Source organism: Aythya fuligula, chromosome 14, assembly GCF_009819795.1.
Source record: "Aythya fuligula isolate bAytFul2 chromosome 14, bAytFul2.pri, whole genome shotgun sequence".
Classification (NCBI taxonomy): Eukaryota; Metazoa; Chordata; class Aves; order Anseriformes; family Anatidae; genus Aythya; species Aythya fuligula.
Window position 1 is genome coordinate 11,254,522 of NC_045572.1, and position 62,923 is coordinate 11,317,444.

The following is a 62,923-nucleotide window of genomic DNA, read 5'->3' on the forward strand; positions in this document are numbered from 1 at the left end:
TTCATTGTCAGTGGTTAACTCAAATGAACTCTCCTCCACTTGCATCTTTTGGGGGTTTATTTACATTCCCAGCATCCATCTCCCTTTGGGTAAATGGGCACACTGGGTCTCTAACGGCAGACTTTCCCTCCTTCAGAGAATGCGGGACGTGCAGTGACAAGAAGCATCAGGGGGCTCAGGCACAGCAGTAATCCCAGTGAATAAGAACGGACGCAAAGCACGAGGCGGCCCGAACTCCCGTTGCCGTCCGTGGCAGCATCCCAAATGATGTCAGCCGGATGCTGAGCAGGCAGCGTACGAATGGACAGAAGCAATGCGTATACCTTCTGTTGACATTTTGTTTGGCAGTGATTTAATGCTAGCTTCCTAACACTGCTATTCTCCACAGGCTGCGTTCAAATACATGAAGAGAAGGATGGCAAAAAGATGCAAAATATGAGACAAGTCACAGATCTGTTTCTTTGCTATGGAAGCATGCACAAACAGCCTCCTCTGACAGCATCAGGAGAGCACAGCGTACCTTTTTCAAGGCCTGATACCAGAATTTTTGTCAGGTTGCAAATGGGGCACAGTGCCAAGCCAGCGGGTGCAAGGGCCATAGGATCACACACAGCACAGCAGTCATCGCACACCTATTAAGTCAGTAACTGCATTACTTTGCTAATGCAATCATTCAGAGGTGGTAAAAGACCTGCTATGTATTTCTTGCTCATAACCGTGCAGTAGTAAAAGCCTCTAATTCAGCAACATGCTCCTTTCTGCCAGCACCTATGGCACTTCAGCCATGTCCAGCTGCAAAGACTCAGCCAGTGGTCTCACTAAGGCCCAGCTCTGTAGAATAAATTAAATTGTTCTTCTTTCTTTTGATGTTAACAATGAAGGAAGAAGTGTCTTAAGTTACGGTCCTAATAGTCTGCCAGCCATAGAAACTCTCTCCATCCAGCTCCTCCTGTTCCAGACAAGTGTCCTGCTTACAGCACCATAGTGCATGTTCTCCCTCATTCTCGTCTCCTTTTCTTACCCACCAGGGAGAGCTGTGTATTTTCATTCTTAGCCACTCTGGAGGATATGAAATTGATATTGCACCCTGTCTCTCAGAAAGAAAATCCCTTGTTGCTTCTTTATTTACAGGAGCTTTCTTAAAAAGCAAACCATCATTCATCCCAAATCCAGAGGTTCCTGGTTTTCTTTCCACAAACGAAAGCAACCACCTTCATTTGTCTTTTTCAGATGTTGTTACTCACTGAATTTTTGCTATTTTGTTGGCTGAGATCCAGCATCATGTTTCTGTTTGATGCTCTCCTTACTCCTGCTCTGCATTGCATCTGCCTGTGGTTTCCATTGGAAAGAAAACTTTGCCTATTCTGTGTATAAACTTTGGCCTCTCTAGCTCCCCAAAGGAGGGCAGAGCCTCAGCTCACCTGTGCTGAGCCTGCCTGAAGCAAGACCTGGGTCCTGGCCCAAGGGGCCACAGGTGGTGGGAGGGTCTTGCTAGCAGAACTGGGCTGATCCTAGAGCCTTGAGTCTAAGGCTTTGGCCATTTCCTCGATGAGTAAAGTTCCTCAGTCACCTACAAGCCCAGGTAGGACTCAGAAAAAGTTATTCTAGCATTCCTGTTCCTCTGCTCAAGAACATCGCTTGTTTGCAGCCGGTCCTTCCCAAAATGTACAGACTTGGTGTGTAACTTATCTAGCAGAGGGAGATGTAAACACCAAAGGTTAATTGCCCTCCTGTCAGAAACGCTTTGTGGTCCATAGACATTGCTGTCAATCTTATGAAACAGAACCGAGGGCAGGAAGCACTGAAGGCATGTTCCTATGATAAATTAATGAGACTTGGCAGATTGCTGTGAAGAGATGATCCCTGTGCTTCATGGGAGGCTGTAACCTGCCTCCCCAGCCAGCTTTCATGTCGTAGTCCTACCCAGGACACCTAGCCCTCTGCAAGCAAGCTGTGGGATGCAGCTGTCCAGGGATCAAGAGATCTTCCCTGAGGCCTTTAGTATTCCTCTTTGCTGCTCAGTAACACGTAGCAATTACTCATCCCAACCATACTGAATTGCTTCTTCCAGCCCTGCTAGCTAGTCAATAAATATATCTTATTTTTGCCTATAAGTCTGTCTTGGCAACACCACTCTTTGGTGACTTATGTAGCTGTTTCAAATCCAAGGGACACAGCCACGATCCCCCTGCTGCATGCTATTCCGGGGACACATGCTGCTAGATGACTGGTAGCACAAAAATGCCTCATCTGCTGCCCTTTAGAGACGTGTTCAACTATTCCCCTGGTTTACATAACCTCGGAGCAATTTACTTTCATGGCAGAACACACTTATTCACTCTACTTTAACTACGCATTGAGCTATAAATAACATCTCCATGCAGATAAGAATCAATTTTATTATTTTTTTATAATCGTTGGAAAAAATTTTCCTAAACCCCAGCTCCTGAAAGAGACTTTTACAGCCCAAGCAGTGAAGCTGCCACGCTGGCTGTCTCCTGGTGGGCAGCACCACTCCCAGGCTGGCTGCTGCTCCCCCCAGCTGCCTCCTCTGCATTACTGCTTGGGCTGTGGCGAAACGAAGCACTCAGCAGTGCACAGCTGAGATCACTGAAGTGTCACGAAAACTGATTAAACCGATGATTTCCACTTCCTCTGGCCAGCTGCAGGATAACATCTCCTGCATTACCTCCAAGCTACCTTCCCTGTAGTATATTTGCTCCAAAGAGTAACAGCCTGAGCCATTGTCTAGCCAAATGTCCTGCTGCTTATTGCCTTCCTTTTCTGCTGCTTGTTCTAGCGTTTTGCCTCCATTCACACAAGTAACACTTGCCCAGGGGCATGGAGCCCTGACCTGTCCTCGCCATCCAGAAACCTGCCCAGAGCTGGAGCATAGCACGAGCTGGTGGAGAATAAAGGTACGTCCTCAGAGCTGGTGGTGCTGAGATCTGTGTCTGCACCAGGCTGCAGCACTGCAGCAAAGGAGTTGCTATTTTGGCAAATGATTTTTTTTTTTTTTTTTTTTGGTGCAGATAATTTTTCTGTAGGTTTGAAGGCTGATGCTCTGCTGCAGAAATGTGATGGCAGGGGGTCTGGGCTATAGCAGCAGTAGAGAGGCTTTGGAATCATTGGGAACTAATAACATTCTTGAATTTGAATAATTTTGTGGGGTTTGTTTGTTTGCTTTTTAACAAATATTGTAACCTACTCTTTTTGATATGCACACTATTTCTGGTCATTCCCCATAAAAATACATTGGGAGCTCTTTGTATCTCTTACCCATGACCTTTAGCAAAAATTGTAGGAAAGCTCTGAGGCTGCTCTCCTGGGCCAGGGAGAAATTTTATGTTCCTTCATTAACAACAGTCACCCACAGGAGAGAACACTTGTTTAAGTATTGTACACATAAAATAATTCAGGCTGAAAAGGTTCTCTGGAGTTCTCTAGCCTGACCCCTGCTCAAAGCAGGGTCAAAGTCAGCTCAGGATGCTTGAGACCTTCCTTGATCAGTTGTGGCTTGAATATCACCGAAGAAGGAGACTCCTGTCTGGTTCCTACACCACTGCTTGACCACCCTCGTGGTGAAGGATGTTTCCTTGTATTCAGTTAGAATGCTTTCTTCTGGGCAGCTTTGAGGAGACTGACTCCATCTTCTCTGTAACCCTGTTAGGGAGCTGCAGATAGCAATGAGATCCCCACAGCCTCCTCTTCTCTGGGCTGAAGAAAGCCGGCTCCTCCAGCCTCCCCTGTATGTCCCGTGTGCTCCAGCCCCTGACCAGCCTGGTGGCCTCTGCTGGCTGTGTTCCCACTTGTCAACAGCTGTCCTCACAGTGGGGCCCGGTACACTTAATTCATCACATAAGTAATGTGAAACCATGTTAGCCTTCATCTGCAGGGTACAAAGTTCTGCCCAGGGTCCTCTTAGTTCAGGAGAACATTCAGTGGTGTTACCTGAATCAAACTCTGTTTAGTAAGTTCTTAAATACATGAATATGTTTTCATAGTGATATGTTTTAATCATATCAGTGATTTTATTTGCTTTACTGGTTTGCTCAAACAGCGCTTTCAGGCTCTAGGTGACAGATCTTCCATTTGTTCTGTATTGATTTCTCCAGACGTGTGGCTCAGTTCAAACAGTTATTTGCCACTCTGTGGCCAAAAGAAAGACAAAGATGGAAACTGCAGTTTGAGTTGTATTTAGTGGACATTTTGGAGTAGTTAGAGACAAGTTCACGAAACGGCTACAACTAATCATTGTTATTTCTACTTTTTACAATGGATTGTTGATGAAAATAATGTGGCAGAACCCATGAATGTTTGGAAAAGCGTAGTTAAATCATTTATCATTCATCTATTAGTATATTACTTGCACTGAGGGGTCTCATAACTGCTGAGAAAATGCCCTAGCTTCAGTTAGAGCCTTCCAGAGAATATGACATCAATGTTAATAAAAAATTATAATGGGAAATGTAAAACAAGGAATTCCTTGCGTAGAAGGGAGAGGATGTTGCATAATGGCCAGATCCTGCCATCTGCTGACCCTCTGGAGCTCATGGCCTTAAGATGTGACCCTGTCTTTACTTACTTACAGTTCTCTGCCCTTGTGATGGCTTCTGCACGCCTAAGAATTTCACTTTAGCCAAACAGCCATTAGCCATATGCTGTACCTGACTTTGAGGACTAAAAGACCATAATTCAGTGGACTGCAGCACAAGATTAGTGGCAGGATTGCAGATGAAATCCTTTCTATCTGTATTTCTGGGGGTAGCTATGAACAACACATGCTACAGAATGAGCTTAACCAATGTGGTTTTTTTCCATGCTCTTACCAAAGGCAGGACAAGCTGGAGCTGCAGCCCTGGATGGGGAGGCTGCGGATGTTGGCTGTGAGTCTGCTCCACGTGCTGATAGCGGGTGGTTTCTGGGTGGTGTTTTTGTGCCTTGTACCTGAGCGGCTCAAGGGAGAGCAGTGCTCCCCAATCAGCCTTAATTCAGTAGATTTCAGTCTCCCTGGTGCATCTGTGGGCTGCGTGGTGAGCCAGGGAGGGAATTGATCTGCTGAGTAACAGACGGGCATTGCTGTGGGCTGAAGAAACCTGCTGGTGGCTCAGAGCCAGGAAGAGCCAGATCCAGCCCTGAGCCCGGGGCACTTGCAGTGGAAAATTTTTCTGTGGTGTGTGCAGGCAATGCACGGCAGCCTTTGGCAAGAAGGTGCTCTCCACCCATTGGGAGAGAGGTCGGTCCTGCCTTGGGGAGCAGCCTGTCTGGGGCAGGGAGCAGGATGGAGCACAGCACAGCACTGCATGGGCATGAAGCAACCTGCTGGAAGCTGCCAGGTCTGGCTAGGAAGGATGGTGAGGACAGCTCACAGTGGTCTCACTGCATTGCTCAAGAAGGCAGTGCCAAAACTCGTATTTGGCACAGAAAGGTGGACCCTCAGCTGTGCAACCATCAGCTTATGCAGGCAATGAGCAACAGGAGCCCTGGCATGCTCCTCTAGGTGCTAAGGAGAGAAGTCTCTGGTTTCCAGAGACATATTCCACAAGACACATAAGGACAATATATCTTGAAGATGTGCCAAATCTCTCTGAAATATTCATGCATGCTTCCTGTAATTTATAGAAGCAAGCCCAGCAGGAAAAAAAAAAAGTAATGCTTCTCCCTCTAAGGAAACCCATCTTTTCATGTTGAAATGTAATCTATATATTCACACATCCGTGCTGCGGCATCCTTAATGTGCCAGTGCCCAGTATACATGATTGCATGCACAATACTGTGATTTGTACATTTAAACATCAAATCATACCTTTTAGACTACTGCAATGCATCAGACACCAACACGGTTCCTTGGGCTTGCTTTCAGTGATTTCAGCTGAATTTTGGCTGATTAATGGGTGCTGCCTTTTTTATTCAAGGGAGCACCCATAAAGCATCTCTTGCTCTGCATCTCCCATGATGCTGAAGTCCCCGTGGCAAAATACTACAGGTGTCCTTGCCGTTTTGGACCTGTCAAAGGAAGCATGGTGAGAAACTTGAGGTTGAGGGCTGCAAAACTAAGCCTGCTAAATCAGCAGGGGTCCAGAGCTCCTCCCAGGAAGGAGCCACTTGAAAAAAGGTGGTGTGAAGGCTGGACATGCGAGACAGACAGAAAAACTGGGACAGGCTCTATGTTTTTAGTATTACTTTCTGAAATGTCTGTAGAGGGAAAGGATCTACTGTACTTTCAGGCATAGCTGGTGCCCTAATGTAAATAAGTTCCCCAAACTTCAGAGTCGTTTGTTCTTAAGATGGCTTGGCAGAACACTTTGAATCAATTCATTTAACTGTGACTGGGTCTGTAAATAAGTGCTCCCTGCTGATAAGGTTCAAGTGACATTTTTAGTGGTGTTTCACAGAATTTAACCCGCTTTCAAGTCTTCTACTGAGCTCTTCTGTTCCTAGGTGGTGAAACTGCCAAGCTCTTTCCATTATCAAATCAATGTTAAATACCATTAACTTCGCAGGATAGATGTGGTCCTGCCAGCCTCACCTGGCAATACTTAATCAGTTCTGTTGATGGCAAAGCCTTGCTGACCTGTGTTCATACCTAGTGGTGAATATCGAGGAATGCAGAAATTCATGCTGTCCCCTCTGATACGGAGTGGGAAGCAGAGCTTCGTAGCCTGAGCTGCAGACAGGGTGGTCCTGAGCCTCTGTTGCTCCCTGCTGGGAGATGTCACTGCAGAAATGAATGGAAGAACTGCAGCTTGCTCTCCTCAATATTTTGTGCTGCTTAGGTTTCTACTGCAGTCTTAAAGAACTTTTTTTTTTTTTTTTTTTTGATCTAAAAGGCTGTTTGTTTGGTTTTGACCAATGAGAGCATGTGACACTTGTCTCAAGCTATTAACCGAATGTCCAGCCAAAATCAATTGCCTAGGAGATGCAGACCATTACCTGGAGGTCAAGACCTCAATAAATATTACTGGCCTCATTGTACCAGTGACAGATTCAGCTGGTTGCTTCGTGTTACAGCTGAACAGTTTAGACACTGCGTTTGTATATATTTGCTGCCCGCCTTGGAGAGACCATCTCAGGAGCAGAGCACCAGCGGGCAGCCTGTGGACTCAGGCAGTACTTCCACCACGACCATGGCAGGCGTCTTTGTGCTGTTGTCTTTAGTTCTTTGCTGCTTCCCTGGTGAGTAACCCTCAGGGTGTTACAGAGGCTTTGTACCTGAGTGTCCTGGCTATCCCAAAGAGAATAAGGTAGTAGCCATCTAATAGAGGTTCTCCCACAAAGAGCCAGGCTGCCTCCCTGCTCTGGCATCTCACAGGATGCAGGAGTAGATTTTGTGATGGTGTTAAATGCATCACTGTTGTAGCTGGGTGTCTGGAGTTCTGTGCTCCTAACAGGTGTTGTTACACGTTTTTGCACTCTTGGCACTGTTACAGTGCTTCTGCTTGTTGTACAATTACAGAGAGTGGGTAAATGCTTGAAACACGGCTGCAATGAGGTGGTCAGACCTCCAGTGACTAGTCACAAAAATATTGTAATGGTACAGGCAAGTTCTGTATAGAAACCTGGCAGCTTTCCTGCAATGCTTTTGCTGCTAATGGAGAAACAAGAGATGCAAACAAGCCCGAGTCTGATGTTCTCCTTATGTATTTACATCTCATGAAATTACAAAATCAAAGACAAGTGTTATTTTTTTTTAACACTCAGCTTCTTTAGATTGTATATCCCTGACAACAGATGCTGTATATGTTTGCTTATCCTGTATGTGACTATTTGCATTTGCATTTATCTGTATTGATTCAGGTTTCTTTTCAGATATGCAATAGCTGTTTTCTAGGGTCAGAACGGATATGTAAAAAGATAAGGAAGGAAAAGCTATTCTTTTTTCAATTAATAAGTCTACCAATCTCTTTAAAAGAAAAAAAAAAAAAAGAACAAAGCCATTCAAAAACACATTTAATCAGCCAGCAATAAGAAACAATTATACTTATCACCATTTTAAAAAAAAGCCATACATGGTTTACTTACTTCAGGAAACCAGTCAGTGGAAATCATTCAGTTTGGTCCTCTGTGTTGGAATTTTACATCTAGGTTTCCAATTAACTGAGATATTATTGATCACATTGGCTTTGTTTCACTTTTTTTCCTCTGTTCTTTTTTTCCTAGATGCTGCCTTTGGGGTTGAGGTGAGTAGGAGATTTTTTCTTTTTTTTCCCTTCCTTTCTTACTTAATTAGTGTTGCTATAATCAGATCCTTCAGTGTAAAATGTTAAATTATGCTGTTCTGCGCTCTACATCTATGCTGTATGTTAATAATGCAGTAGTAATATAAAATTGTTGGATTAATTCATTTCTGACAAACTCTAAACTAGTCTAAGCTTAAAGCTGGTCATATGTGACTGGTTCTAAACTGATGGCAATAGACTATGGTACCAGAAACAACCCCAAAACAACTTACTGAAAGAACAAAATACTGTGAGACTTTCCAGCTTCCAAACGCCAGGTCTTTAGACTTGTTCCTTTGATTAAAACTGTCCGTGTGTGTTGAGAAAGAAAGAGTATTAATGGAAATGCACTGGAGGGGCCATGAGAACGTGAGAGTGAGGGACCCATGCTCAGCCTGTGCAAAATGATACCTAGAAAGCATAAGAGATCCCTGCTGGTTTATCCCTGTGGGGGGCTGTGTTGCTGTAACCCTCCCTTCCTGCTCCTCCTCCTCCTCCTTCTCTGCATGGAGAGGTCTTGTCAGGAAGGATTTGCCTGTTCCTAGAAAGACACCAACACACGTTTGTGCTGTGGCAGTGAAAAACCCACTGTGGGGAGGTTGGGTCTGGTCACTGCCACATGCAAAATGAGAGATAATCATAAAATGCCTTCTCCATCCTCTTGCTGTGCGTTCCTTTGGCAGGTGGACTGCAGTAGGTTTCCCAACACTACGAATGAGGAAGGCAAAGAGGTGTTGCTCTGCACCAAGGAACTCAGCCCCATTTGTGGCACCGATGGAGTCACGTACAGCAACGAGTGCCTGCTATGTGCCTACAACATGTGCGTACTGCGTAGGGGAGATCATCCTGCAAGCAGACAGCGGTGCTTGGGGCTCCTGGCAGCAACCCCTCCCAACAAACAGTGATCTGTCATGTGTCACTTATGTCAATTCCTTCGGAATGAGCTTGGGTAGCACTGCGTGACACTCCGTTGCCTAGACATCACTTTAGTTACTGTGTCTCTTTTGCTGGTGTAATTTATTCAGGCTTTTCTTCTCCATCTCGAGGATGAGCCAGATGACAGCCCCTAGGGCACATCTCATCCCAGCAAGAAGGAGCAAAAAGATGGAGAGATGATCGACTCTGAACCATCCAAAATGATTCTAAAGGTCTCAGGGTCTTTACGTTCCTGCCAGCCACTCAGTGCCAGCTGGTCAGGGAGGATGGCACTACCTTCTCAAATATGTATATACACAGATAAATTGCAAAGAGTCAGTCCTCCACTCCCTCCCTTGTCTTAGGTACTTATTCCCAGCACCTAGGGTGCACCAAGAAGTCTTTCCTGAACTTCCTAATATTTGTTTTTTTCCCCTCTGCAGAGAATATGGAACCAATATCAGCAAAGACCATGATGGAGAATGCAAGGAAGCTGTCCCTGTAAGTAAAACCAATGGCAAAGCGAGGGGCAGGCTTATCTTCTGTGCAGCCAAAGCTGCATATTGATTTGCCTAATAAATAATTCAAACACCAGATAAGAGCATAAGACATGTCAGAATTTTGTATTGGTCATCCTCAGGTGAACTTTCATCATAATGACACCCCCCAAAAAAGGTTTTTTTCCTGCTGTGGTGACATCCCAGAAGGCCAAATAATGCATGTACTCTCCAGGTCTACTTGCTTCCTGCAAGCAAGCCCTCACCAGTGCTTTGTTGCATGTTCCCTCAACAGGCTGACTGCAGCACATATCCCAACATGACAAATGAGGAAGGCAAAATGACGTTACTCTGCAACAAGATGTTCAGCCCTGTCTGTGGCACTGATGGGGTCACCTACGACAACGAGTGCATGCTGTGTGCCCACAATGTGTGAGTACTGCGGGTGAGAGCTGCCTGGGGAGGCAACCATGAGGCTGGCATGGGATTTCTACTGAGGCCTCTTCTGTGCCCAGTGCCACAGAGCAATAGCATTTCTGTCTTTGAGACCATTGGGTACCATCCTGTGTCTGGGGGGGGGACCCAGGCCAAGCCCCCTGGGGGGTGGCTGAAGGCAGCCTCCCCTGGAGGCCAGCCCTGAGTGTGCTCGGAGGCAGGAGTGCTTCCAGGGCTGGTGTCTCAGGCAGTGTGAGCAGCTGAAGCTGGACATCTCCTGTACCTGTGGCTGATCAGCATTGCTGGGACATGGAGTGTAGCACAGCAGGATGCAGGCAGAGTCCCCTAACATCAATCTTTTTCTTCCTAGAGAGCAAGGGACCAGCGTCGGCAAGAAGTATGATGGCAAATGTAAGAAGGAAGTTGCTACAGTAAGTGTGAGCTGCCTAATGAAGGGTTAGCTTCTGGTCCTACTGATTTCAATGGAAACACAGCCAGTGTTTGTAACAGCATCAGGAGCATCACTTGGGCTTCAGCACAGGGAAGATTTTGCCTTCTGCACATGTAATACACATTAATGTGGATAATGTCAGAAAAAGAAGAGGGTGAATGCACAGGAAAGGATTGGTAAAAGATCATCAGCAGAAATAATCCATCAAGGCAGAACTGAGAGTAAGAACAGAGGGCCATCACTGGGGTCAGACCAGTGGGCCATCAAGCCCATGGTAGCTTGATGTAGAGCTCACTCTTAGGGGCCATAAGGACTGTGTCGGGAGAGAGTAAAAGTAGGGTGAGTAAATACAGGTCTTCCTGAACACTATTCCAACCTCCAGCTATTTTCAGGTGATGGAACTCAGCTAGGTGTGATTTCTGTGCAGTCAGTGAGCCTCAATGTATTTCTCTCCCATGAAATTCTCCAGCCTCTTTCTGTAACCATATACTTTTTTTTTTCTTTTTCTTTTTTTTTTTTTTTTTTTCCCTGTACTACAATGCCCCTCAGCGAGTGCAGTACCCATTTCACAAAGAAACAAAATCCCACTCCCATGGCATCTAGCTAAGTGCTGATATTTTAAGCCTATGGGAGAGATATGGGACCATTATACAGGTATCAGTGCTGTCTCTTCTCCAGACACCAGCGTTTTTCCATTTAATTTCCTGGCCAGGTTGGGAACATGGTGCAATGTGACTGTAAGCACAGCACGTTCAGTGAGTGAGCTGCTGCTGCAGCTTGGAAATGCAGCAGCCAGGCTGTGATATACATCTCTTAAACAGGAAATTATGCTCTATTTTTATATTATTAAATTCTGGCATAGGAGAATCACACCTCAGTCGATATCAGATCGTGCAAGGAAGTTAATTATTTTTAGTTAGATCACTATCGTTAGCACTGCAGCCGCAGTTAGGGGTTCAAGCCCTTCTGCTATCGACTACTTCCCACCCTTTGCATTAAGGCTTCTTGTTCTGCAGGTTAACTGCAGCGGCTACCCTAAACCTGCCTGCACGATGGAATACATGCCTCTCTGTGGCTCCGACAACAAAACGTACGGCAACAAGTGCAACTTCTGCAATGCAGTCGTGTAAGTGCAACAACCGCGGGGCGCGTTCGCGTTGTCGGCTGCCTCCTACAGGCACAAATTTGCACGGTTTCTGCTTTCTTTGCTGACCAGGCATTCGGGGTAGAAAAGAATAGCAGGCTTTGTACCAACCGCTCGTTTGTGTGTGTGTGTGTTTTTTTTTGTTTTTTTTTTTTTTTCGTCAGAGCGTCCAAAGAGCTATGTCTGGTTTATTAGTATGGAGGGTTTGAAGACAATTAACCTGAATGGTGTTTTTCTTGCTTATTGCAAAGAAAATTAAATTTGGAGTTTCGTTACAGTTCCCCCAAATATTTTTCTGAATGGGTTAAATGATTTCACTCATTTCTTCATAATCAAATAGCTAATGAGACTCTGAGTCCCCCAGTTTTTGGCTCGGGGCAGGATCCTAATGTCTTCTCTAGAAACCAAGTGAAAGAACAGATTACAGCACACAGGGCTCCGTGTCTAATCCATTTTTCTCTCTCCTCACTTTCAGGGACAGCAATGGGACTCTCACTTTAAGCCATTTTGGAGAATGCTGAATATCAGTGCTGAGAGAATTTACCACTGGATCCCCACTGGCAAATCCCAGCTAGAGATCTCACCTCAGTTCATCTCGCTCTCTGGGGAACTCAGCTCACTCCTGATTTTCTTTCTCAATAAACTAAATCAGCAACATTTCTTTGTCTTGTTTAATGCTCTGCCTCATGCAACGTTTTCTTCTGATTTGTTGAATGATGATGCCAGGCTGAATATGTTCCATGCTCATAGCTCTGGGATATAACAAGAACAACATCTTGCTCCCCTCACTGTCATAAAAGGCAGAAAATTAAATACAGATGCATAAACCTCAGCTGTGTGACTTTGCACATAAATGATACTCAGACTACATTAGTGTTCAGACCCTTTTAGACAGTTGAAATAGTGCTCTGAACTGGTGAGGCTAGCAGATCTCTACTAAGGTATTTCTAGTGCACTTTCCCCATGCAGGCACCTGCAGCAAAGCAGTTCAGCCTGGTGATGAGCAAGCCCAGAGCTGTTGCCTGGCCTCCTGAGCACAGCCCTTACCTAAAGGCATAGCAAAGCCCGTATTTTTCAGTCATGTGAGTGGGCCATGCCTGTTTTTCTGGGACCTCCAAATGACATGTTTCTAGATTTTCCCCTCATCTTGGAATTTTATTCCACATATTTTAAAATAAATATCTTTTTAAAGCTTGTTTCTACTCCTGTCTGCTTGTCTTCTCTCTTAGTTCTTAATAGCATCGTGATCCTTGTGAGTCCAAGAAGTTTTTGCAGTCCAAGGACAAAGTACACTTCTGGTTTTAAGAGTGTGACCTCTGTCATTGGTGCATTGTCTGTGAAAATTATTTTGCTTTTGTCCTTTGTTTGTGTATTGAATTGGTGGGTTTTTGATCCACACAAGAGAAACATAAATAAATTGGGCATATCCCTTCTAAAGAATAATGTCTCCCTTAAGTGTTCTTTTTCCTTGGCGGAATGAAGTCATTTAAAAAAAAGGATGCTTTGGTGGTAAAACAAAGGATTTATGTTGAGATGGGCAGATGGATGAAGCAGAGATTTCCAGTCTGGATTTTCTGGGATCCAGGCTACAGGCTTTGTTCTGTCATCATCAGGCTATCAGTCTGCTGCTGCAAATCTAAACGATGCTAATGGTTTTTAGGGAAAATAACAATTGTTACTTCTTTGCAGATGCCTGTAAAAGTTTCTCATGTGCTTCTGTAGTCCAAGGACTCCCTTCAGTGTCTGGGACACTCTCTTGCTTGACCTCCCAGTTCACAGTTTCCCTGGATTTACTGCAGTTTAATGATGCTTTATGGGATGAGGCATGAAAATAAAAGACCTTTCTTTCTGGAAGCCATTCATTTCAGATCAACAAAATTTTGCTCGTGAGAAAGCCCTGCGTGTAGCACTGATAACGTGCACATAGAGGAAATCTGTCAGCATTCTCTCTTTAGGTTTGTACAGTTGTTCTTCTGCCCACAGGAATTTTCCATGGTCCTTCAGAAAGCACCTGTCATATATTTCACTTCAAATAATGACACAGAGGGCGTATCTAACATATTTAAACTTCTTGTGATTCCTGTTGATAAAGAAGCATTCTTTATGGCTTACAGCATGGCTTACCTCTGCTAAGCATCATCAAGATTTACCACTCTGACAACAGACCAGGAATGTTATTTCAGAATAAGGGTGGATAAGAGAGATGCGAACGCACGCACACACACACGTATGTGCATGATTACGATCTGAGGGCAGCATTAGGGCTGCATTCACTGAGGAAAAGGTGGACAGACACCCCAGCCACCATGAGGACGGCAGGCGTGGTGGTGCTGCTGGCTCTCGCCCTTTGCTGCTGCCCAGGTGAGTGGCTTTGCTGCCTCCTGCTCTGTGCTTCACTAAGTGCTGGCTGCCTTTAAAAACACAAAAACATCCTCAGACTGGAAGGAGCTTCATTCTACAAGGACTTATTTACTCCTAGAGAGATGGTGTTGAAAAGACTTGACATCAAAGACTATCACTTAGGGGGTAATATTTTAGCAACAGAACTGAGTGGGTAAGAACAACTGTGGGAACAGCTCCGCGCTCGGTGCTAGTTTATGCATAATGAAGGAGGTGACATGTACGTGGTACCACCCGGCGACTCAGACATCCAGTGTTTAACCTCTGAAACATTGCCGAATCACAAATTATTTTCCTGAATGGCAGTGAATGTTTCTTGCAGTCATCCTGAACTGAGGCACAGTTTGAGAGCCTGAGCAGTTGTAGAAGCTTTAGAGGAGTTACACCTCACTAAATACTCCTGTTATTTAAGCAGTATTATGGAAATACATATAAGAAGCTGCCTCCATGTACCTGCCAGCTTTATGGCCCTGTTTTCCTCAATAATGTGCTTGTCTTTGAGTACATATCCTTGTTCATCCTGTGAATCATGGAAAATGACTTTCTCTTTTCTTTCATTTCGTATACCCTTTTCCATCTGGGCTGTAACCCTCCTGAAAAAAATTGCAGTACAGCACCAATGTTGTAAACATCCAATATGGCACAAAATTTTGCCTGAAATTCCTTTTGTCTAAGAGTCACTTGCTAATAACCACTGAATTGAAAGTTGTTTATTCAGGACATGTAGTCAAAGCTTTCAACACTAACAGAAGAGATGAATTGCATTCGTGTCATACTTCAACTTTTTTTTTCTCTTTTCCAGATACTGTTGCACTGAAGGTAAGGGGCAGAGCTGTCTACTTTTCTTCCATCATTTCTTTCCTGAAAGCAGTTTCCATATAAATCATTACTAATCGCATTGTGATCGAGCATTTGAAAATCCTGAGTCATCCAGCTGTCTGAACAATATTTGCCACAGATATTACTGGGTGAAATTGCCATTTTCATCTGATAGTTTCAAAAAAAAAAATAGTGCAGTATTCTGTTGGCATCCAAGTTATTGTCACGGTTACTGCAGCAGCATTTATGATATTTACACAGGCTTTACATCGGTAGAGACTGAAAGGGCACAGCAGGAACAAACCACCCTGTTCCTGCCCTGTCCCTAGGCTTTTTTTTTTTGACATCTGCTGATGGACAGTACTGGGGGAAGCCCAGGGGCGGTGGGGGTGTCTCATAACATCACTCTTCCTACGTATCTGCTGTTGAGGGCATTTTTGTGAACACAACACTGCATCTATCTACAGGGCTACTGCAGTAACTACGTCGTACCCCGCAATTTCTGCACGATGGAGTACATCCCACACTGCGGGTCTGATGGTGTAACATATGCCAACAAATGTTTATTCTGCAATGCATTTCTGTATGTATGAAAATAAATCTCTTCACTAACTAAATGGTGAACCAACTGAGCTTAACCTAACTAATCAGTCTTGGGGACTGGTTGGAGAAGTAAAGTTGTTTTATTTTGTGTTTTCCTGTTCTCCTACTAACAAGAGTATTATTCTTTTTATTTATTTATCTATTTATTTATTTATTGGTGGGAGATTTTACCAAGAATTTCCTTCTTTCAGGTATATAGAAGTAACATAAGTAACATTTAGCACAGATCTTCATTTCCCTGTTAAGTAATTTGCCGAAAAGCTCTCTTGCAGCAAATAAAATCTATTTCCTACAGACTATTTGTTCTTCTTTTAAATTAAGTCTTTATCTTGTCTTTGAATGTTAGCAATAAGAGGAAAGAGCTGGAATAGCTTTGAGAATGTTCAGATTTGGTTAAGTTCCTCTGTGATGTATCCTTTACCAGTGGGGGGGATGAACAGCAGAAGTGCAGATGTTCTGTCTCTAGGGTACTGATTCCTTTCTCTGCAGGAGAAGCCGTCGGACTCTCAGGTTGCTGTACCTTCGAGAGTGCTAACACCTCAACTGTCTCCAGCTCAGACAGGAGACTCCTCCCTGGCAATATTCCCTATGGCAGAGGCTGCCCTAAAACCTCATCCTGAACTTTGAGAGCTCCTGATAAAGCCTGAAATGAAACTCAACCCAATAAAATAAATAAACAAACAACAACCCTTCAGCATTTACGTCTTGTTTTAATAATATGTCTCATGATGTTGTTTTTTTTTTTTTTTTTTTTTTTTTTTTTTATATCTTAAGATGTTTTGTGATTATTTCACTGCAACAGTCCTGGGGTGTGGGTATTAATGGGTAAATTACAGGGAGAGAGAATGCATTGTCTGATCTACAAAGAAATCAGCTCCATCTCCGAAGGCAATGAGTTTCTCTGAGGGCCTTCACCCAGATTTCCTAAAGAGAACCAGAGCTGGGGATGCAACCTGGTGCAATACTCCAGTGGATTTATCCTGCTAAGGGCATCCCAAACAGACACTCGCTGCCTCCCTAGCAGGTGAGGAGAGAGGTGGCAAAGAAGGGCACTTCCCTGCTGCATCTCCCCTGGTGGAAATGGGGCAGCAAACACACCTGCAGGTGGGTGAAGTCTTTTAGCAGTCACTTTCTGTGCCTCCCCGAGCAGCAGGACAGGATGTTTCCCCAGGCAGGGGGCACCTGCCTGCCTGCATTTGTGCTCGTGACACTCATCAGGGTGCGGGTGATGTTCAGAGGACTGCGAGCAGGAGCTTCCGCAGCCCGTTTCGGCACCTCACCCACCACTTAGCTGCTGCCTGTAGGTAATTGCATCAGCTGCCACTTGTAGAGGATCCTTTGAGATTCTTGGGCCTCTGGAAATCTTGGCTGATGAAAGGAAGGGCTCAGAGTCATAGCGTTAATTTATTATTCATTACCAGCGAAGTGCCGGCAGTGCAGCGGGCTGTACAGGCAGCCGTCTCACAGCCAAATAGTTAATGATCTTAAGTGACAACGTGCCACTTTCCAGAGACCAGAGAGAGCGGCTCTCTGGAGGGAGACTATTTATTTCCAGAAGATGTGAGTGTGTGCAACCACTCAGCACCAAGCCCCTTCCTGGGGCTGGGATGTCCCTCCTGGGGGCAGGATGTCTGGGTGTGGGGAGGCATTTCGGGATCAAGGGCAATGCTGAGGACCGTGACAAAGTGTGGTGGCAGTGCTGGGGGTGTGTGTGGCAGGCACTGTGCTCCTGCTTGTCCCCTCTGCTGTGCAAGGCAGTCAGGTAAGAGATCATCAGCCTCATTGCTTGTCGTCCTTCCCAGGGAGCAGCAGAGAGGAGGAGGAGGAAGATGAAGATGAAGATGAAGAGGGCCCCCGAGAAGCTATGCTTCCTCAGTGCCAAGTGGAGCTCCCAGCTGCTCTCTGGATCCCAGTGGTCTTCAGAGAGCATCTTCCAGGGGCCATGCCCACTAAGAAGGAAAACCTAGGCAATTGAGGGGAAACTGTGAGCAGAAATTAACGGGGACAAATCCTCCACCCTGACATGGAGCTCCAGCATGCAGCACTTCTGAGGAGTTGGCAGGGGGCAGAGCAGGACCCCAGCATCATCCCTGTCCTTCCGCACCACGGGCAGCTCTGCAGGACGACAAGCAAGATGAGACTCTTCCATGAGCACTGTTGAAAATGATTTTTTTGTTGCTGCTCAATAAAATCCTGCCACAACAACACAATATCCTCTCACCATTACTAATCTAACTCTCCCTCCAGGAAATTCAAGGCAGGAAACATTGTCTGCCTGCAGAGGTGTTTTATGGTACAATTCTTTGAGTGGTACCTCAGCCCTCTGTGCCATTATTTGATGTTTGTGAATTTAGGAAATGCCATTCAATTACCCTAGAAACTGATTAACACGTTGCATTTAGTTATTTGGTTCTGCTCTATTTTATATCAACACTTCTCTTTTAGTGTATTATCCTACTTGTTACTGACCAAAACACACCTCAGGCCAGTCTAGACCTCGCTCATAATGCAGTTTTTCTGCAAGGCTTCATCAGCATAAACGGTTTCTTACTATGTTATTCCTCAGTGTGGGGAAAAATAAAATGTTTTGAAAGAAAATTGCTTGGTGATGCTGTCTGGGGGTTGGCTGTGTCAGAGCTGCTGCAGCGAGACCGAGCTGGGACGCACTGAGGGATTTGGATGCGAGGGGCTGGATCCTCAGCACCCTGCTGTAAGTGTGCGGCTCCCAGACAGACAAATTATTCCAGACACCCTTCCTGCCTGTGATATCATCTGTGCTTAAACGGCAGGAGATATGCAGGCAGCAATCAGATAGCTGAGCTGCGAGGAGAAATATTACAAGAGTGCGGCTGAGAGCAGGGGCTTTGCTTGCTCCAAAATTGAATTCCCGTCCTCATAGGAGATGTAGTCCTGCCCCCGTGTGCACAGCTCCGGTAATAGCACTCTGTTTTGGTACATCCTGCGTGGGGCACAGCAGCAGTGGGTGCGATCACTGCGCTTTACATTCGGCCTGCAGCAGTTCTGCATTTGGGACTGCAGAGCGCTCGCCTCCACACATCCAGCTTTTTTTTTTTTTTTCTCTTTATCTTTTTTTTTTTTTTCCCCAAATTGAAAAATATTATTTCTTTTTGTAGACAAGTGAAGCCTGTGACAGGTTTTAAATTGAAGTGGGGAAATTTAATGAAGCTTTTTTTTCAGGTCATGGTAGATTATGGACTTGTTTGCAGTAGGGAATCTCAAGACCAGAGGAAAAGATTCCTGGGAAATATCACTGTTATGGGATGACATCATTTTGTACTAGAAGTTGGGTAGAATTTACAGAATTGTTGGAAATTTACCGTAACACAAGGGGATGCATCACATAACTACCAGTGTTTAACCCATTCATGTGGCCACAACCTTCTTTAATAACCTTTACCCTCTAAGAACTTGAAATAGCAGGAAGTGTTTTATTTAACCTTTTCTGTGGGTCTCATATCTCATATATAGGAAAAAAAAAGAGCCTAAAAATAATCCTATACTCAAACTCACTTTATTGAACCCACCATCACGGAACTTGCATATCCCACAGGGATTTTGACAGGTGACTTCACTCTCCTCTTCCCATTTGCAACATGTGTATGACATTTCCCGAAGCTCCCTCCTCCAAATGTATTGAGACAGTTGTTTTTCACTGTTCCTAATGCCTGTGTCACCCCATCTGCTGCTCGGCAATTACTTCTGTCCCATTCCCTTCTGTTTCTTATTAATCGAGCTCCTTGTGCAATCCCATGTCACACCTCGCCTCGCAGCTCCTGCTGCCCTGCCCTGGCTGCTGCCAATTAGCTCCCATCCTTTCTCATCGACCCTGTAGCAAGACTCTGTCCTCGCACAGATCACTGGAGGAAGAGGGGACAGGAGCAGTTCCAGCACTGTCCTATCTGCCTACCCAGACGCTCAGAAGCAGCAAGGGGGTCTCCCAGGTGGAGCTTGTTAGTCAAAGGGCAGGTGCTGGCACACAAGAGAATGACACCATTCCCCGCCATATAAAAAAGCCCTGAGAGGTCAGCAGGGTTTCTTGCTTCAGGCTGAAGGAAGAGGAAACCAGAGGAGCAGCATGGTTTTTGGTAATTTGGGCTTTCAGACCTAGACGTGGTGCAGGGTCTGGGGTTGTAGGGCTGAAGAGCTGATGGACTGTGTTCCTGCAGCCTCACCAAGCACTGCAGAGCCAGCAGGTGCTATCTCCTATGATGGCTGGTACGGATTCTGAGGAAACATTTTCAGCTTAGGCATTCTTTTCCCTGGAGAAAAATCAATATTAATGCTTCTGTGATTACTGCTTGCCTTCCAAATATGCTTATGATCAGTTCAAGAAATTTGACAGTCACGTCACTCAGGATGCTAAGAATACAACAGAAACAGCTTTTAAATGAACCCTTCAACTCTTGATATTTGTGAATGAGATCCAAAGAACATTACTCATTTATTTTTCAGGAAAATGATTTCATTGACACGAACAGGCCAAAGCCTGCAAGCTCTATTTTGTGATTGCGGTTCCCTTGCACTTTCAGCTACATTTTTATGATTTTATGTGCCCATGCCAAGACTTGAACATCTCCCAGGATAATAAGAAAAACAATTCTGATTTTCTATTTAAAACCGAGGCTGCTTTTAAGCCACGTGCATGTATCAGGCTTCTAAAACATAAATGTGTTCTGTCCCTCACTTCCTTTTGTGACTGACTATATTCAACTCATGAAGTATTTTATGCAATATTTGTTTTGTCATAAATCTATGACAGAGTTGAAAAAAACCTTCAATAGAACCTTTATTCTTCACTTAGCTGAATGTCATGTTTTAGGGAAGATGACACTCTCTATTTAATGCCATGTAAAGAGAAGAGAAGGGGGGGAATGTATGGACTCACCTTCTGTTTTCGGTTGCTGCAATTTTTTATGAATGACTGTGGTAATGAGACCATTTCACCTGCACAGAATGCCACTTGCTTGTCATTAAGAGGAAACAATGTCCAGGTTTAAGGCTCATTGTTTCTTAATCAGGTTCATGCTGATTGTCAACAGATGAATAATTCTTCCTTGTACATAGACATGTCTCAAACTTCTGGAGTTTTAGGTCATGTTTTCCTGTTGTGTTGATTCTTTCTATCCCATTAGTGAGAGATCCAGTGTACCAGGAAAATACAGAAGAGACTATGGAGACGTTCACTGTGCAGCATCTTCAAAAGACACTGATGCCTGCCAAACCCCGGATTTTATTTCTGTAAAAGCTGAGGGTGTCCCACGCTGCCGTCTCATCACTCTGCTGTACTGCGCAAGTCTCCCAGAGCCCAAATACTGCGTAGTGTATGTAACATGGTGTGCACTAGTTCAAACACTTCCAACAAATTAGCTTTTTTGCTTTGCCAACTTCCATATGTAATTTCACAACATCTAGTGTTGAGACAGTGCTCTTGTTTGGACAGTACAAATCACTCATTGTACAGCAGGGCGCCTTTGTTAACAAGCTGGGTGTAGCTCACATTTTTGTTTAATTCTTCTGGGCATTTCTCTAACAAACAAGTATTCTTTAGGGCTCAACTTAATAATCAATACAGTTTTGTTAGTTTACAGAGCAGATAATTACTTTATGGGATGACTTTACAAGGTCAGGGAGATGTACTTATATAGTCTGGAGCATGAAGGCAGAGAAACATCTCTATAGAACTCAACAGCAACAGATTTGCAAGTAACAGACTACACAACCTTTCCCACCATGAAGATGACAAGAGCTGCTGCCCTTCTTGGGCTACTGTTTCTTGTCTGCTTTTCTGGTAAGTTGTTTTTATTATAGTCTCTCCTTATATCTCTAGTCATCCTGAACTCTATATAGTTCAGGATGCCTTAATACATGTATATATGTATCCAAAAGAGAGCTTAGCTTACTGAAGAAGTGATGATTTAGTAATGCTCTCTTTAGTAAACTCTCTTTTAATGAACTTTATCCATGTGCAAACATTACTACAGGTCTAGTAGGATGCCTCTGTCTGATTTAAACTTATTAGACTTAGCCGGGATAATAGTGCTGCAAAAGGAGAAAAGTTTATATCCTATTCCTTCTTTAGCAAGTCAAAGCTTGTACTTTCACCAGTAATTGATTATTATTACTATTATTATTTTTAATCATAGGATATAACTTCTTGTTTACTTGGACTGGATAAAACATTTACAAAACAAGTAATTCTCAGTAGTAAGAAAGTGTATTTAGTTACTCTGTTGGGAAATTAATAATGCAGAGAAATTTTAATCAAGGACACTGTAACACTTTTACATTTTATAATCTCCTTTTTTTGGTAGATATTGTTTCTGGTCAACGATGGGTGAGTAGTAGATCTTCTCTGTCATTTAGTCTTGATTTCTAAGTGTAGATGAATAATTCATACTCACGCTGTATCCCAGGGGAGTCTTGAGGAAGAATAAAAGAAAATGGAGAGAGTCAGGAAGGAAGAAGAAAAAGTTCTCCCAAGAATTATACCACTTCTTTTCCCCCAAAATAAGAAAATATCTTTGTCAGAGAAAGACACCTTATCAGACTGGTGATAAAAGATGGTAATTAATAATGCAGAGTGAGAGCCAGCATGGCACAGAGGGCCAGCAGGAAATCTATACAACTTTTGAATAACTGCCTAAATATCTTCCCTGTCCTGATTCCCTGAGAAGTGATCATTTTTGTCAGTCATGCACATCTACAGTGCTGAATGTCTTAATGGTGAAAATGTGTTTACGCATACTGTAGGAAACGATATATTTTCTTCTTTCCCTTCACCATGGAGGAATGACAAAGGGGAAAAAAAAAAAAAATTAAAATGAGCACCTGTAGCATCCCTGTGCTTAGAAAACATGATGAACATGAGCAGATCCTTCCCTCCCCTTGGAGAAACTGCACATCTGTCCTTTTTAACAGGCCTCCTGCAGCGTGTACAGGATGGCGGATAGGAGCAATCTCGCCTGTCCCAGGGACTTCCAGCCTGTCTGTGGCACCGATAATGTGACGTACCCCAATGAGTGCTCGCTCTGCAGAGAAATCTTGTGAGTACAAGATCACCTGATTGCCCATAATGATGGTTCAGGTAGCAGATGAAAGCCTTTTGAATTGTGACTAATCGTGGGGTGGACGGGATTTTTCATAAGTTTCAGTCTTCCCTAGTGCGCAGGATCTCGTCAGTCTGTGTCTCTTCCGTGTCAAAACTCCTAAGTTTGATTAATTACTGGGGCTTTACGAGTGGAGAGACTTAATGAGTGAGATGACTACGTGGCATCAACAGGTTAATCTTTCCTTTCCTTCTCTCTCCTAGTCGTAACAGAGTGATTGACAAAAAGCATGACGGAAGATGTATAAAGGTAAGGGCTAAGATTGACTCTTAAGATATCCTAAGATACTCTAAAATAAAACTTCAAAACTGCTAAAATTTTTATGAAAATGAAGAATTTCAGATCTTCACTTTTTTTTTTTTATTTCCATTTTGAAAAATGCAAATCTGCTTCAACTGTGAATTTTGAAATGTAATCTTATGCCTAACACCTGACGGAAAAACAGAAGCTTTTGATTTCAATAACACTTCAGCATTGTCAAAACATTTCCATTTAGATCTAGAAAAAAGTTTGTTGAAACTCAGAAATTCCCAGAGGAAGTCGGGATTTTGACTAAATGATAATTTGTAACAGGAAAAAAAAAAAAAGATTCTATCAAAACATCTATCATAAGATTTGTTTATCAATATATAGAGCTACCATAAAGTGGAGAACTGGCTCTATTTTTAGATTAGTGAGATAATGTAAAGAAACACTCCGGCTGAGCAATTTACCATAATGCTACAATTTTCATTTCAGTACACTCAGAGTAATTACAGGAACACTGAGGTGAGCCTAAACTCCACTTTCAACTGGGGCAGACGTTTCACAGCAGAAGTTGCTGCCACCTAAGGCACATTAGGCACAGATCCTGTGTGACTGTGTTCAGGGTGGAAATCCCCAAGATGATACTGATGAAGCCCATTTGAGGACAGGAGAAAAAAAACAAACAAACAAAAAACAAACAAACAACAACAACAACAAAATAGATACTGCAGGATCTGCCACAGCCATGTCCTCAGAGGCAGAACTTCACCTGCTTGTGCTCCCTCAACCTCATGCTGTCGGGCTGGAAGCTCAGTTCCCATAAATCTCTGTTCCCCATGAGCATGGGAAGAAGGGGAAATATCTCTTGCACCATGCACCGTTACACAGGAGTGATTAAAATGCTGATCTATGCCTGTTTCAGGTTGATTGCACCGGCTACATGAGAACGACAGGTGGTAGGGAGTCGTTCTGCACCCAGCAATACAACCCACTGTGTGCCACCAACGGGGTTACCTACAGCAACAAGTGCAGCTTCTGCACGGCAGTGGCGTGAGTGCTGGGCTGGGTGCTGGTGTCAGTATCTGTAGGGTATCTGCTCCTGAAGTGGCTGTGATGTGCTTGTTCATGCTCAATATGTTTTCTTCCCGAAGGAATGGAGAGGACATCGACCTGCTCATGCCTGGAAAATGCCCCAAGGTAAAGCTGAGAAGTTTGCACTGTGAACTCTTGTTGTAATGTGCTACACGATGAAAATTCAGTGAGTCATAACAACGTAAGAGAAATGCCTGCACTCTGCTGGCGTATTTGGCCTGGAAATAGGATTTGAGGAAAACAGCTGAAGTATGCCAGGGTCAAAGGAACAAAACCCACATCTCCAAGGTGCAGTCTCCACCTGCACAGCTTCTGACCTGGGAACAGAGCTGCCAGATGATGCTGAAACCTTGATTCACTGGGAGAAGAGAAGTGCCTGAGGAAGGGGAGCAGACTTAACCCTCCCAGGGGAGGGCAGGGGCTCAGCCAGTGCCAACACCAGCAGCAGATGGCATTCCTCATGTGGGAGAACTTTGTACCATATGCTTTGTGACACCCCACTTTTTAGCAGCCTCATGTTGGGCTGCTGAACCAGAGCAGAGCAACCAGCAGGAGGGCCAGCCTGGAAGTATTGGTGTGGCCATTTCACTGCTCTGAGGGTATTTATTAGATTTCTTTCCCAATTTCCCACTTTGTACCCTGTCAGGTGAGCAGGTTAGGTTTTTCAGAGTTGTTAGAACAACAGTGCCCTGCACCTGAAAAATGTTTTTATGCTTTGCCATATTGTAAACATTAAATAGACATAAAGCAGACATAGGAAAATATGGGGAACAAAAGCTTCACAATGTGTTGCAGTTCCGTAACACACGGATCGACTGCAGTGGATTCAAGAGCACCGATGTCTACTGCACCGCTGAGTATATGCCCCTCTGTGGCTCTGACGGCAGAACATATGGAAACAAATGCCACTTCTGCATTGCAGTTCTGTAAGTACGGCGCTCAGCACACAACCAGGAAAACACTGCTGTGCCCAAGCCCCAGCGCTCCCGTTAGCCCCTCAGTAAATCCATCTCCGCTCCCTGTCCCTCTCCTGACGCTCCCTTGCCTGTGCCCCTGCAGGCAATGCAGATCTTAAACACAAGTGAGTCTTCTCCTCCCCTCACAATTAAAGCCAAATTCCCATTCGCAGGCTTGTAGCATTCCTGACTTGCTCCCTGCGAGAGTAATTTAAACCCTAACTGTAGGATGAGTATCCAGAATTACAGGGTTTGTCCCAAATCTCTTTCCTGTGACAAAACATGTAACCTGGGGAATCGGGTGAAACTGTAAGTGAGGGACTCACATGGATAGCATGGAGGGTTGGCTTACATGGGTAAAGTTAGCAACAGCAGTGGCGGGACTATAAAACTACCTTCCACATCTGTAATTCTGGATTCTCTCTTTCTCCTCAGGAAGAGCCGGGGTTCCCTGACCCTCAAGCACCACGGTAAATGCTGAGTGTTGGCACATAACCTTCACCCTTGCCTTTCTCTTACAAAGCCCACAGCTCCAATGTGCTCTTCCCTGCTCCCTGTTGTACGTTGGTTTCTGCTTTGATCCATCAATAAATTAAAACCTGCCACCCTCTTTGCCATGGACTATTTGTTTTCTTCTTCAGGATAGGAGTAATGGTCTTCAGGGTTTTAGGTACTTATCTGTCAGGCAGGAGAAGTTTCGAAATAAACCACAATAAAGACTGAAGTGTAACACCCATCACAGAACAGCCCAAGCCCTCACGAGAGTACGTCACTCCATACCAAACCATCAGAGGAGAAAACAAGCTGCTATAAAATACTACTGCTTTCCCAGGTTCTGTGTTTTACAGCATATAAATGGATTTGTGTTGGACGGACAGAGCCTGGCTTTGTAACAGCACTGAGTCTTGGAGGAACTGGTCCTTTTAGAAGCCTTGGTGTGAGGGAAATGGCCCTGGGGTAGCGTGAATGGGAAACAATGGCCAGCCCTACCTGGGCATGGGGCAGGTCTGGCAGTGCATTAAAAGGAGGAGGCTTATGGCAAAGGGAGGAGACTATCTCATGGGGAAGAAAATTAGGAACTGCTGCTTCCTTGAAGGGTGTGTGCCTCGAGACTGTGGTGATCAGCAGAAAATTGCGGCAAGCTGGGCAAGGCTTTAATGAGCCTAATGAGGAGCAGAGGAGAAACTAGACTGGTCTCAGGTTTTTGGCTTCTTGGAGAAGAGATCTGAAAAGTTGCAATTGGGGTGCTTGAGGCAAAGGAAGGATAAGGGGCCCTTAAGGAAAAAGGTTTTGGATTCTGTAGCCATAGGAAGGAAGAGCCAGAAGAAGTGCTGGTAGCTCCGAGGTGGTTTCTGTCTGGAAAAAAAAAAAAAAGGTGGTATATGGAGATGGTATCTTTGTGGGAGGCTGAAGAGTGCGCTGGAAGAGCAGTGATGTATATGAATGTTCATGACGATGTGCCATCTTTCTGGGTGAGTCAAGGAGTGAGTATGCAAACAGCACAGGCAAAAAGTCCCAAGTGCCCCACTCACACCCCCTTCCCCTTCCTTTCTTCACTTCCAATTCTCTTGATATATACAAAGGCAGTCGCCTGTTAAGGCTGATATTGAGGACAAAATCTGTGAATTCCAAGCTTCTTCTCTAGGCCTCTTTTTACTGAAGTAGGCCATTTCTTGACCTAGAAAGGTTGTAGGCGCTTCCCACCAGAAGACAAGAAGCTGTCTTTCCCTTAATAACAGGCCAGAGCAGTGCCCCATCCTAGGGAGAGGGAAGGAACTTTTACATGATTTTTTTTTTCTATTAGTATAGGCACTATAAACCAAAGCATGCCTGTGTGCCTGCTGGTAAGGAAATACAAACTGGAGAGCCATAAGCTCACTGCTAACCTGCCTATGGGAAAAATACACGTATGAAGAAATGTTCTAAGTAGCTGGTGGATGTGAGCAGGGACCTTCAGCAAAGGACACCGCTTGGCTGTAATGTCTTGTTGGCCAAGGGTTATAGCCTTGGCAGGACAGTATTTCCAACAACAAGATCCTATGGTGAGCGTCCTCCATAATACTTGTTTGTGTTGGAGGAAGCTGGACACTTGTGTAGGAGCTCAAAAGATTTTGGAGAAGCTCAAAGAGAAGCTGCTCTTCTAAAGGGAAATGGAGGGCAAAGAGCAAGTACAGGGTATGTGGCCATATCCCAGGTGGCTTGTGAGCCTCCAGACAAAAAAAAAAAAAAAAAAAAGAGAGAAGTCAGACGGACAGCAGAATTCCCCACCTCCAGCAGCAAGTGGCCTCTTTCGCACGTTATAAAGAAGTGGAAAGAGGGGTAATCAGGATAATCACCTGTTTGCTAATTTAGTCTCTTCCCTTCTTCGGCCCGCTAGGGATTGGTCCCTGTAGTACGTTTTCTAACTAACCCAATCAGTTATGCTGCAGCAAATAAAACGTTTGGGTAGATAAAGAGCTGAGGTATTAGTGCTGGGGTGGTGAGCAGTGGCGTTTGAAGCTAGAAAAGGCAAACAAGTGATTCTGCGAGTGGCAGAACTAAGCGTGATTTTGAACGGTGCTGCGGCTGGCGGGCTTGATAACTAAATTATACGAGAGGCTGCGTTGTGAGCTCACCCTTAATAGACATCTGAGAACTCACCTGTCAGTCACGGTTCCTCTCCTGTGTGGGTTTTATGATGTCTAGCGAGCGGCAAACTAATGCTTTTCCAGATGCAGGGCAGTCATGACATTGCTCTCTTGCAGAAACGCTCCCTTGCCAGATGAAGATGTTAGTGGAATTCTTGGTTGCTAGAAAAATGTATAAAATGCTTTCTTTTTTATTTTTTTTCACTCCTATGCCAAACTTGGTTAGAATTAGTTAGAATTAGTTAAAATTAGAATTTAAAATTTGCTAGGAAAACAAATAAGCAGATTTCTCCATACATGGTACACTGATAACCCTTGTCTCCTTAGGAATGCATACTGAAATTTTAAAAGATTATTCCTATCTGAACAGAAATTTTGCAGACGGTGCAGATGAACACAAATCTTTGCACAGAATCAGCTGGAAATGGAGCTCAGGTCTCCCAGTTCTCCATCAAATTCCCTTAGTTGCCACTTGCCGTGGGAGCAGAGCCCTAGCATATGTTTGCGAATGTGAAAAGCCGGCAAACATTGACAGCTATAGTTTAAATAGTTCAGGGAGGAGAGGCAGCAGTCCTATGTGGGGCTCTCCACAGAGCTATGTCAGTGTCCTTCTCCACCCCAACCCAACAAATTTAGAACCATCCTCAAAAATAGCCAGGGAACAACGTATAATTGGTTTCGCAGACAACACATTCTCATGCTGTGATTTATTTCGTAATGTCTGGTGAGTGTCATCACGCCGCGCTCAAAGCCTTGGAGCTGGCATTCAGTGAGGACCCAGAGAATGAAAATTACCAGCTTCCCCGATGAATCACCGCTTTGAAAATTCACCCTTGTGAGAATCCTGTGACTATTTAGAAGGAAAAAAAAAAATCACAACAGATATTACAGGCCCGAGTCTATCACTCATATAATTAGCCCTTTCTAGGTTTGATGTGGACAGGGCAGCATTCTTAAAGCACCATAAACACGGACAGGACCAATAATGGCTTTAGAAACGAAGTGGAGAAGTTCTCACAATTAAGGTGAGGAATGAGGACAGCTATGGATGGGTGCATAAATACACAGAAAGACAGGTCCGTGAGCACACTGTGGGCTCTGGGGCTGAGACAACACATCCCGAACAGGTTGCTTGCCGTGGACTAAAGAGCTAGCTGCCTGCAGCATGAAGGCAACAGGCACCTTAGTGCTTCTCAGCCTGCTGCTTCTGTCTTTCTTCTCGGGTAAGTTATCCTTCCTGTAGCCTAGAAAGAAACTTTCCTGACAAGAGCAAACTTCAGAGAACCTTGATCACCAGATGACGGGCTTGAAGATAAAGCTGAGCAAGTAGAAAATATCTGCGGGACTTGCTCACTCGTGTCACATATTTCCACTCCCTGTGTGCCTCCGCAGTGAATAACACAGTGGAGGTGTCACCAGGAGACAGAATGAGCAAATTGTAAGCGGCTCTTTCAGCAAATGTACCAAAGCAGAGTGTAATTACGAGTTTTGGTACAAATGTTCGCTGGAGAGTTTTGCTGAACCAGTTAGAGAATAAACTCACACCTCAGGGTCATCAGCTCCTGTTTTGATCCTAAGCATCTTGGTATTTGGTGTTTTCCTTAGAGATGTGGAAACGTAATTAGATGAAAGTTTCAGCTTCCAAATACATTGCAGAGAAAAGCTTGAAAATTAAATTCAAATGTCCTCGAGGAGCCAGAACAAAGAGGGCAAATTAAAACGATCCAGCATTTATTTATCTTGAGATTTACACGTCTCTCTGATGATCTGGGGAAAATGACTGATGGTTTTTGAATGTATAGGGCACACCAGTGCCATCAATTGCTTGTGTCCAGCTGACCCAGATCTGGAAGGCTTGTGGTGGCAGTTATGGAAGACTGTGCAGACCAAGAATTATTTATACTTGTTTTTCTGTGAATAATTTGAATAAAGAATTCACTGGAGAAAATTGTGGGCTGTGCATGGAGAAAAGAGGTGAATTACTTTGTACGCATTATTCATAATGAAATATTCATCTGTCTCTAATTGAGTCTTAATTGGGTCTGGGTTCCGTCAGAGTGCTGAAGCTTCCTTCCAAGGCCAGGCAGAATAGCAGCAAACTCTGTGATCTCATATGAAATAAGCAGATGTCAAGAGACATCCTCACAAAGTCTTGTGTAGCTGCATGTAATATTTATAAAAACTATCTAATGAGCTATTTTGTAAATAATATGCAGATAGCCATAACGGTGGCTTCCCAAAGCAGCCTAGCCTAACCCAAATGTGACAGATGCACCGGTGGCAGGGATAAAACACCGAGAGGCATGACAGTTAGCAGAGGAATTCAGGTGGGCTGACGGGTACTGGTTTGGCTGTGGGTGGGATTTGCAGCCTGCGTGGCATAGCACAGGGGCCTCCCGCCCTCTCTCCTGGTGCTGAGCAAACTGCTGCAGTGCCCCCAGGCCAAAACCCCAGCTGCCCAGCTTGGTGCTGGCTGTTCGTCCCTCAGTGTCATGCCCCAGCTCCTGCACATCTGCATGCGACCTTCCCCAGGCTCCCTGGCACAGACACCACAGGCTCGCCCGCCCCGTGGCTGTGACTCGAGCTCCGCGCCTGGCTGCGGTCTCTGCAGCGAAGAAGTGCAAAGAGGATGGGCTGATGAGCCTCAAGACCAGAGCCTGCGCTTGCAGCGTGTGTTTCTTCTCTCTCACTGCCTGGCACTGCCTGTTCTGCTCTGGATCACGCCGTGACATCTCTGTGTCTCACTCGGGATGAAGTTGTTCTGGGAACGTCTCGGGGCTGTGCCGTACTGCGGATGGCTGTAAAACTGACCACAGGGTCTCCTTTGCCACCTCCACAGTGGGGTTTTATTAACAGTACCAGCCAGTTTTGTTATTCAGAGGTGCAGGAGCCTAAAAGCCTTACAAGTCAATACAGCTTGAAAATCTCTGCCGAGAGTGGTTCAAATCCGATACGGCAGCCTGCTTCCCCGGCAGTGGCTGCCTGCCAGGGAGATGGGTTTATGTGTCTGCGGTGCAGTTAGCAGCTGAATGACTGATTACATGGTATTTTAGTAACATTTTTTCAAAAAGCAAAATACCGAAAAGCAATTCAGATAATGTATTTCCTACCCCCTCCTCCACCGCACAGGATGGCAGAGCAGGGAAAACCTGGTGTACGTTGCACTGAGCTTTGCAAAAGGATTTCTGACTTTGGTTCAGCTTCTCTCAGAAAATAATGCTGATATGTATAACATCGCTGATTGTTTATTTATTTATTTTTGTTTAAATTCCAGATGTAGCAGCTCAAGACATTGAAGAGGTTAGTGCAGCTCTTTGCTTGTTGAATCTGCATTTTTTTCCTGATTATAGAAGAATGGTTTTGTAACAGATCTTGGTGCGTGGTAAACTGGTTTTGCTGTTAGCTGGGAGTAGGTTGGTCCTTCCAAGATGCTCCAATGCCTCGGGAAATTCCCCATGGTACAGGGGGTGTTATGTGTGGCCACACTAGCAAATAGCCCAGGGAAATGGACAGCTGGTTCAGCAAATGCTTCCCGTGATTCAGTCCAGAGTGCATGCGTGGGGCTGGGTTTGTCTGCAGCACTGCTTCTGTCCACTTTGCTCCCCTGTCCAATCCCCTCGTGTAACAAATGGGATATTCAGAGCTGGTTATTCCCACAAACTAGGCCCATCTAAAGGAGACCTACAGCTTATGGTTTTCCTCTCTCTCCGCCGGGGAGGCAGGGAGCTCCGCGAGCACAAAGCTGCGTGTGGTTGCACAAGGCGCGTGATGCCACTTTGCTGTGAGCTGACTTGGGGCCAACTGCCTGAAAGAGCATCAATGCTGACTCTTCTCCGGCATGCCTAGGCTAATCCACTTGTGTCTTCGGGACGTTAGGGTTTCTCCCACCTGGCTACAGTTTCCCTCCTCAACGACAGGGCAAAAAATTCCCCTGAAAGAGTGCTGCTGCTAGTTCTTGCAGGCCTTTTTCTTCCATGTAATTGGGCCATGTCATCACTGCTTTGTTAGTCCTCTGGGCGGGAAGAGAACTACATTAGTGATCTTGTTTCCTATTTGGAAAGCAAAAGAGAAAGTATGGGAGACCTGAAAAGACTTCTTTGGTTTTATTGTTATTATTCCTTTTGCAGATCTGTAAAGAGTTTGTAAACAGGAGCGTGTACTGCACGAGGGAGTCCAACCCTCACTGTGGCACGGATGGCGTAACGTACGGGAACAAGTGTGCCTTCTGCAAAGCAGTTCTGTAAGTGAAAGCAGAGAGAGTCAAAATGAGAGGTAGAGCTGTCTTGATTTCCATGTCTGTAATGCTGGTCTCCATGGAGGGTGGCCCTGCATCCAGGCTGCTCCTCTTGTACAGACCAGCCCCTGGTCCTCACCAGGAGGAATATTTCCTCCTTGGAACAGAGCTGCATGAATGCAGGTTAATTTTAGATCATTTCTAGGCTTTGTATGATGTTAATTACAATGCAGAGAAACAGCACAGGGTCTGGGAGGTAATTGCACCTGCCTATACCTCCCGCATGGACTAAATCGGTGCACATCTTCCTCTGTGTACCAGAGGCTGAAACTCCCTGTCCACACCTCTGGATGCAGAAAAGAGTCTGGAGGAACACAGGGGGTGAGCTGTGCCACATTATGAGTTGAAAGTTTGAATGGACTTTGTGGAACAAGGCACAAAATCTCAGAGGAAGAACTGGAGAGCCTCTGTTTCCTGTGCTCTGTCTCCTTTTAAAGGAGATGTAATAGGAGTCAGCACCTCTGGACTGAATGGACTTGCAAAACATCAGTTTCTCCTTATCAGTCCTTAACATTTGGTGCACTCTGAAGGCTGCCTTATCCTAGGGGAAATTAGAGAGGAGCAGGGAGAGGAAAAGATGGCTTGATGCTCCCTGTGAGGCCCTGGGGTACTCTAGCATGAACCAGGCAAATGGTCCTGTTCGGGTGGATGAGCTCCCTGTCCCATGCTGCTGTGCTCGTGCTGTCTGTCATATGCTGCTTTCTCTGAGTCTGTCTTGCTCCTTTTACAGGAGGAGTGGAGGGAAAATAAGGTTGAAGCACATGGGGAAATGCTGAGTCCTCACCATCTCTGAGCACCGAACATTGATCCCCCTTCAGCGGCGGTCGCAGGCGCCGGTGCCTGGGCATGGCAGCAGCTTGTCCTTGTCTCCTCCGTCTCTGCTCAATAAAACAAAACTCAGCAGAATTATTTGGCTGGATCTTTTTTTCCATAGCACCCAGGAAAGTGCTTCCATGCAGCCGTGCCAGCACTTAACGTGCGGCTTTGCTGCGCTGAGCTGTTGCATCACACAGGTGGGAGCAGCGATTCCCACGGCCGTGCCCTCCTCCCCGTGCCGCTGTAGCTCCTCGGTTCTGTCCCCCTGACACACAGACACGTGCCTGCTGGGCACTGGGGGTGGCATCATGAACCTTTGCTCTTTGTCAGCATCCATGGGTGTCCTTCTTCTACTTCTTCTTTGTCCTGAGAGGGGACTTTGAGTTGAAAACTGTGAACCCACCAGCATTAGCTTCCTGTTCCAAGTAGCTTCTCATGGTAATAAAATTGTATTTAGAAGAGCACGGATTGTGTAAGTGTCAATAATTAAAAAGAAAGTTCCCTGGAGGAGAAAAGCTGTAGGTTTTCTCTCACCACCTCCAGGATAAACTCCCCCTGAATCACACATGCCCCTTGATTTTTCAGGGACAAGAATTTGTACTTATTTATGGAGGGGAATGCACACAAACTTTACTCCTTTCTTTACTTTTCACACTGCTGCACTCTCTCTTCTTGATGCTGGTTGGAAAACCCTTCTTTGTGCAAACGTGAGAAAATAAATTCTATAGTCTCTTCCCATTCACCGTGTAAAATCCACACAGGGAAATACCTGTGGCATCCCCTTGTTAAAATGTTGGCAGCAGATCAATCAGACACTACTTTCTTAATGTTAAACACTTACCCTTCAAAGGGAGCTTTAGATTTTATCATGAGCCTCAGGGGTCAACATATTTTGCAAGCACCTGGGCGCTGAGCATCTCAGCCTCTGGATGGTGTTTCGGCAGAGCTGGAGTGTTTGCCTCTTGTGCTACAGCGCAGGCTTTGAACTGAGCTGGGGCATAGCGCTCTATAGCTGGGGAGAAAGCCCTTGTTTGGCTCCAAAGTGTTGCTTTAGTAACTCAACAGCAAGACATCCAGAGCATGGGAAGGGCTGAGGGGAGGGAGAAGCGCCTCCTGCACAAGGATGGGTGGTCACCAAGGACACGGCTGGAGGACTGGAAGGACCTTCCTCATCCTTCTCCCTGCCTGGAGCTGGATGACCATGTCCTATCCTGCCTGAGCTATCCTGTGGTCTATACTGGGGCTCTGGAGCAGCACCATAGTCAGGTCACAGGAGCAAAAATGCTTTTTTTAAGATAAAAAAATGATGTTTTAATAAGAGAGGATATGGGACATCTCTATGCCTGAGGTGGCTCTCAGTGACTCCAAAACCTTCACAACATCTCCCCATACCTAATCCTTTTTAATCTGCAGGCTGGAACAACAAGGACAGATCACAAGAGAACAGAAGCTGTGAGACTTCTCTGTTCGATAATCATTCTGTATTTTGCTGTCAGTGCAAATAGTGAATAGAAACACCTCTGCACCCCTACAGAATGAACTACCATCTGCACCACCTCTGCTGGCAGGGTGGAAAAGGGGTCCAAGAAGTGATGAAACTATTTCCCCATGCTGATATGGGTCTACAAGTGCCTGGGGCAGGAGCAGGCACAGCTTGCTGTCCTTTGGTCCATCACAAAGGCACCTGCTGGCTGCAGAGGACAAGCTCGGGGTGAAGACTCAGTTCTTGGGGATTCACAGCGTTGTGCAAACCCAGGTGACATTACGTCCGTACAGAACAGATCTTGGTAATCACCCAGCTACTCATAACTGTAATCACAGAACACAATTGCACCTGGAAGCATAAAGGCAAAGCGATACCGGGAAGTTCCTCCTGACGGCCCCGGCCGTGCGGTTTTGGCACGACTTGCCAAGGGAGGGGAGGGCGCTCACAGCGTGCGTGCCTTTGTCAAGGGGTGTGTGACGTGAGAGCCCTGACAGCTGTTCCCAGCCCTCAGTCCCAGGGTGCCAAAGGTTGCTTTGCTGTAATTTGCTAAAGAGAGGGGCTGTGAGATACCCCACTGACCTGCCTAGAGGAGATTTCCTGGGGGCTGCATTTAACCCTCCATCCTGGAGGTCTTTAAATATTCCTTGGGAGCTTATCCTGCCTTTAGGACTTTCCCAAGGCCTGTCCCTTTCAGGACAGTGCGGTGAGCAGGCGCTGTGCTCCTGCTCCTGCAGGAAAACACCATGCTGCTCAGGGTGTGATGGGTTCAGCAGCTGCCAGAGGGAGCAGAGGGAGCCGGCAGCAGTGGGGTGGGCAGGCAGGTGCCACAGGCCCCCTGGGGACACAGCCCCGGCCTCCACACCAGGCTGATGGTGGTGTCCTCCCCAGGGAGAGGCCAGGAGAGGCAGCACTACATCGAGCAAAGGGTCCCTGCACTGTTTGCTCTCCGTTTTGGAGCATGGCACTTGCTTTCTCTGCAGGATGGTGGGTGCTGGGGACAGAGCAGGGCTGCAGCTGTGGCCGCAGCTGTTCGGGCGGAGCTCACTGCTGTGTCCAGCCTCGGTCCCAGACAAGTACCCAACCAGAAACCAAATGTTCAGCCAGTATTTTTCCTTTGATTTCCTTCCTCCACATTTTAAGATGTGAGATTATTATTTTTTGTTTGTTTTGTGTATTTTTTTTTTCTTGGTTTTATTTGACAGCTTTGAAAGATGAGTGAGTCATGAAACACTTGAGATCTCTCCCCTATTAGATAACACGAGCATCTCTGCATCTCTGCAGCTTTTCCTCTCCCTGGGGAGGGAGGTCCTCGGGCACGGGGCCGAGGCTGGGGTGGGAACTGCCCCAGCACCTCGGTGGCTGCCAAGCCCTGCTGCTCACAGGGGAGCCCCGTGCTCCCTGCACCAGCCCCAGCCCCCTCTGCAGTTAAAATAAGGAAGAATTACATCCTTGCATGGTTGCTCTAGCTGAACGAGAGATGCTGCTGGCAGCTGAGCACCCTGCTGTGATTGGGCTACCCCCGATAGAGGGGAAGGATGCATTTCCATCTCGCAGCTCCGCTCTGCTAGTGGTGCGGCTGATATTTGGTGTGCCCGGGCTCTTGGCCCATTTAACTGGTGTGCTCCACCGCTCCCTCCTCCTCCCAAGCACGGGCACGTGGCCCCGTCACAACTCAGTCAAATCCTTTGTCCTACTTCTTTCTTTGACATTCACAGCGTTTGATGAGGCTTTTTGAGCTGCCATGGTCAATTTGAGGATGACGGTGCTGGCTGCAGGGTTCCCAGAGCTGGGTTGGGGAGGGAGCTCTGGACTCAGTCGTCCTTCCAGTTCACCCTCTTCTCCCCATGAGGAGGCAATTCGGATCAAGATAGGTCGGAAGGGACTTTGGGAAGTCTCTAATCCAGCCTCCTGTTATGGCAGGGTCAGTTCTGAGGTTAGAGCAGGTTGTTCAGGGCTTTATCCTGTCTAACCTTGAAACCCTCCAAGGGTGGAGAACACAAGATCTCCCTGGGCTTGGTCCCAGGGTTTGGTTGTCATCACGGTGAGGAAATTTTTCCTTGTCATGTCTCCATTCTGAGCCTCTTTCCTTTCAACTGCCTCTTGTCCCCCAGCCCTGCACCACTGAGGAACCTGGCTCCGTGTTCTCGGTACACGCCTCGCAGGGATGGGTATGGGCCATACCACCCCCAAAATGTTCTTCTCACCACCCAGCCCACCACCCTCAGCCTCTTCTCACAGGGGCTCCAAGCCACCAGTAGTAACAGTGGCTCTCCACTGAGCTTACTCCCATTTTTCATCATCTGTCTTGTGTCAAGTGAGGACAAAACTGGAGGGAAGGCTGAGTTATGGGGCCAGGAGAAATAATTGCTCAGGAGATGGGGGGAGAACTGTACTGTAGGGGACTGAAAACACGTAGGTGGTGACAACTGCAAGGAGCAGCATGAAGGGGTCAGTGTCCATGGGGCAACAAGGGGCCAAACCTTCAACAGGATCATCTCTGGGGTTACTGGATGGAGCAGGGCTCTGGCAGAGCCCCAGCCCAGACCTGAAAGATAAGTTCAAAGCTGAGCTTCTGCTGGTGTTGCCCTGACTGACCTAAGGCCAGAGCCGAGGAGCAGCGCTAGTGGCAGGGCTTTGGTCCCAGCTCGGGCGGCGAGGCTTTCCCACGGAGGTGAGAAACGTGGTGGTGCTGCGTCATGGGGTGCTTCCCCTTCTGAGCTGAAATTGCTCAATTAATTGGGAGTGAACAGAGATGCTGGTATTGTGGCAAGGGCTGACTGAAGCGGCTCTGGCTTTCTTCACCAAAAAAAAAATAAAATAAAAAAATCCCTTTGTGCCTTTCTCTGGGAGGGTGGCTTCTGTGGAGTCACCTGTGATAAAAGCATCGGCTGCTCTGCTGCCCAGGCCCTGCCCTGCAAACACGGGGATTTTTGTCATCTAGCCATACCGGAATTCTTATCCACAGCCACATCCAGCAAGCAGGCGCTCGAAATGATGCTGTCCTATTAAGAAAGAGCTGAAAGAGACTTCAAAAAGCTTCCGGAGCCGCTTCCCAGCCCCACGCGGGGACTGCTCTGCCCAGGGCATCCCCACTAAGAGGCTGCAGCCGGTGGAGCCCGGCTCGTTCCCGGCTGCCGGGCTCCCTCTCGTGGCTGCTGGGCGCACCAGTGTCCCCCCTGCACCTTCCTGGGGTCCTCATGCTGGGCAGAGGGGTGGCCGGACCCCAGGTGGGAGCTTGCTTAAAACGGGAGGGGCCGACAGCCGAGCTGTGCGAGAACTGCAGCAGATTTATTCAGCCACAGAGACTCAGAACTTTGTTTTACTGCACCAGGCAGCTGCTCTTTTCAGGATGGGTTCCTATTTTGCTGAGCACAACAGTTGCTCTTGGTGAATTATGCAGCTTGGTGCAGGGAGGCATGGCACTGAGCTGTCCTGGCAGACTGCTGCCTGCCTTGGCTCTCCCTCCTGGCGGTCCTTTGGCCCCTCTCTGGAGGCTGCTGTTGGAATAGGGTGCTCTGACTGGGTTTCCTGGGCCCCTGCAGAGTTTGTTGCCTCTTGTCAAAGAGCTGAGGGACAGAATGTGGTCTCAGAAGGTCTCCTTGATGTTAAAATAATATGGCGATAATCAATGACTTGCTCGGCCTGAGATGGTTCAGCCTGCTGTCTTCAGCCTGCTCCCCCAGGGCATCGCTCACCTCTACTGCAGGCATTGGAGAAAAAAAAAGTCAGATGCAGCTGAAATTAGCAGGAGTTTGAAGCTTTGGTGTGGGGAATATATATCGGTTCTGCTGTTGCTGGTTGCAGGTGATGAGATTTGCCATAAGCAGTGGGACCCCAGGTGTGACACCTGCTCCACTTTTCACTAAATCCATCTGAGGCTTGGGCTCTGAAGCTCTTTCTCTCTGCGGCAAATGAGACCATCACTTCATACCTTTGTATGGGAGCAGTCCTGGCATCGTGCAGTGCTAGTGTTCGCTGCACCGGCAGGATCCCAGCACCCTGCTGCTGATGGTGCCCAGCTCTTTGCTGGTGCTACAGGGTCCTGCCAGCCCTGTAGCATCACCCAGGGCTTGGTGGCATCTCTCCAAGGCCTGGAGAGATGCTGCTGCTGCTCCTGGTGTCATCAGGGGGAGGCTGCAGTACCAGCAATGGGCACCGGGTGCTGCCGCAGACTGCGGCACCGGGCTGCTGCGGGCTCGGGCAGGGGCATTGGACAGGTGAGGCTAAAGGTTGAGGAAACCCAAAGGTTTCCTAAAGTTGTGTGAGAGCTCACAGCGTTGTTTTGCAATGGATTAAAACCGACGCTCTGTTTTCAGCCCTCCTGCTGGCCTTTGTTTGGGTGGGCTTTGTGTCTTTGGCATAAGGGGTGCTGTACCCCCCTTCTAGGGCTTTTTTTTCTGGGTGAAAAACAAATGAAAACAGTCTTTAGCAAGTGCATGTGCTTGTTTCCCCACTGGCACCCCTGGCAAGTAGCAGGGACCCTCCACAGCAAAGAGTAGTGGTGAGTGTCCTGCAATGTGCAGTCCATGTTCTGCTTTGGAGTTTGATCTTTACAGTGATTTAGTGGGAAAATATATTATGGAGGAAAAAATAATGAATTTCCTTTCTGGAAAGTGGAGTTCAGCATAGGGCAGGAATAAAGGAGAATGCAAGGAGCTGATAAAGACACCCCATGGTGGGGAGACCTGCTGATGTGGGTGTACAGGACCTCCCTTGGGGTGGAAAAGCTATAAATTGGCTAAACCTCTAAACCTGGTGGGAGAAAGAACTGGCATAGCTGCACATACCTTCATGCTGCTGACATGTTTCTGTTTACCAGATAGGGGAACCTTGATTCTTCTTGCATAAAGCTAAATTCAGGAAGCTGTCTCCTGTGGGGTGGTGGTGAAGGCTAGCTGAGCCAACCTGTGTGCTTGTAGGTAGCTCGTTCAGCTTTCACCAGTCAAACCTTGCCTCTGCTTGAGAGCAGATCGATGCTGTTGGGACAGAAGGCATGACAAGGTGCAACTAGAGATGAGCCTTAAACCCTCAGCTCTTAGCAGATGGATAGTCCTTGGTGCTGGTACTGTGTTAATGAGAATGAAGTGAAAGGCACCTCAGCTTCCCTGCCTTCACATGGCTCTGTCACTGCTGTGTTGGTGGTGGAAATATGAGAACTGAAAAGCATAGTGGGGTCTTCCTGCTCAAAAAAGGGGAGTTTAAGACATGTATGGGGTCAATGGGAAGAGTGTCTGGGGCAGACGAGCAGACTAGTGACAGTGTGGATTGGGGGTGGGATACATTTCCAACCTTGCCCTGTTGCTTTCAGGGTCCTTCTGTGCTGTCTTGAGAAAGTCCTGTTGTGCACATGTTTCATTCCCACTTGGGAGCAGGGGAAACAGCACTGATCTGTGGGTGAAGGGACAGTTTGGGTAACTACACCTGCTGCTGCAAGGCCCTTGCTGTAGGGTGTGGAAGGCTGTGACACTGGCTGCATGACCAGCCTGCCTGGTGTTGTCACTGCAAGGAAAGATAAGGTCACTGCACTGCCTCCCACCCCTGCAAAGCTGGTGTGATCCTGCCTCTGTGTGCTAATTGGCTCTGGCAGGAGCTTTATCTCAAAAGCTCTTGTCTGTTTTCCTTCACAGACCTGCTTTACTTCAGTGTTTGTTCTGTGCCTGGCCCAAGGCCTCTGCTCAACCCTCTGCAACAGCAGCAAGGCAGGAGGAGCTGTAAAAAGCTCAAGTGATTCTGGTGAAAGATCAGCTAGTGCTGGAAGCTCTGCCCTTAAGTCTCCATTTGCCCTGCTTGCTGCCTAAATAGTCTGATAATGGTGCTGTTGTTGGTCTTCGGCTTGATTCAGGTTTCTTTGAGTGACTTCTCTTTCCACGGTTTCTGGAAGCATGCCCTCTGCTTGACTCTGAGTCATGCTCTGTGGATTTGTAATTATCTGTGTTGCCTACATATCCATTAAGGGATTTTATATGTTAATCTCACAAGATGTATTGCTCATTTTGGTGCTTTCATCTGTGAGCTCTGCCAGCAGTGTGCTGGGCTAGCTGCAGGGCAAGCAGAGGTGAGGACGGGCACTGCCCCTGACTCACTGCCTCCGCTCTTCTCTGACCCCAGAGCAGTTCCTGGCACCAGGAAGATGCTTCCAGATCGGCACTGAGCCCTGGGGCTCTCAGCATTGGCACTTTGGCTCCGCATCCTGCACCTCTGAGAGTATTGAGTGGTTCTGCATTAGCAAAGTAAGTTTAACTGGGAGGGTATTTTAGAGCATATCAAAGGTTTAAAACAGACAAATGTGTTAATGTTGTCAGGGATTACTGTGGTGTGAGTAATAAACCATGAGTTCAGTTTTATCAGCTGCAACAGTACCATGTGGATGGTGCATAAATTCAGTTCCATAAAGCCATGCGCTGTATAGTTTATTGGTGGCAGAACGTACCTGAACTTGCTCAGTTTTCATATGTCTACATATCATATATCTAAAGCAAGCATTTTTTTCAGGGAGGTGTCTAATACTTCTTAGTGAACCAACCAGACCAGTTGTATCAGGCTAAGGGGGAAAAAAACTTGAGTTGACTCAAACTTCTTAAATTTTAGGATTACTTTAAAGCAGAAATGCACCTTCAGATAAAATCAAGATACTTTATTTTGTACAAGGCAATACTTTCTAATTATTTGCCTGTTTTCTTCCAGCTTCAATTCAAAATGAAGCAGTGTAGTAGCTTCTAAATGTTTGTCCTAACTCATTTATTGTTCACTAGGGAGTGGGCGTACTGCTCAGATCTAGTTACAAACCTACAAACCCACCTTTATCTGAAGCTCAGAATTTTTCTTTTCAAGTGCTAGACGCAAATCCTTTATTTCTTAATATGTTGCTATTTGATATAGAAAAAGGCTTTACTACACAGCTGTTACGTCTAGACACATCTGCAAGGGACTAACCAGATTTTAAAACAGCTATTGCTTTATCATTTTCATCTCCAAGGCAATTTTAATACACTTTCAAAAAATGTGTTCAGTTTGGTCCTGCTTCAAGCAATATCCATCATTAGGACAGCAGAGAGACCCAAAAGTCACACTGGCATCAGCTGTGCTTTTGGCAAGTGCTTGAAATTCTCCTTGTGCTTGCAGTTCTCACTACTCACAAATGCAGACTGAATATAGAAAGGAAGGTAAAGAGCTGGTAAACATTGAGAAAAAAAAATAAAAAATTCTAGAGCCCTCTCAGTTTTTCCTAGGAAGCATTTTATCTTGTGATTTTGTTAAAAACTTGCTAAATTTATTCTTTCTGTACTACTGCTTGTTCTTCCAACATGTCTCAAACCTGAGGAAAACACCTGAGGAATGGTCTGGTGTTTACCCAAAGGAGCTACTAGCTTGTAACATGAATAATGTACAAAGAAAATCAATGCACTCTGTCATGACAATACCACAACACACTGCCTCCTGTGGAGCACTTAGAGTCCACCGTGTCAGTAATACACAGATTAAGACATCCATAAGCTTTTAAGAAATGAGGGAGAAATCCTAGAGCACAAAAAAAGAAAAAAGTTGGAGGTTTTGTAAGTGTTACTGAGAACATGCTCAGAAACATAACTCTGGGTGTCAGTCAAAACTGGGCTTGTTTGATTTTTATTCATCTGTGGACATTCCCCCAATACTAGACAGATTTTCAGAACAGCCACTTGCCTACATATCAGTCACTTCTGCCAGACTGTCAGACTTTAGTCTCTGTTTAGAGGAAGCATGATGGATCCAACTCAAAATCCAGGGATTCTTTTTTTTCAATGAATAGAACAAAGTTCTAGCTCTGACATGAAAATCCCAGTTAAATCTGAAGGTTGAGGTGTTTGGCTCAAGTGTTTATACTGAACCATGACTTCCCTGGTGCTCTGATCCAGGGTTTGACTTATCTCCTTTTTGAGAGGACAGTAGTGGAGAACAAAGTTTTGACTGTTAAATGTCAAATGCACCACAGGTGAAGATATGTAGTCACTAAAATCTGATGTAGTAACCTTGGTGTTTCATAACACAGAAGCCAAAATCTTCCAGGGAAGCTGAAATGGAGGGGAGGAGGAGATGTCACCCAGCTGCGGTGACTGGTGCAGGCTCTGCTCCAGGTCACCCAGCTCCCTTGCATGCAGCAGCCACAGCTGACACTGGGCCCTGAAAGTGAAATGGCTGCTCTTTTTTTTTTTTATATACAAACACCTTGAAAAAAGTGTGTGAGCAGAATGGATGTGCAATTCCAATTAGACAGTTGAAAGGGGGGAAAAAAAAACTTTAAATCAAGTGTTAATGATGCACTTTCCTTTGCTGTGCCCACCACCCCACCCATAGTGCTAAAAGCATTATGCAATTTGAGAACAAGCTCCCTTTGACTTGTACCCATTATTTCTTAACAGAAGATGAATTGGTGGGAAAAACTGTTTGCTAGGAGAGACATGGAAATTAATGACATGGCATTGTATGTGTCTGTGTGTGGTAAGGAAAAGTGCCAAGCTCTTCACAGACTCCTGAGAATAAAATGAGCAGTATCAAAGAATCTCCTGAGCTGTAAGCATTTCATAAATATGCATAAATAAAGAAGTTTGGGATGTTTGAGAAAGCTCATCAGTGTATAAATAGTTCATTTTGAAGTCCTGTTATACAACACCATCAGAAAAGGGCTGATGTCTGAGTGGTACGGTTGAGGCCTCTTGTGTTCATCAGGAATCCAAAAGATAATTTAGGATTTTAGTAGAGGAGATCTTGAGTGGATAATGTGTCTGGGCAATAAAGGTCCAAGGTATGCAGTAGGCAGTGTAGTCTGGGACTCAAACGGTGCTGTAAGCCATGACAGTCACTTGTCACCCTTCTCTCCAAAAACCTAACTGAAATTACTCTTTTCTAGCTATAAGGCAGTTCTTTCAGACCTTTTAGTAGCTTATATGTAAAACACGTCCTAAGTACATAGCCCTTTTAGAGTGTGGGTGTCAGTACTTTGGCTACTTGTGTCTGTCACAAAATGTCACTAATATTACCTATACAAGAAACTCATTGTCTTCTGTGGGAGAGATCAATATTTTTCTCTTCTAGTCCCACACTTTCTCCCTCACATCACCTTTTTCACTCCAATCTTTCTCCATCAGTCTCTCAGCCACCTTAATCCGGGTGCAGTGGTGGCCCACTAATTTAGGGTAGCGTCTGTAATGACTGCTGCAGTGATGATAGAGGAATGTCAAAGGTTTCTGCCCTCTGACACCTCTTCATCCAGCACTTCTGTTTTTTTAAACAACCTTAATGAATCAGGGAACTGTGCACTTCTTGCTCTCTGAAACAGTTTTTACCTAGGCTTCATTTTATTGGAAGAAAGGAAGTATTCAGCACTTCTCACATCAGTCTTAAATACATCCTGAAGAGACAGAGTGGAAAATTGTCTTAAACCCTTTGGCATCCACTTGCTGTCAGTTGCATGTCAAGTCAGGAATAAAAATTGGCAACTAGCTGTAAATTTCACAGTCATGCAGCAGGATTTGTGGAGTTGAATTTGCAGTTCAGTTCTTGGCTTCAGCTGTCACTGTGTACCTCCAGTGATGAGCATTCATGCCACAGTGAGATATTAGACTTGTCAGATATCCAGAGCTTACAGAAATAACTTCATTTTTAAATGGACTGTCTCTTTTGGTATGAATAATCAAACAGAACACCATGCAAAATACTTGACATGTACTGGGAGTCCAGTACAGTCTGACATATGAAAATATTTGGAATACCTCAGACTAGTCCATTTATTGCTTCTACAAAGTTTCACATAACAGTAAGAAGAGCTCTGTAATTAAGTTACACTCTTCTTCTCTTTGATCATTTTAATGCTCTTTTGTTTAACAGATTGTGAAAAACATTGATCAAATACATCTCAGGGAGCTTAATATAGGCTAAATGGAAACTAAAATTAAGGGAGAACAGGGCTTTAAACTTTTGGTGTTGATGGTTATTGCCAAGGCTTTGGAAATATGCCCTATTGAAATGGAGAGACAGAATGTCAGCAGAGGTGTTTTCCTCTGAACCTATGAGCATAAAACATTTTTGTTGCTAATGAGAAAAGTATCTTAACAGCTATGTTAAATTTTGGTTGTTTGGCACCACAGATGATGTTCTATAGTCTAGGCACAACCTAGAGAAGTCCCGTAGTACAGACACAAGAGCTGTGCTGCTTCGGCTGAAGTCCCACCTGGTCCCCAGCAGTGGCTAAAGGAGTTCTGTAGGCCTGGCTGCTGCATGTGTGCTACCCGATTTCATAGGCACCTGTAATTTGTGTTAAGGCATATTACGGCTTCCTAGCCTATATCCTTTAGCACCTAACTATGGACTTTTTGTTCAACAAGTTGTCCATTTCCTTTCTAAACCTGCTGATACCACCTGCCTCAACTGGGAATGTTGGCAACAAATTCCAGATCATTACCTGTCACTCTTAGCAGTTTTAAGCCACTCTCCTATTCATTTGGGTAAGCCCTTGCTCTAGTACTGTGAGACTTGGTGAATGTTAGTTTTGTGCTCTCCTTATTTACGGCTTTGTAGTTTTATATACCTCCATCAAGCCAAGTAAATTGCTGCAGCATTTTCCAAAGACAGCCAGTGAAATACACAGGCTTCTTTTGCAAAGCTATTCAAATTGCAAGACCAGTTTTCAAACATAAAATATGATAAGGAAAACAATATCAGTCATAAAAGACAAAATGACTTGTCAGCAACCGTTATGAGTTACCACTACATCCAGACCATTCTCATATATTCCAGTTCAGTTTATAAGATATTTGAAAGGGGATTGCACATCTGTTTCAGATTAGCAAGTACTTTGAAATTCTGGGATGAAATCCTGGTGTTACTGAAATCAGAAACTGAGATTCTTTTTTTAAAGTTACTTGTATAAAGCGAAAGAAAGGCGCACAACTTATTCACTATAAAACTTCTGTTTGTAGACCACCTTTGAGCAAAAAGATATGGGCACATGTTTAAATACATTCCTTTGGTTCTGTTTTCTCCATCTGGCTGACTCAGAGTGTTCTAGAGGTAATTCGGACACAATGCCTTGACATTCTTTAACTAGAAAGATATTCTAGTACTATGTATATCAATCCTATATCTCAAAATTGATACTACTGCAGCCTATGTAAAATCCATGTAAAAGTTCCCTGTTCAAATCCCATGGAGTGTATCTACCCTGGAAGTACATGGGTGAGTCAGCCTTCTAGTTCAGAAATTGGCTCTAGGAGACAAAACTTGAGAAATTCATCCTCTGTACTTACCTAAAACAAAGATTTTTATGCATCAGAGTTCAGGTTTACCAGTTTAAAACACAGCTTGAGTTGGCACTAAACCACAAAGAGCAGCAGATAAGAAACTGTATATTTTCTGACAGGTCACTGAGCTGGAGCCTAACATGCTCATCTTAACAGCTCATTTGTGTCTGCTGTCCTGACATTCTGACATTTGCTGTCAAGCTTCCTTTCTTGTGCAGCTACATGCTTCACTATTAAATACCACTGCTCTAATCTGCAGTGGCATATACTGCTCTCTTACCAACTAATGCAAAATCAGTGTCTCTGGAGTCTGAAGAACCCCCTCACCTCTTTAAAAAAAAACAAAAAACAACTTCACCCAAGATGAAAATTATCGATGGATTCTCTATTATAGAAAACAAATATTTAAAACAGCACAGGACACAAGTTATGAAAAAAGGTATTTATTATTTACACAACTGCTATAGTTCCTTAAGAACAATATATACCATTTTTATTTGAAAGGGTCAGTCTTCTTTCAAATACATGAACTGCATAATGCACAAGTGTTGGTAATGCCAAATAGCAGTCACATCACACTTCTATAGTGCAGGCATAAGCAGCGCAAGTAAATGATATTTTAAGAACAGTATGGCTGAATATTGTATTTAAACACAGTGTTTGCACTTTGACAAGATTTAGCTAGAAGAGAACAAGGGTTTTGTTCATGCTTTGTTAGGAATGTGACTTTCCTATCTGAGGTTTAAACCCTTTATCTGACATGAGAGTTTTTCAGGCAGACTGCTTTTCAGTTACCAAAAAGAGTGGGTTTCTCTCCCTCAAACTTCAGTCTTCTATTTTCCAGTAAACACTGCTTTATAGTACAAGTTCACGCATTGGGGTAAATTGGCCACAGAGGTGGTGCCTTCCCCTCTTAATGTCTTGCACAGAGAAACACTGATATACTAATACATACCAAACTTAGACAACTTGTAATTTATAGATTTAAATACTGGAATGGGAGAGGGAGACTGTTTCTAAAGATAGAGGGAATAGAGGGCTTATACAATTCATACACTGCCAAAGTTGGCTCCTTACTCAACATTTTTGGTCTAAATTTTTTTCTAGTTTCAGAATGGTTTTGGTCTTTAATGGTTATGGTTGTACTTCAGCAGAGAAGGAGAGGAAAATATTTTAAATAGTAACACCAGAACTGAAAGCAAGAAAAAGTAACCGACATCTTTCTCCCACTTTGAGCTTATTGCTGTGATCTTTTTTTTTTTGGGGGGGGGGGAACAAAAAAAAAAACAAACACAAAACAACAACAAAATAAACAAAAACCCAAAACCCCATAACCAACCAACTGGAAGACCAAGTATAGCAGTCATTCTGGCATCGGATCCAGTGTCCAGCACTATTATACTCTAGCGTAAAAGCAAGGAAAAGTCCAATGATCTTAGTTACGTTCCCTTCAATTCAGTGCTACGCAATTTTGTTAGTGTTATTGTCCTTGCTTCTTTGAAAGATACCTGAAAGAAACAAAAATAGTTTCACAGAAAGAAAGAGGCAGGCCCAAATATATCTTACCTTTTATAAGCACAAACTGTGAATCTACTTTTTCTCACTAAAAATCTGGTTATTAATCACCCCAAAAAAAAAATTAGAATGTGATCAAATTAATGGCTTTGTTATCTGAGTTCACTTTCTCCTAATTCCATGATTGGTCATCTTGCAGTAACTCAAAGAACGTTTTTAGTTAAACTGTATAAAATTTTAAACAAAAGGGGGAAATAAAATTCAAATTGTTTAATTCTAAGAGGTTAAAAATACCAATTAAAAGTGGCTGTATAACCTTTAAGATAGAAAGGCATGTTAGATACCAGACTCCTTCAAATAAATTTAAGACTTTAAAGTCATCCAGTAAAACCTGAAAAGAACAGTCTTCCACTCTCTTCTTTAGAAAAACCAAGTTACTTGAAAAAATGTTTGTTGTCTAATCTCATAGTTCTCTTACTGCCGCAGCTGGAACAATCTGGCTATGTGGTGACACTGAAGACTTTGCAAACACCCTAAAAAAAATCCAATTAATTTAACTGGCACTAACTGTGAAACATCCAATAAATTGCAGTGCTTTTAAAATCTAGCATTGACGTTCTTTTTTAATCAGAAACAAAAGAGAACAGCCTTGTGAATATAATTTTCTTTTAAGCACTGTATGAGTGTTTTCCAATAACATATTATGCACGCTTCTCTTTTACATGTATTGAAATTTCAGGTTGATGCATAAAATCAAAAAACTTTGCCCAAACAATTCCAACTAGCTGTTCTACAGCAAGAATTAGGATAGTAACTGGTGCCTTAAGCATTTGGAGACCTCAGTAATGCAGTAAACTGTTTCAGTGTTGACAAATACTGAAATACCCCACAACTTGGATAGTGCCTGTACACCTCACGGTAATACCCCAAATCTCAGAAGTAACCACTAGAAAAGCTGCTTGGCTGCAAAGGACCTAAGATCTGAACTGCCAGTCTAACTTTGTAGGAGTGGAAAGAGAGATTTACAGTGAGTTGGCTTCTTCAGAAATTCTTTTCCTTTTAGGAAGCATAACTACTTCAGTGAAAACAATTGCTGGTCCTTAACTCTGAAGAAGTAAGAAAGAAGGTACAATCTATCAAAATCCTAACTTCTTAAAGAGGCAGCTTAAACACTACTGCCTTGTTAAGAACGCACTCAAACTAAAGATAATTGTAAGTGATGTCAAAGTTCATCAGTTCAGTTGTTTCTTGGTCTTTGTACATCTGACCTTAATCAAAACGCAGTGGTGTAAGAGAGAGAAAGAAGTAAATTTTGACTTGGTTCTTACCTTTCCCAATGTTTGTGATTCAGCTCCAAAAAGTCATCTAATTTTGCTATTTCTTTGAGGTATTGAGTGAGCTTTAGAAGCTCCTTGTCTTTATCCCGATTTAAGTGTGCTTTCATGAAAGGCCTTATCTATATGAAATAAATAAATTGGGTATAATCATTTGCTCCAAGTGAGGAAAAACACTTCCAATTCTATAGCACTTGTCACCTAATTAAAGCATATTTTCAATACTGTGTTGCGTTATGACTTCTTTTAGGTAAGAGCAAGAAAAACTTTCCATTATTGGCCACCTCCAATTTGTTTTTTATTGATGCAATCTGGATTTTTGTCTTGCATGCCCACCCAGAAGCAAATTGTTCTGTCAGTCTTGCGTTTCTTCAGGCCTTTCCCTCCCAGTGAGACGATAGATTGATCTGCAATGGACTGTCACATTTTCTAAAGTGATTTCATAGATATTTTCGCAGGAGAAATGAGGGGTTTTCAGCTCTGCTTTGAGTTGTGTGGCATCACTGGAACCAGATGCTTTTTTTCAACAAAAAGCATTTGACTACGATCATAGCTTCTGTGACAAGAGATGTCAGAAATAAAGCTTATCTGACAGCTGCTTTAAGCTTGGAATACATTATACCTGTGTCTTGTTTTAGTGATTCAACATTCTTGTCTGCAGTTCTCTTAATAACATTTTGACAAACATCTTTGAAATCTAAGCTAGAGGGAGCTCTCTGGCTAATCCTCTCCCAGCAATATCTTTAATATATTCCTGTGTTTCATATATTTGTACAGTTCCAATTAATGTCATAGTGATATATCTCATCCATTGCTATCTTCAAATCATGGATATTTTCTAAGAAACATCTTGGATTTCTGCATTTGATTTTTTTAAATAAATTTGTGGGGGTTCTTTTAGTACCATACTGTTGCATCGTAGAAATTTAAGTTCCATTCTTATTCAGAACAAGCACTGATGATTAGAAGTTTTGGAACAGGAACTGGTCAACAATTTTATAAAATGAAATATTTGCTGTTCTGCAGTCAAAATGGCTCCAGGTATTAATTATTAACCAGGAACAGAATGCTTGCTAATACGTTGGCATGCTAACATGAAGTATGGCAGCTTGTTATTTGACTTTCTGAATAGAATCACTCCTGAGATTGTTTTAATGGTGCCTGTCAGCAATGCCTAGCATGGTTATAGTTTGCAGGTACAATTTAAGCAGAAATAATTTCAGTGATTTTGGTAGTCTCTTAAAAACTCAATAGTGAATTAAAGCTTATTTAAAACTACTGTTGGGGAAATGTTAGTCCAGACAAATGGCAATTCAAATAAAAAATACAATAAAATATGCATCTTTGCTAGTTAAGAATAGTCTTTCTTTAAGATAAAACAAAAAATATGAAAAAGTACTACTTGAAGTATAAGTAAAAGTAGTAATACATGAAAATTCCAGTTAAAATTACCTTGAGTCCATTTTGTGGATTCATTAGGAAGTTTCGGCCAATATCATCAAACATAATAGTATTTTTTTTGCTGTAATATTCTGAAAATTTTCCCCAGATAACACCAAGAGGCTTCACCTGCAAGAATAATATATGAAAGGTTACCTCAGGTAAATCGGATCACATGCAGGAGAAAGTACTAGTCTATACAAATTTAAATCCAAACCCAAATGGACTGAAGTTACCAGGTAGTTAGTTAGGCTTTAGTATGGGAAAGGATATGAAATGGTAAACAAAACCTTTGTACTAAATTTTTTCACAAATTATTTATTACTTGTTTTGAAATCAGTGCCATCCATATGAGCTACTTTAAATACTAATCATTAATAGAGGATTTCTGTAGAAAATCTATGCTTCAGATATTCTTCCAATTTTCTTGCATGAAAACTCCAACACAACTTTGTTGTTAAATATTTCAAAGGGGTATGGTAACATGTCAGCTAAATGTAGAAAAGGATCGGGGGGAAAAAATGGTACTTACATCTATCAGTCCTCTTCTAGGAGTGTGCACCGTTATCATGGCAGCACTGTCCAACATGAAGGTTATTTTGTAGTTTGCGTTAGTACTCACTCCAAGCTCCTGCATCACAAAGATTAATTATTAAAATTTCAGATTATAAGTTTTAGTTCTGTACAGCTGAAAACACGAATGTAATACATTGTTGAAGGGTAAGCTGATGAGGATGAGCAGAGATGTATTAAAGAGGGGTTTGTTGTTTTTTATTTTTCCTATTCAATGAGAATCAAAAAAGTACACCATCCTAAAAAAAAAAAAAAAGCTGATAGGAATTTATTTTTGTAGTGCTTACTGTCAGAAATTCAGCATCTGATTTCAGCATAAAATTTAAAGCAACTACGCAGAAGAGGCAAAATAGAACTTATGGCTTTGCCTTCATGCATGATTTTTCGCAAGTTCTACATGCCTCAGCTTTACTCAGTATCTATAGCTGGAATAGCAGCTGTGTATGTTCTGCTATTTGTTTATTCCAGTAAGTTGCAACCAACCACAGCCAAAGACAAAATATACAACAGCAGTTCATTGTTACCCTTTCCTCTGTGTGAGTCCTAGACAGTCAGTGATAGTCAGAAATCTCTCAGTTGTACTTTCAAAATTTGATCACTCCTGAAATAAAGTCTTAAAGGAAAAATGATCTAATTTTATGTAAAACTTTAACTAGATAAGAGGGCATCACTTCCATTTCCAATCCTTTCCAAAGTTGAAAAGCAATAGTAAAATCTACTGACATCCACATGACATAGACATTGCTGACTTTATTGCTGTTGCATGCACTAAAAATTATATGCAAAGCTACAAAACAAGGAAAAAAATATCCACTGTAATGTCTTGCAAATATCCAGCCACACTTAACTGATTTGCTTTTATACAAAAAAGTGAATCTCATAAATGAAAAGTGCTAGGTATGAGTCAATGTCCTGTTATTCTGAAAAAAAGTAGCTGTTTCTAGACTGTCTGAATTCTGGGCATAAATAGATGTAGAATAAGAAATTAAACTTAGTTATCTGATTTTCCTTCTTTTAATGCTATTTCTGCTTTGTAGTTTAAAACAAACACTTCAAGTATTGCTGGGATTGTTGCTGCCAGACAAAAAGTGAAACTTGCAGAGGTGTGATCAGTTTAAGGAAAAGCAACAGTTGTCATTCTAGTACTAGGAATCTCAACTGATCAGGAGTTAGGAATAGGCATGGGAAAGCTGCCAATCAGTAACATATGAAAGGGCTGGAAAGGTGACCCAGAATTGTGGAAAGGTGACTGCAGGGTAAACAGCCCAGTTTTGAACAATGGTTTTCTGCTAGATTGAACCCTAGTGCTACAAAGGATTCTGCTGCAAAACAAAGATGTTACTTTAAATGGTAAATCTCACATACAAGATGTGATGCTTGCGCATGTATTAGGGACTCAAGCAATGCCAAAAGAAGGTTAATGATTAGCTTTGTATGCTTATTTCACCACACTTGCACTTACCTCTATCTGCTACAACAGTTTTGATATAGCCAGAAAATAAACCACGTGGGTAACAGCCACAAACACTTCTAATATTTGAGTCACAAACCCATTCTAACTTGAACTCATAGTCTTGTACTACAAAACTGTAGCTATAGTATTGTTCTAGATAAAGCAAAGAATTCATACACAGCATAAACAGAGATGGAATACTGGCACAGAAATAGTGTTCGCAAGTTTCAACACTGGTTCTACTTGAGCTAATTACACTTCATTGTTCTGATTAAAGGCTCTCATTTTTGAGATCATTCTGAAGGATTTTTCTTTACAAAAATTGCTGCAGACTATTTTTGATGTAGAGAATATGTAAAGTATTCTTTGCTCTGATACAACCTGAAAAAAAGTGTATAAACAAAAAAAAGAGGGCAGATGAGCTTAAATTTGGAACAGTTTTCCCTAAAAAGGAAACAAGTTCTGATTTATAAACAAAAAACCCACCAACCAAACATACAGTGCATCTTATTAAGCTTATTAGGTTTTGAGCTAAGCCTGACTGTAAATATGTTTACAACTAAGTCAGCTGTGTAAATCTGGCTAGTTGCCCAATTTAAGTATGAAAGAAAGCAGGACTGAAAGAAGAGCTTTTACGGATGTTTTAATAAGGCAGAGGAAGCAACAAAGCCACACATCTGCAAGAGGTGCAAGACAAATAGTCCAGCATGCCACATCTGTCCACTCCCTTCAAAAAATGTTTTACACTTAAGATTAGAACTCTATAATTAGAGGTAAGATGAAAGCAACAGTGAAGGCTGTGTGACTAATCTAACTGTCGGCAAGTACTGACTTGTGTTTAGTTCTGCTAAATTTAGTACCTACTGCTCTGATAGTCTGTGTAGAATTCTAAAATTAGATTTAATCTAGTTTTGTGGCAAAGATATTTTAAAGTACTACAACAGTTTAGAAAACTTGGATTTTGATTCATATAACCCTCCTAGTTGCTACATCTCTCTCCACTGCTGAGCACAAGTCTATGTGAACTGCTAGCCAGACTAGAAACAAATTACGCATTTTCAGAACAACTTACTTTCATTTTAGCTTCAATCCACTTCATGTTAGTGGCAGCTGAAAAACAAAAAGGGAGAAAAAAATCTTTATCAAAATTAATTGTTGACAGGTTTAAAAAGAAGACAAACTTCACTTCTCAAATTTTTATATGGACTTTCATTTTGGAAAGATCCACCCTTGTTACAGTTTTTAGGGTTCACTGTCTTAAGGACAGGTCATGAAAGATTATTTTTATTTGGAAAAAAACTACTTTTCAAATGAAAATTTGATTAAGTTTCTTTAAAACCATTTGTTTAAAACCATTTTCTAGATCAGCTGTTACTGAACTGTAGTCTTCAGGGCCATAGAAATGGGCTGCGTCTGGTTTGAGGAACTATGTTGCCTTCACAGGATTTGCTCCTGGAAGTAATGGTAACGTGTAAGGCATGGAAAGGACAAAGTGTCAATGCTGCCCACTGATCTAAGATTATGTGTAAATAATGTTTCAGACTATGAAAATCAAATTTTAATACAATTTGAATATGGTTTAAACCCTGTATTGGCTCCAGCTGTTGAAAGGAAAAGAAACTGTGCTAAAGCAAATGATCAACCATCCCTGTGCATGGGAGAGGTTGGTTTATTTCCAGTTTTCTATTGCTATGGCAGTTCACTACTTATTGTCTGGGCTGAAGTTATTTGTAAAGATAGCTACCAAGCAGTATTTGAATGTCTATTTTACAATTGTGTTCTTTCAAGCACTTTCTTCCTTATACAAAGTAACATTCAGTAAAGCAATGTTGAGCTTTATACTGTGATTAGAACCATTCACAAGAACGCTATGTGGTGGTTTTCCTCACCTAAGAATTACTGTTTTTGTAAAATAGCTCTAATAGCTGTGTGAACATTCTCGGTGAATATATTACAGGTTAATATTCATGTATTGTTTTAGACCTTGATTCACACTAAAATTCAATATAACCTCACAACTGGAGTTTCTGCTCTAAATGACAATTTACGATGAAGTCTTATGTACTGAGATTTAAAAAAACTTACACCAAATTACAATATCATAATCCTCATATGCAGATGTCAGGAATTCATGAAGGTATGGCCTCATAAGTTCTACTCCAGTTTCAGCACATGACCTGTGGTCTAAAAAGAATGAGAGAGAAGCAATTCATTATTCAATTTAGGATGTTAATTATGACTTTCCTACCTACCCAGAGACCTGAAACATTTCTTAAGGGAAGCACCGGGGTGATTTGAAATCATGAATGAATTCACAGCAAACTACTATTCCCACATTAAAGGTGAGAAAAGTAGAAGGGATATTTATTTGTTGATCTTCAGGTATTTGAGAGCTTGCTTAATATATGAGAGCTGAGGGTCTGAATATCTTTGAAGAGTCTGGACAAATAGTTCATCTATGTACTTTAGCAAATTTCTAACTGCCCAGATACTGAACAGAGATTTTTGTAAAACTCTATCCAGTTAATCTTGTGAATGTGTATCAAATCTTTTTCAAACATGCAAACATTGCCTGTTCCAATTAGAAAACTGCTGTCAAATTCTGCTAGCAGGAGATGTGTAAATAAAAATGTTGAGTAATAGGTTGAATTCTCATTTTGGATCATAAATCAAACTTACAAAAAAGTAAGGAAAGGAAAAAGGCAAGCTATTATTTACTGGTTATAGTCAAACTGCCATGACACACCCATATCCCAGAAAATGAAGTCAGAAGGGAAATTCTGGCTTCTAAGAAAACCAGTTAGACAGAATTTTCAGGTAAAACGTGGTTTTGTACATGTTTAACAATCTGGAAATACAATTAGAAGCTATTCTCCCACCCCAAAAAAGGAATCAATCATGTACAGAAAGACAATTAATTTACAGCAATAGCTTGTCCTGATGCCATGATATCTAACACACAAGCTGGTCAAGAGAGTTTAGAATTTTATCCAAATAACCTATTTTTGCATCATCTTAGAGAAAGTAAATAGTTGTTACACTAAAATCAACAATATACAACATTTATAAAGCCTGATTCTTTTTACAATATGAGCAGAGGACCCCCAGAATATTATGAAGCTGAAGCTATACAGTACAATGCAATCCAAAGTTACGGAAATGGCTTTGTAAAGCAAAAATCAAGAAATGTGAACTGGCAAATGAACAGCCCTCTTAAAACCCACAAGTTGCATAAAATCTCACCAAATAGTGTATAATCAACATCTAGCACCAGCAGCTTTTTTCCTTCCCTGGGAGGATTCAGAATTTCCACTTTGTATTCTTTAACTCTGCGAGAAATTTTTAGTAGATTTTCTTCCCTAATACAACAGTGCAAAAAGTTACAGTTAATTAAAATGCATACTGTTCAGTTGGTAACAGGAGTGTTTTTTAATAGCTAAAACTCCTAACCTGTTTTCTACTTCCACAACTTCCTCTTCAATATCAAAGTCATTGACAACATCGTCATTATCAGGAGGTGGCCCAAGAACATCTTCCTAGACGAATAACAACACAGATAACTAGGATCATTGTAAAACCAAGGGTTATCAAGATTGTTATTGCACATTGCAGACAAAAAAAAATCATTTTACTAGTGGAAAGTTACTAAAATACACTGATTTAGATTTCAGAAGTCAGTGAGAATACCATAGTAGTTAGTAGTTTTGTATCTGAAGTCCACAACAATACAGATTTTCATGACTGTGCTGTTATCCGCATTCTGCAGAAAAACAGCTGGAATCTATTGTACTATTTTTCCAATGATTACTAGAAAATTCAAAATCATAATGAGATGAACATTTTTCCAATTTTTTTAAGTTAATAAGTAAATTATTTACCAGACTCTCTTCACGAGTGCCCATCATCATGATTTTAGTATTTGGTTTCAGTTTGAGAGCTCCAAGCTTAACATCATCATCTGCAGGTTTCCCTATAATGTAAACAGAATTCATTTCTAAATTGGGTAGAAAGATTTTAGCAAACTGTCAATACATGTCATGCTTAATTGAAACAAGCTACCCATAAAACACCAGAGTTCTCCAAGCTGCATCATCATCCTCCATGCAAGAACACATTGCTTGTCAGGCGAACAGCAATTTAAATTTTAAGGTACATTTGCTGCACTTCCACATCAGCCATTAAAAAATGACTGTACAGATGTATCAATAATAAACACTGAAATTTTATATATCACTAGATATTGTGTGTGCTCCTTTGAAAGCTAGATCTGGGAGGTAGATGCTCTTTTTGTATACACATCCTGAATAACTTAAAAGGATGTACTTCCTTAAACATCTCACATACATCCACAATAAACGATAGATAAGAATAGTTACCCTTCATTTTAAGTCCAAGAAGTTTTTGCCGCTCTGGTAAGACTCCGGTAAGGCCTTTAAGAGATTGCTTCAGATCCAACACTGTGTCCTCTTCTGATAACGAGGTTATCGTATACTCCTGTCCACCCCATTTTATTATAAGAGAGAGAGACATCCTTGAAGCATATGTTCAGTATTAGCTCCTGAAAAATCTGCTGGATGAGGAAAATGCGATGATCACGTAAGGAAGAAATAGAATTGCCTTTTTTTTTTTTTTTTAGAAGACAAGAGATATAGTATAAGTATTTTTACATTTTTATTATACTGTATACCAAAGAGCTGTTTGTTTTGCTTGCACAGATAACAAACATGTTGATAAAATGTTGGAGATAAGGCAGAAAGAACATCCCTTAAACTGGGGCTCCGAGTTCTGCTTCAATGTACTTAGCAATGTCACATTCCCCGTTTGATCCAGCATATGCTCGCTTGCTGCGTGTTCTGCACAGGTACAGCTTGTTCGCTGCACAGCCGGTACCCGAGCAGAGTACTGCAGCATCAGAGAAGTCATTTCAAATCTCAGAAATGTCCTCTGCAATAATTATACAATCAAGCCAGTCATGGATAACTTTACATATGTAGCTACTAAACCACAAGTCTGAAAGACCTAAAATACATAAAAATAGGTCTGAACCAGCAGCTTATTTTAAGCATTGGCTTTCTCTGCTCGCTTTCACTGAGACCTGTGCAATACCTGCAGTAATACACACCCCAGGTCACGTCTCACTGTAGCAATATCAAAGCAGGAGTTTGAAAACAAAGCCAAAACATAACACCTACACAACGCAATTACGCTGTAAGAACGGCACTTTCATTGCAGTGCTGAAAAAGTAACCATAATTACACTATCTTTAATTTACACAATCATTTATGTGAATTATATTCAACAGTTTAATCCTAGATTAAACACAGCAGAGAAACGAGATTTTTAGCCTTAGGTGGAAGAGAGAACGTGTTTTTTTCTGTTAAAATTTGGAAACAGAATCAAAGAGAGATAAAGGTATTTGAAAGCTGTTTCATATTATCAGGAGATGCACAGAAGGCATCTGCACCAGTAACAGCAAGAATGTCCTTAAAAGATTGATGCCTGAAAAGTAGAGAAAGATCTATGAAAAAGAAAGGGAGCCTGTCCACCTTCAAGAAGTACACGTCTAGCAATTCTGAAAGATGTCAAACTAAAATCTGCCTCCTCTTCTCCTCAAACATCATATTCTATGCAGTTACCTGCTCTCAGCCAAAATACTTCCCATTTACGCTGTATCCTTTGGTATATGCACCAAGCTTACAGCAGGTAAGAGAGGAGTAGACACGACCTGTTTGCTGAGGACACTGAAAGCCCTACCTCCTCACTATTTCCTCTAAGATCCATGAAAACAAATTGAAGAGGAAGACTCCTATCATATGACAATGTAAATCTATTTTTTTCAAATATTCCCAAATCAAACAGGGGATAGTACTATCCAGTGCAACAGCATTATTCTGTGAAAAGTGGGTTTTAGAAGCACTAGGAGAGCCAAGTGAGGTTAAGGCGGCATAGCAGCAATGTTGATACATAAGCTCACTGTCATAAATGAGCTCTGTCCATAAATTTCAGGCTAAGTTTTCTAGCCTTAGAAAGAAGAGTTTATTGTCTGCTTTCTCATCTGCACCACGCACCTAAACTGATTCTGCAAGAAAATGCACAGGGCAAGAACTGGGAGGAAACTTCTCAAGTCTCTGTCCAGTGCTGGACTGAACAGCTCACCCTGTGAGGCTGACTACTTGATCTGCTGTCAGTCCTCACGGAATTGCAGTCCTGTCAAGATGGGCGCTGTCAGAAACAGCACGCAGAAACACCTTTATTCAATGCCTGAACACCGATGGGACCGATTATGAACCCCAGAATCAAGGGTTATAAAAAAAAAATGACATTAGGAGCAATGAGAGAGTCACAGGGATTCTCAAAGTTTCCACCATCAGGACTGGACAGGAAACTGGAACATCCTCGGGTTAAGTTTGCTCGGGTTTTGCCGTTGTGTGACATTGTCAGAGCCCTTCTAAAGCCCCTCGGCCCACCGAGCGCCTGCAGCCCGGCAAGGCACCGGGTCGAGGACGCCTTAACGTTGTGCTGCTGCAGTGACAGCGCCTCGTGACACCACTCTTGGCAGATTTGGAGCAGAGCCGTCCCCATCTTTCCGCTTCTACTATTCCACCACGCAACAGAGACCGCGAGAACATAAAAACAAAACCCGCGGGGAGCGCCCCCCTGCACAGAGGGGACCGCGGCACCCCCAGGGCGGCGCAGCGGCTGCAGGAGGAGCGGGGCCGGCGGGGCAGGGCCGCCCTCAGGGCGCTGCCAGCCCCGGGCCGCCGCTGCCGTCCCGCGGGGCCCAGCCGAGCCCCCCCCCGCAGCTCCCGCCCGCGACCCCCAACGACCGGCGCGGGTCGCTCCGGTCCCCGCCGGCTTCCCAGGTGCCCCGGCTATCGCGATCATCGATCGCGATGATCGCGATGGTGACACCGCCCCTCCCCCCCTCCCCACCCGCGGCAGCGCGCTGCGGGCCCTCACCCTAGCAACGGGACCGGCGCCGGCCCGGGATCCGCCGCACCGGAAGCGGAAGCGGAGCCCGCCGGAAGCGGGGCCGCCCGGATGGGAGCCGCGTTCCCGCGCTGCGGGCGGGCGGCGGCGTCGCCAGGGCGACGGGGGGCGGGCGGCGGTGAGCGGTCGGGAGCCGCTCCTGGCGGTTTCCGAAGGGAAAATCGGCTTTTTTGTTATTTTTATTGGCGTTTTGGCTTTTAGGTTTTTGTCCCAGGGACTGGAGGGTTCTCGGGAACCGGCTCCAGCTGCAGCCGCCCGGTGCTGTGAGGCTGGAGCAGGGGAAGCGATGCGTTTTGTACAGGGCAGCGAGGTGTTCTGCTCTGCGGAACTGGTTAGAAATAAATTAGAAATAAAGCTGGTCAGCGGTACGGCCTGGTCCTTACCTGTGTGTAACCATGTGCAGATTATACAGACTGCGGTTCTATTGGCTCCAGGGGAGAATTAAATTAAGGGGGGAGGTGTAAATGAAATTTGCAGTCTTCTCATCTCAGGCCTCGTCCTGTAGAGACCTCTCAAAAACCTGATCTCTTTTATGTTTGGGGACCAGAACAGGAGAGCAGCTGTGCAGCACGTACAGGTTGTCTGGGGGCTGCTGGATCCTGAGGAGCTGCTCTTAGCCTGGCAAACCTCAGCAATGTGCCATAGAAACAAAAACTGTAGAAGCCTGTTTTACTGCAGTCCATTTTTTTTTTTCCTTGACTAGGTATGAGTTTTATGTATTTCCTGCCCGGATACATACTTTTAGTTGTGTTCTATATTCAGGTTTTAGCATAAAAGTACTTGGTTTCCAAAAGACCAGTACGAATGGGAGATTACTGTAGTGACTGCTCATGTCAGGTTTAGCATCTGACTGCACAATGCATGTAAAACCAATTAGTATGTATGTATCCCAGTCACGAAGGGTTTTCTTTTTCCTTTTATGACACACGGTTGTCCTCCGCACTGAGGCAGCACAGTACAGTAGTGCTGGAAAGCTTCCAAAGCTGCAAGTAGTAATTAAAGTCACACCCTGTCATAAAACTATGCACCCTCCAGGCCTATTTTAAAAATTCAGGCTCTGAAAATGATACATAGTGTGATCACCTCTCCATTTCTAATCTTTTTAATATACTTTAATAATTTTCTGGTTGGCTTTGAGAAAGCTGTCTTGTGGAAAGGAGGCAGTAGCGTTCGTTTGTGTTTTGTTTTTCCACAGTTTGAGAAATATTTAAAAAAAAAAAAAAAAGCAAAAAAAAAAGCATATATGGTATTTTATTTCTGGTGTGATGCTGATATTTTAGTAACCTGACGCCTGAGCCATGACTAGGACTTCTTTGTGCTAGGTGCTGCAGAGAAATACTTTGATTCTGACAGCATTCATGTGACACAGATAAATATGTCCTTTAACTCAGCTGTGAAAACGCATGGTGGTGCTCAATCCTAAGGTTAATAAGTGCAAAGTGTTAAAGTAATTTGACTAAGACCATGTAGTTACAATTCAGAGCTCAAACAGCAGAATCTTTTCTTTGTACTGAGAAGCTTGTTTTGCGGTGGTACTCTGGGTTTACACTGTGGTATATTCCAGCAGAGAAAGGAGGAAGGAAAAGTCACATTAGGAAAAAATCTAGAAGGGAACCCATATTCTCCCCTTGGAACAGAGGAATTCTTAACACAGCTTGGTACCTGTGTGCTTTTCTCTTCATCTGTTTTAGGCTGTTTGGGTTCCCCTTTCAGCATTTTTTACTGTTTCCTACAGTGTCTTCTGATTTATTACTTTTTCCCTGTCTCTTTTCTCTGTTGTGTAATTTGTACTAAGCAGTGGTGAAAGCAATGATTTCTGAGAAGGTCAAGCTCTTAAAGTCTGTACTGTCCAAGTGGTTCCAGCCCAATATATTTTTGCACGTGAGCCTTCTGTGCTGTTCCCAACCACTTAAATGTAACAGAAAGCGTGGTTTTCTGGACACTGCCATCACTGTGCCCTAGGACGCGCAGTGTTTAAATGCAAGCTCTGATTCTGAGTCACTGTGTGACTCCGGGCAAAACACTGAGAGCTGAATTTCCAGTGTTCAATAATGTGATGTGCTTTAGTAGCTGGCAGCTCAGCTGGAGACATGACAACGTCTACAGTTTGAAATGAAACACATTTTCAAGTTATCACTAATACAGTGAGTCTCTGTCTCAGCTGCTTTATCAGTAAAGTTGAGGTTAGAATAATATTTACATAGCTTCCTCACAGGAGGTTTTTCCATATTATTTAATTAATGTTGGCACTGCGAGATGCTGTAAATACTAGAGGTTTGTACTAGTATACCATATGATGCTCCATTTTCTGAATGTGACTGTTATTCTTCTGCCACTGTTCAGCCCAATTATTTTTATTTTATTTACTTCAATTCTTTGTATTCTAGATTATGCCCCACTGGCAAGGGATCTTGGGAGAGAACTGTGATTCTTTTGTTCACTGAACAAAATGTGATTCATCACTTTCCTTACATCACCACCCAGCTCTCTAGCTCCTCAATACAGAGATTGGTATGGCTTTCCCTTAGGTAAGTTGTAAATCGCAGCAGCTGTTTATTTGTTGGGAGTCAGCACTCTTCAGAGTTAAGGAAGTGGTAAAAATATATGTAATTATATGAGATACGTAATTATCAGAGATACTGCAGAAGTGGTTTCCTGAAGAGAGTGAAAATAAATATGAAGTTGAGAAACTGGAACTAGCTGAATTGCTCGAAAGAGCTCTGAAAAGCTGTGAGAATGATAGGAAAAATAAGAGACAATATGAAGGGAAGAGACTTAGGAAATAGGGTCACAGATAGTGAAGAGCAGGAGTTCAGTGATGGAGCTATGGGATAAGATCAGGTAGCGAGGGGCCCATTTTTGGGCCCCTCGCTACAAGAAGGACATCGAGGTGCTTGAGCGGGTGCAGAGAAAGGCGACGAAGCTGGTGAGGGGCCTGGAGAACAAGTCCTACGAGGAGCGGCTGAGGGAGCTGGGCTTGTTCAGCCTGGAGAAGAGGAGGCTCAGGGGCGACCTTATCGCTCTTTTTAGGTACCTCAAGGGAGGCTGTAGCGAGGTGGGGGTTGATCTGTTCTCCCACGTGCCTGGTGACAGGACGAGGGGGAATGGGTTTAAGTTGAGCCAGGGGAGTTTTAGGCTAGATGTTAGGAAGAACTTCTTTACTGAAAGGGTTGTGAGGCATTGGAACAGGCTGCCCAGGGAAGTGGTGGAGTCACCATCCTTGGAAGTCTTCAAAAGACGTTTAGATGTAGAGCTTAGGGATATGGTTTAGTGGAGGGCTGTTAGCGTTAGGTTGGAGGTTGGACTCGATGACCTTGAGGTCTCTTCCAACCTAGAAAATTCTGTGATTCTGTGATTCTGTGATTCTGTGAAATCACAATGAAATGCATTGGCTATGTGTCTATTGTGGGCCCAGTAATGTTCCCATTTCTTAAGTCATGGTATATGTTTCTGCATGAATTATATGGTTGATTTGTTCATTTAGTGAACGGGCTAAGATTTCAACAAGAGAACACAAACTTTGGGGGCTGGCTGCCATTGGTGTATTAAGGTGTACACATGGCACCAAATCAGGTTTCACAAATAATTTTAATTTTTGCGTTTAACTTTTGTCTGACCTACTGCTTATTAAGATGTTCTTTTGTTTGAACATATATATTTGTGAATATTTCTTGAAACACTTGCTTGTAAAAGAAGCTTCAAATAAAACTAACTGCCCATGTTATTGTCCACCTTAGGCATGCAGTGTCCTGCCACGTCAGCGTATTTGGCTGCTCTTGAGAATTCTTATGAGAGATTTTCTCTGTAAGCAGTTTGAGGAGCTGGCAGTTGTCCATCCACATGGACAAGTCAAATTTCCTCATTGTCTGAACTCTGAGAAGGTCTTTTGGAAGTTTTAATGAGATGTCACCAAAGTATCTCCCTTCAGTCCTCAGCTACTGATCACTGAATGTTTGGAGTTCAAATGCCTCTGCTAATAATGAGAGAGAAACAATCATTGAATTCGGAACTCTTAGCCAGTGTCAGAAGCAGAAAAGGTTTTTAAAAGTGCAGAGAAAGGAAACAAAGTAAAGGTACATTTTCTAAGATGTGCTTGACAAGACAGTGGTAAAGCCACATACCTGGTTTGCCCATTAGAAAACCTGTGCTTTTGTGAAGTAACACGTTTTCAGAATGAAATGATGAGAGATGATGAAATGAACAAAAATGGCATTCAGT

At 43.6% G+C, this 62,923-nt stretch overlaps 4 protein-coding genes across 5 annotated transcripts; 3 read left to right on the forward strand and 1 right to left on the reverse strand.

Annotated features, from left to right (window-relative positions):
* The first annotated feature begins 7,127 nt into the window (after positions 1-7,127).
* On the forward strand, positions 7,128-12,521 carry LOC116494982 (ovomucoid-like). The gene is made up of 8 exons (XM_032197154.1): positions 7,128-7,176; positions 8,161-8,180; positions 8,903-9,039; positions 9,578-9,635; positions 9,927-10,063; positions 10,437-10,497; positions 11,534-11,643; positions 12,137-12,521. The coding sequence occupies exons 1-8, from the start codon at positions 7,128-7,130 to the stop codon at positions 12,180-12,182; spliced, it is 618 nt and encodes a 205-aa protein (XP_032053045.1). The 3' UTR covers positions 12,183-12,521.
* An 8,430-nt stretch (positions 12,522-20,951) lies between these two features.
* Positions 20,952-25,517, forward strand: LOC116494751 (double-headed protease inhibitor, submandibular gland-like). The gene is made up of 8 exons (XM_032196809.1): positions 20,952-21,292; positions 21,816-21,838; positions 22,423-22,547; positions 22,814-22,859; positions 23,779-23,906; positions 24,008-24,053; positions 24,744-24,874; positions 25,340-25,517. The coding sequence occupies exons 1-8, from the start codon at positions 21,235-21,237 to the stop codon at positions 25,383-25,385; spliced, it is 603 nt and encodes a 200-aa protein (XP_032052700.1). The 5' UTR covers positions 20,952-21,234; the 3' UTR covers positions 25,386-25,517.
* Positions 25,518-28,696: 3,179 nt separating this feature from the next.
* On the forward strand, positions 28,697-32,609 carry LOC116495015 (serine protease inhibitor Kazal-type 6-like). Its single transcript, XM_032197187.1, has 4 exons — positions 28,697-28,754; positions 30,806-30,831; positions 31,659-31,771; positions 32,556-32,609. Exons 1-4 carry the CDS (start codon positions 28,697-28,699, stop codon positions 32,599-32,601), a joined length of 243 nt encoding a protein of 80 aa, XP_032053078.1. The 3' UTR covers positions 32,602-32,609.
* Positions 32,610-46,692: 14,083 nt separating this feature from the next.
* On the reverse strand, positions 46,693-58,731 carry UBLCP1 (ubiquitin like domain containing CTD phosphatase 1). Of its 2 annotated transcripts, none has more exons than XM_032196971.1 (11): positions 58,676-58,731; positions 56,092-56,285; positions 55,594-55,685; positions 55,166-55,251; positions 54,959-55,074; positions 53,801-53,899; positions 52,788-52,825; positions 50,222-50,320; positions 49,702-49,818; positions 48,244-48,371; positions 46,693-46,908 (listed from the first exon to the last, which is right to left on the reverse strand). In XM_032196971.1, the coding sequence occupies exons 2-11, from the start codon at positions 56,243-56,245 to the stop codon at positions 46,881-46,883; spliced, it is 957 nt and encodes a 318-aa protein (XP_032052862.1). In that variant the 5' UTR covers positions 56,246-56,285; positions 58,676-58,731; the 3' UTR covers positions 46,693-46,880. The 2 variants fall into 2 exon arrangements, with proteins under 2 accessions (XP_032052862.1, XP_032052861.1); XM_032196970.1 differs by having other exon boundaries at positions 56,092-56,282; positions 58,676-58,730.
* Between the last annotated feature and the right edge of the window lie 4,192 nt (positions 58,732-62,923).

What these genes read in the sequence shown, in the direction of transcription:
- LOC116494982 (XM_032197154.1), top strand. Translation starts at nt 7,128, where the DNA reads ATGGCAGGCGTCTTTGTGCTGTTGTCTTTAGTTCTTTGCTGCTTCCCT. An exon ending in AGTTCTTTGCTGCTTCCCTG is followed by an intron (nt 7,177 to 8,160) that starts GTGAGTAACCCT and finishes TTTTTTTCCTAG; the next exon opens with ATGCTGCCTTTGGGGTTGAG. An exon ending in AATGCAAGGAAGCTGTCCCT is followed by an intron (nt 9,636 to 9,926) that starts GTAAGTAAAACC and finishes TTCCCTCAACAG; the next exon opens with GCTGACTGCAGCACATATCC.
- LOC116494751 (XM_032196809.1), top strand. Translation starts at nt 21,235, where the DNA reads ATGAAGATGACAAGAGCTGCTGCCCTTCTTGGGCTACTGTTTCTTGTC. An exon ending in TCGCTCTGCAGAGAAATCTT is followed by an intron (nt 22,548 to 22,813) that starts GTGAGTACAAGA and finishes TCTCTCTCCTAG; the next exon opens with TCGTAACAGAGTGATTGACA. An exon ending in TGCCTGGAAAATGCCCCAAG is followed by an intron (nt 24,054 to 24,743) that starts GTAAAGCTGAGA and finishes AATGTGTTGCAG; the next exon opens with TTCCGTAACACACGGATCGA.
- LOC116495015 (XM_032197187.1), top strand. Translation starts at nt 28,697, where the DNA reads ATGAAGGCAACAGGCACCTTAGTGCTTCTCAGCCTGCTGCTTCTGTCT. An exon ending in CAGCTCAAGACATTGAAGAG is followed by an intron (nt 30,832 to 31,658) that starts GTTAGTGCAGCT and finishes TTCCTTTTGCAG; the next exon opens with ATCTGTAAAGAGTTTGTAAA. An exon ending in GCCTTCTGCAAAGCAGTTCT is followed by an intron (nt 31,772 to 32,555) that starts GTAAGTGAAAGC and finishes CTCCTTTTACAG; the next exon opens with GAGGAGTGGAGGGAAAATAA.
- UBLCP1 (XM_032196971.1), bottom strand. Translation starts at nt 56,245, where the DNA reads ATGTCTCTCTCTCTTATAATAAAATGGGGTGGACAGGAGTATACGATA. An exon ending in GCACTCGTGAAGAGAGTCTG is followed by an intron (nt 55,252 to 55,593) that starts GTAAATAATTTA and finishes TTATTCGTCTAG; the next exon opens with GAAGATGTTCTTGGGCCACC. An exon ending in TGTTGATTATACACTATTTG is followed by an intron (nt 53,900 to 54,958) that starts GTGAGATTTTAT and finishes CATTCTTTTTAG; the next exon opens with ACCACAGGTCATGTGCTGAA.